Source organism: Nelumbo nucifera, chromosome 7 (genome assembly GCF_055504915.1).
Source record: "Nelumbo nucifera cultivar China Antique chromosome 7, China Antique-T2T, whole genome shotgun sequence".
Classification (NCBI taxonomy): domain Eukaryota; kingdom Viridiplantae; phylum Streptophyta; class Magnoliopsida; order Proteales; family Nelumbonaceae; genus Nelumbo; species Nelumbo nucifera.
This window is the reverse complement of record NC_142655.1, coordinates 49,680,733-49,741,680: the sequence shown is the minus strand read 5'-3', so window position 1 is coordinate 49,741,680 and position 60,948 is coordinate 49,680,733. Positions and strand designations below refer to the sequence as shown.

The following is a 60,948-nucleotide window of genomic DNA, read 5'->3' as shown; positions in this document are numbered from 1 at the left end:
ATTTCCTACACGGAGAGAGCACCCCTATCCTTTATATACCCAAAGTAAGCGCAAACAAGCATTGTTCCAAGGGCAATATGAATCCATAATGCATAGAATCGTTTCATCGCACCCAACTTATTTGCTTCGTTGCGCCCAACTTATAAGCTCATAAAAGAAACTTGCAACATTCTCGCTTCAAAGTGCTATAAAACCCTAACAAAGTTGAAGTTTATGTTTAATTCCGTTTATAAGTAGAGTTGAAATCAGCCCCTCACAAGATAGTTTCCCAGAACCTCACAGCACATCCCCTTGAGAATATCTCCTGATGATGCCTCATCATTTCTATTACTTATCGTCGGAAAATGTTCTTAATATAGGACGGGAATGTGCTGTGGGAAACTATCTTGTGGGGGACTGATTTGAACTCTTACAAGTAACCAAAGTTAGTTGGTTACTTGTAAGAGGATGACAATGCATAAGTACGTAGACCCAGCTGACTCGAGGTAAACCTGGGTCAGACCTTTCATTTTCAAACTAATTAATTAAAAGTTTGAGTATTGAATATTCTAGAATATTAATTAAACATGTGCATTAAATAAATAGGGAAACATTCCAGAATAAGGGCAAAATGAAAAATATGAAGAAATTTCTGGTATTTATTTCACCCAAAATCTATAAATGAGGATTTCATATCCATTTTAAGAGGAATTTAACCCATTACCCATCTCTTGACCTAAGACCCATTTTTCAGACCCGTGAGTGAGAGGGAACCAACTTTTCTCTCTCCTCCTCTTTCTCTTCTTTCTCACATCCCTCTCTACTTGTAGACCACCACCATTCCTCGGACCTTTGGAGCTGACTATTGGTGTTGAGTCCACAGGTTTTATAGGAGGAATCAGGATATTCCAATGTTGAATAGGTAGTCTGAGAAGTGTGGCACCCCAGGGTTATCAATGTGTCTAGTCTATTTGATTAGACATAATCCTAAAATGTAGTGCAAGGGCTAAATTAGTAGAAACACATCACCACTTGCTACCATTGGCCCTATAACACAGGAGATTGAGTCAATTGTCATTACATCTTAGACCGTCCAAATAAAGAAACCAATCAAGTCTGTACCAATAGAGGAGATTGAGAATATTAGTGAAAAGAGAAAAGAAAAAGAAGATATTGCAAACCAAAAATGCCAAAGTGAGAATCTTCTTTCATTTTGGAGGTAGGGGTGCCAATGGTATTCGAAAATCTGATTTTGAATTCGAGATTCGACATAATCGAATTGAATTCGGATAATTTGAATATTTAATCGGTCGAATTCAAATATGACCTAATTCGATTCGATAAATATCCGAATTCGACCAATTATTTAATTTTTATATATAAAATTTTTAAATGTTTTATATAATTTATATATAATAATTAAATTATATAAATAATTTATATATTTATATATTTTATATAAATAAAATATTTATTTTATATATTTATTAATTACCTAAAATAATTAATTAGTCAAATTTGAATCGAATCGAATTGAATTGAATATTCAAATATTTAATTGGATTCGAATTCGAATATTAATTTTCAATATCCGTTAGATATCGAATCGAATTCAGATATCAAAATTTTTTAATCGGATTCGAATTCGGATATTACTTGATCCAATTCGAATTCGATCCATTTACACCCCAGAGGTCTCTCATTTTACCATTTTACTATTCTAAATGATTTTTAGATTTTTAGTACTTCTTTTGATGTGCCAAGGATTACTACTTATTAAGTAATTAAAGTAACTTTTATTTCTTTTCCTTCATATTATCACAAAATATTATTAATGGGTTTTTTGGCCGCTAATATATGATTAATGGTTTTAATTCTAGAAACAAAATAGTCATTGGAGACAACTTCGGTCACCCATCATCTCTTCCTACGTAACCCCTAACTCTAAACCCCCTGTCTCTACCCAATTTGGACCAATTGATGGTGTCTCAGTTGCTAGGATCTTTGACTCTTTGTAGTAGAGACTTGAGATCAAACCTTGTTGCCGTCGGTTGTATAGCTTTTATGAAGAAAAAAAAAGAATCTCTACTCAATTCTTGTTTTCCCTTCTATATGTTTATAATTAACTTTTGATCTGTAACTAAAGTTATATTTTCTTGGGCTAATATTAGCAACTACAAATTAAGAATAACTTATAAAAATAGTAAATTTTAATAAACAATAAAAACATCTAATAATAAATAACGAATTATGAAACTAATAAAAAATAATAATTCACAAATTAAAAAATGAAGGTTCTTTTGAATTCCGTTTAAAAATAACTATTATTAACAATAAATAAAAATTAAATTATAAAACATAAAAAATTACTAAAAATTATATACCATTTAAAATATAAAAAATCAATTAAATATAATAAAAAAGAATTATTTAATAAGGAATACCAATAGGAATTAAGGGTGTGTTTGGTTCATGGACAGGACCGGAATTGGAATCGGAATCAGAATTCCCAGGAATCAGAATCGGAATCACCTATTCCTGGATCTTGTTTGGTTCAGTCAAGAATCGAAATCAGATTCTGATTGTTACTGTTTGGTTCAACTATAAGCTGGAATCGGAATCAGCTAAAATTTCCAATTTTGCCCTTGTTAAAAAAACATCAAAACTACCGCTCATTACATATTTTTAATATATACACACATTGGCAACCTGCTAACAAGTGCATATATGGAGAAAATATGAAAAAAAAAATGAAAAGAAAAACACATAAACAAACAAAAATCACAAGAAAAAAATCATTCTCCACCATAAAAAATGAAAAGAAAAATACATAAACAAACAAAATCTCTGCAACTCTATAATAAACATCCCCAAGAATTGGTCCAACTTGAATCCATGCACTGTTATCTTCTATATCAACGTCAATAGATAAAAAATTTAGTAGGTCAACAATGATGAATGGAACAACAGATGCATATGAAAGTCCCTCGTAATCGTGGCCACCACTTCGGATACAAAGTTGCAGGCATGCTTTTCTAGAACAAATAACTGTTGCTTGGATATGAGACATATTGGTATAGGAGCCAATTGCAGGGATTAATTGCTTCCATTTATAATGGTCCCTATGAGATATAAGACATGTATTAATCGACTAGAAAAATTTTAGAGTTAGATAGTTTCAAACCCCATCTCAACTTAAAAAGGAAAAATTGATGTTTCATGTTTTTAATCTACTATATAATTATTGGATTAATGATTCATATATTTTGCAGAATTTTCAAAAAAAAAAAAAAGAAGAAATAAGGACTGAACTTACATAGTTCAAGATATGGTGCTGATGTGGTGTTACATAGTTCATGATAAGCTGGACACATAAGCTCCCTTGCACATACTTGGATGAACCTGCATAACTAGGTAAATGAAGTTGTATGTTAGAAAAAAGTTGGAATATAGCAGTCTTATTTGTTTGTGTTATGTGCAACTCCCTCCCTAGTTGATTCCAGTCTCAAGCATACAGAATTGAGTCATTGTGGATCAATGATCCTTTTGTACCTGAATCAATCAAGCGTTTGATTCCAACGATTCCTTTGACTCAACATTTGGATGAAGGCCTATTGATATCAACAATAGATCAAAGAAAACATTTAGCCAAACTCGATGGTTCCCCCAAAGATACATGGCCCCCTATTCAATAACTAGGATTTCTATATTTCTGTCAAGGGCATTAAGGCATTGGCAGACCTTGAAAACCGGATGAACAAGCAGTATCAATCAAGCGTTTGATTCCAACGATTCCTTTGACTCAACATTTGGATGAAGGCCTATTGATATCAGCAATAGATCAAAGAAAACATTTAGCCAAACTCGATGGTTCCCCCAAAGATATATGGCCCCCTATTCAATAACTAGGATTTCTATATTTCTGTTAAGGGCATTAAGGCATTGGCAGACCTTGAAAACCGGATGAACAAGCAGTTTATTCTATACACCTGGTACCCTACTTCTCTAATGGTGTGCCCTATGCACCCAAGTTCATCCTCACAGCTTGTACATTTTCCAATCAAAAAGCAAAGCTTAGTTTCATGCCTTGAATTATAGAGGCCAGCTCTGCTTGTATAGGTCCAGAAAATTGTAGAATGATCCCTCCATAAGTTGTACATGAAGATTACCATCACAAGCAATTCATACCATTTTCTTTTTCTTGTCAGAAACATTCATATCATAATTATTTTATATTTCAAGAAGTGGAAGATAACAACTTACTCCATAAGTTTGTCAACACATGTGTCCACTGTCAATTAGTAATGAGGAATAGTTTGTTTTGAAAGTAGCAAGCATGAAGCTGTGACCTGTCAAAAACAGGGTAAAAGAGATGATACAGTTTCCATTTCACCATGTTAGGTCTCTGTATTCCTATTAACATATGCAATAAATAAGCTGAGGTGATTACTTTTCTTATCTGAGAGTGTGGAAGGTCAGTGTAGTCCATTGTTTCTGCTACTGTTGTGTCCTTGGTCTTGGAGACTAGAACTGAAAAATCCTTTCCGCTAGAAGCTACAATATAGGACAGAACTAGTAGGAAAGTTACAGGATCCAACTGATATGTAATCAGTCAGAAGAACTATTTTGAACAAGAGAACAATAAAAAGAGAGACATCAGAGTCCAATAAATGATACAGACCTACATATAAGCAACATGTCAGAAGAAAAACAGCCTTTTGAGAAGAAAGGACTGTTTAGAAAGTTGCACAAATTCAAAAGAAAGTAGCAGAAATCAGATTTCGTGAGGAGAGAAGAAGAAGAAGAAGGTTGTGGCAACTAGGGTTCAGAGAGAGATTTTCAAACATAATCTCCTCTCTTACTCCCTTAATTCTAATTCATTAAGTTAAACTTTAGTAATTTACAGAGAGGCCCCTAGTTGGGCAGAAAATTAAAAAACATAACATAAGAAAGAATAAAGCCCAGATTAAGGCCCATTACAGCAAAGAACATAAAAGATAAAAAAAAAAAAAGATAAACAGCCTATGGGCCATTCGGCCCATCTTCTCTACAATGTCCATTTAAAGTCAAAAGATATTAACTTTCACTGAATGCCAATAATGTGAACTACATGAAAACATTGGTAAATGGTAAATGCACTCTAGGTGATACTTGATTACCCTGTAATGGTAAATGCACTTACTTTCTAATGAATAAAAAAGAAGCTAGGTTTCAATTGGCAAAGAAGGTACAAGTTCCTACCTGTGAATACAAGGAAATGTGAAACCTTCTGGCTTCCTCTAGCTACAACATCTCATCTTTAATTGTAGTAGCATTTTTTATTAATTCAGTTGCACCAATAATATGAAGAAACCTGATAAGAAATATGGCACAAACATTTATACAAAAATTGAATCAAAATTTAAGTATGTTTCCATTGACACCTGTCAATTTGTGAGGTTCTTTCAATTAAAGGACCCATTGGCGGAAAGTAAAACCATACAGGTGGAAGTGGAGAAAATGTAAAAGACTGGAATTTGAACCAAGCACTGAGGTGCCTCTCAAGAGAGGAAGAGCCTAACTTGGTTTTCTATTAGAAATGCTATATCCTGAAAACTACATTCACTCATTTTGATCTAATGTTTTTTGAGTGTCTCTTATATCAACTATGTTGATTTACTGAAAAAAAAATTTAAATAATGTTGATTATTGTCTTTAGACATGTGCATATATGAGAATTTTGGTAGAGGGAAGGAAGCAATCTAGATAAGCCCTGCTAAGCCAAGTAAACTCAAGTTTCAGGTAAAATCACTATAACCACTACAAGCTGATTTGATTTGGTTTTGATTTAGGTTGAAGCCTTGGAACCGGAGCTGGTTAGTTAGGATTGGGTTGGTCTAGAGAATTGGTCAGAAAAAACCAAGGCTCAAGAGCAATTGTTCCAAAAATTTGTGGCTTGTGATGCCTAATCATGATTGTCATGACAACTTTAAAATTTGCATCCCTTCCTACTTGATACAAAATTTGAATTTCTACCCTTTGTCCTGCCCCTCCATTTTTGCCACTTCAGATAAAGTTGAGAGAAATCCCAATGCCAAGAAAGCAATATAAGCCTTGGCAGAAATGTCTGAAAACATGGAAACTCTTTCATCCAAGTAGTCAACCCACCACACTGTAGATTAAAAACACAGGCCCTCAAATGAAAATTTATAGCAAATAAGGTGATCCATCACATCAAAGCAGCATGGCCACAATAATGGGAAATCATGAGTATGTCTAGATCTTTGATGGCACAAATGCTCTTCGTATATTCAATGTCAACACCTGAATCTGCAAACACTAGTTCTAAGGATCCTACCATCCTTAGAAAATATTGGAGAGGCACAAATGAAATAGATCACCTTTGTTGGTTGAAGGCCCAATTAACTTCTGTGATCTGAACTAAAGGCTTATTTGGGCTTTAATGCATGCAAAGAAACATATCACTCAAATACTCACTATCTGTAATTTGACCCAACTCCCAAGTTGTTGGTTTGTGGTAAGAATCAACTATTCTATTGGTTGTATCAATTTCAACCTTGTTGATGGATGTAATAACTACTAACAAATTTTGAAAGAATGTTATAATGCTGGGATTTGGAGTGGAGTTTGGGTTTTGCTTTCAAATGGTTGCTATAATTGGTTGTTGGTGTGTGCTGATCTAAAGAGTGGAGGTGCAATTGGGTGGTAATGGATTTTTTTTTTCTTTTTTCTTTTCTCGTTCTTTTTTATATTTCTCACAGATGATTGCTAGTCATCTTTCTTGTCATTCTCACTAGTACCTTCTAACAATTCTTTAGGGTTGGCAACATAAGACTACTGACTTTGCTTGGATTTCAAACTCCAAATCAGCACTTATATGATTTGGCAGAATTTTTTCATCCAACACCCAATTTGACATGATCCCCTCCGATCTGTGCTTGCCTGCCATTGGCAATGCACAGCATGAGCATAGTCTAAAAGGTCCTAATTTCTTTTTCTTTGTTTTTTTTCTTTGACATTTTCTCTGAAGAAAGCCCATTACTGGACTCTAGTACATGAGATTTTGTTTATGAAACTTTTGCTATTGTTTCTGATTTGTTGATTTCAAACTCTTGCTTTCTATTGTCACTATTCATGTTTAATCAGACTTCTATCTAATTTGAAATTATATTAGAATGTTATTGTACTTTAATAAACTTGATAGAGATCTTTCAGACTTATTAGCTACAAAGATAGAGCTAAATCGGGCAAACAACAAAATAAACATAGAAAAATTCAAACACCATACAAAACTAACAACCAAATAACTCTACTCACATAAGGATGCATTCCAAACTGAAATTGGGAAAAAAATTAAAGCACATTTAAATATTTGAAAGAAGAGATGCTAAATTTAACATGCATTTCATACAAAGGAAAATCGAGGAAAGCATACCTTGTTGCGGTTTGGTCTGGCCTGGTCTACAGCGGAAAAACTAGAGAGGAATGAAAAAATAAAGTGAGGGAGAGAAGGAGAGGAGGAGGAGGAAGAAGAATAGGAAAGAGGAGAGAAAAAAAATTAACGGTGATTTACCTCGTCGTCATTTTCGCCGGAGTTTCGATTCAGATCAGTACTTCGAACTTTTGCTGGAGGAGGGAGCGACAAAAGGATGAGAAAGTTGGATTTTTTTGTCATTTTGGTTTTTTTATATTAGATAGCGGGAATGGGATTCTGATTCCGGGGGGTGGGTCGGGAATGGCCATTCCCTCAAATGGGGGATTGCCATTCCGCCCGAAATGGGAATGGAATTTCGATTCCACTCAATCAAACGTTCGGAGGTCCATTCTGGACCCTTTTGATAATTAACGGAAGAGGATACACAAGACGGGGGTAGCACGTCACCACAAGTCAGAAAGCTGAAGGACCATGGCATGTTAGAAAATTCCATTTAAAAATTCAAGGATAAATTTCTTAAACTATCCTTATTGTTTAGTTAATTGACTAATTCTACCCTTAGTACTGTTTACATATTATCTTAAATTATCTTTAAGTTTTTTGATAATTGGCTAAATCCTCTCCTATCATTAATTTTTCATCACATTTTTCAAAAATTCCTAAAATACCCTTCCATTTTAAAAATCAAAAGGTAAAGGTGGAGGAATGAGGGGTCGAAAAGTAGTGACTACCCACACGACGACAACTCATAGATGTATTAGAAGCATCCATTTTCTTGAGTTCCAGTCATTCAAGAGAGATGTCAGCCATGGTTTCAGTGGCTCTACCCCTGCCTAGCTGCAACAAGGACCAACCCATCTCTCGTCTCTTATCTTCTCCCTTGCTTTCTCTCTCTATCCACTCTGTCGATGAGGATCAAAACGTGGTGGATATGATCTCCCCCTTTCAGAAGACAACCACCATCACTTTCATCCACCCTCCTATTCAGCATCCAGTCCACCCCTCCAATGACTCAAGATAGAGGATTGACAATAAGAATGGCAACGGGGCAGGGGCAGGGGCAGGGGCGGGGGCGGGGGCGGGGAGCCTTTCCCCATCTCCATCCCCGCAAACATATTCAAATGGGACAAGGTTGTTCCCATCCCTGTGGGGATTCTCATTCCCCATGATTTTTTATAATGTTAATCATTTTATTTTAAAAATAATTAAAATTTATAATCTTATTAGAAAAGATTCAAATATATTCAACCATGTTTTTAAAAATATTAATTTATAGATGCATGTGTACATATATACAGATATAATGTATACATACTTATATACATATATATTAGTGGGAATCCCATGGGGTGGAGATCGGGGTCCCCGCGGGGCAGGGAGTGCTCTCCCCGTCCCCACCCTGTCCCGCTAAAGAGGATAAAATTTTCCCATTTCCGTCCCTGCGGGGAAAAATCATCCCTGAATGAGGCGGATCCCCACGTGAATCATGGAGAAAATTGCCATCCCTAATTGACAACGTTCCGATTTACACCTCCGATTAAGCAACACTCCTTCAATTTCTTTTTCTTTTTTCTTTTCAGATTTTTCAGGAACAGGGACAGGCTACAGACTGCTGATTATCACTAGAACTAAAAATGATTTATGAACACTGAAAGTCTTGGATCTGTGTGTTAGACATTTGTTTTCATAAACTAAACAACAAAAGCAATAGAAACTCCGGACGTGATTTTGACTTTGCAAAGCATTATACTTTAGAAGTTCGAACAATCAATCAGTACAACTGTTAAGAAAATCAGAGTGGCGTCCAATAAAATTCCAAAAATGAACAACTGGAAATCTATCCTATAAACCCAAATTCAGTGAGTGCCCAAAAAAAAATAGAAAAGATTAAGCTGGAAAACATAAGCAGATCCTTATAAGAATAACAGATAACAATAAGATATAATCTGAACTCCTAAAGTCAACAAACTAGAATTTTTTCAAGAAATGTAGCAAAGAAGATTGGCCAAATCTCTATGAAAGCAACCATTGCTGACCGAACAGTTGGTTTCAAAAGCGGGAACCAAAGCAACTACAAATAGAAATCCAGGCACAGATCGTTATCCTAACTCCAAAGGGAAATATAGGAAAAGAGTACTCTGATTCTGATCAGAGAGGCTCTTGAGTTGTAAAATAGGATTCGTTCTACTCATTCTGAAGAAAAAAGGATGCATTGATAGAGAAATTCTAGGGTTCGAACGAAAATGCAAATAAGAGGGAGTTTGCTGAACTGGATCGGGTTCAACGGGAATTTGTTGCAACAGTGGGAGTAAGGTGGTGGTTCAATGGTGACACAGGATAAACAGGGGTTGAGGAGGGAGAAAATGCGAGAAGGAGAAGATCAACACTGCTAATAGTTGCAGCGGCAGCGACGGAATATGGAAATGAAGAACTTGGCTTGCCACTACTGAAAGGAAGAAGATGGAGAAGAAGAGAGAGAGAGGGCGAGGAACAAGATGGTGCCGGTTCGTATTGGGAGGATGCATACCACCATTGTTGTTACTTTTGAGGTTTGAATTAATCACTGAAAATTTTCGTGAAAGTAATGTGTAAAATAGTCTTTTTCATCTTTGGGGTTAACGGATTGACTAGGAGGAGGATTTAGTCAATAGGTAGAGTTAGTCAATTAGCTAAATAGTAAAGATAGTTTAAGAAATCTGTCTAAAATTTATTAAGAGAAGAATAAATAATACAAAACGACAAATAATAAAACTAAAGTAATAAAATTTAATTTCCATGTAAAAATTGTTAACATATTTTATTCAAAATAAATTACTGTTTTTCTTTTTAATTTTTACAATAATAATTGTTAAAATTAATTACAATAATATTATACTTTATAATAACAAATTCTAACATTATTAAAAACTTTAAACAGTAATTTTGCATAATATGATAACTTAAATTACGCAATGAGCTAGGGTTAATAAGAGTTGGACTTCACCCTACCAAGGCCCCTTATTTTGCCACATCATTACCTTGCCTTCCATTTGCTAAAAAATTTCCAAACCTTAAACGTATGGGAAATGAAAACTTCCAAAACTAGTTTCCTTCTTCCTTTCCAAAATCTAATTTCTTTCCATCACTCCCTTTTTCTCTTCCTTTGTATCACCGTTCTTACCATTATCATTTCCCCATTTCTTCTCCCAAACAAACTTTTTCTTCCTTGGTTCCTCTGCTCATTGTTGTTTAAGGCTAAAAGAGATAATCTTCAACGGTGGTATCAGTTTATAGGTAGACTTTTTTTTTTTTTCATTCTCTGTTCAATATTGGTTGTTGCAAATCAAGAAGACGTACGATTTATTTTTTCTATCTGGAATCTAGATAATCTTCGTCGATCACTAGTTTTCCAATCTGTTTCAATAAAAGTTTAGCTGGTTTTTTGCTGGAAAACAGTCGCTGGAACACTCACTGGTGTCGGTACGGTTGTGGAACACCTGCATTTTGATGCAGTAGAAGAGGGGCTAACAGCTATTGTATTCGCTGAATCCGGATTTTATAAACGAACCGGAAACAGAACCGGCCAGGGGACCGGTTTCCTGTTAAGCGGTTCAACCATCTGGCTCAAACGGTTCGACCTGTGATGTTATAAATAAATTAAACTAAAAAATATTATAAAATTAAATAAAAACAGAAAAAATACAGGAAAAAAAAACAAATAAATAAAATTATCTAAATACAAAAATAACAAAATATATAACAAATAGAAAATAAAAAATACCGAATTTTCTACTCTGTTCTCCCTTCTTCTTCTTCTTCTTCACTGTGATAAAGAGTAGAGCCGACAGTCTCTATTCTAAAGATGGAAAAAGTTAAAAAACAATAAAATTAATAAATTAATAAAATAAAAGAAAGAGTATGAGGGAGAATGAGAATGAGAACAAGAATCAGGGAAAATAAATGGAGAGATGGTAAGGGGAGGAGTAGCGACACTATTTTCAATGCTCGCAAAGTAGAGTAGATGTGCTCCTTGGAAAACAAAAGCAATAGTTTTGAGAGAACTCATGTAAAATCGCCGGCCACCGCTGCTCTTGTTTCTCCTTGTTGCTGATGACAAGAAGAAGCAAATCCGTCGCTGCTCCTTGTTGCTCACCGTTATAGATGAAGCTCTTTTGAGGAAGGAAATCTAGACGACAGTCGCCGGTCATCGTGATTCACCTTTGATCGACATCGGTCGTGGCTACCGCGGGTCGTTGGTTGTGCCGTCAGAGTATGAGAAGGAAGGTTGGAACTTGGAAGGGTTAGAAGTTAAAATGAACTTTTGTTCTAACCCTAACTCGTAAAGGAGAATCTAGGATGTTAATGGATTTTTTTTTTAATCGGACAAAAATAAATTTTGCCTACCCGCGAACCACTGCCTAGGTTGAATGGTTTAGTGGTTTGATCGCCCGAGTCAGCGGTTTTTTTACTTTTTCAATGGTTATTACTAAATAATGGTTTATAGTATAACTGGACCCAGGGGGCTGAACAGTTACTGGTTTTTCTGGTCTGACTGCCCAATCCGGTCCAGTTTTGAAAACTATGTTCTACATAGTATTATGAACAGAAAGATGTTCCCAATGCATGGAGGTAGTGTGTTATAGGTAGACATGGGCAGGAGATCCGGAGACATAATTGCTACTCTAAGTGAACACTATAGTTGTTAATAGGTTAAGAAGAGTTCTCATGTCTGATCCAACCCACATACGACCCAAACTCATGGAACCAATTACTAAATATGACCTTATTTTGGCAATTTTGCAAATTACCAAAACAAGTCAATAAATTATTAGAAAATTAAATGTAATTACCTTTCACAAATTAATGTTAAATTACTATTAAATAGTTATTGGAAAATAACTCTTAAGTAATTTTGGTAAATAGAAATTATTAGTAATTATTAATTTATTAATTTACAATAAAAATTTAATAATTCTCATAATTAATTATTGGCTATCCACATTTGTTTTTGGTAATTATTAAATTGGAAAATTATTGGACAATGTTAACTATATTTATAACTTCTATAACTATTTAGAAAATTTAATATTTTTTGAAAATTTTAATAATTTCCATAATTAATCATTGGTAACTAACATTGGTTTTTGATAATTATTAAATTAGAAAATTATAGTAGAATTTTAATATTGATAATTTAAATTTGGTAGTTATTAATAATTTCCATAGTTATTGGTAATCTACGTTGGTTTTTGGTAATTATTGGGAAATTTGAATTTAGTGACTTCCATAAACTAATTTCAATTTTTTAACAATTTAATTTACTGAAAGTTAATTTAATAAAAGTCAAATTTACAGAAAAATTTTGATATTTTTATTAATAAATTATTCATAATTTCAGATTTTTTTAAATTGATTTATTAATATCAATAATTACAGAAAAATAAACAATTATTGAAAATATTAATAACTACTAAAAATTTCAATAGTTCAATAACTAATTATTATTATATTAAATTAATTAACTACTATTATTATTTGAAATTGATAATTATTACTTGACTTTTTCACTAAATTTAAAAAATTATTAAAATTAAAATCACAAATTGTTTTGACATTTTCAGTAATTTTGATATCAAATTATTTTGATATTTTTATAAATACATAAGCTTTTGAAAATTAGTTGACTCATATCAATAATTATTGAACAAACAATAATTAATGAAAAAATTAATAATTATTGATATTTACTAAATTTTTCTATATTTGAATATGAATTTATTCTATTATATTAAATTAATTATATATTATTGTCTGAAATAAATAATTATTACATGAAAATTTCAGTAATTTTCCGAAAATCATTTATTTTGAAAATTTTAGAAAATTAACCTTCCAACAATTTCCACTAAGTTTATGGTAATTCTAGAAAATTATTGTCTTTGAAAATTAATTTTGGTAATGAAAATTTATCTATTGATAGTTTTATACTAGGTTTTGGTAATTACTAATTGTTGAATTGATAATTTACATTTTGTAATTATTAATAATTTCCATAATTATTGGTAATTTACATTAGCTTTTGGTATTTAGTAATTTCCATAAACTAATTTTCATGTTTTTCCTAATTTAATTTTGTGGAAGTTTAAAAAAAAAACTATTTTACTGACAATTTTTTATATTTTCAGTAATTAATTATTCATAAGTTAGAATATTTTGGAAAATTAATTTATTATTATCAATAAATTTTGGAAAAGTTATTCATATCTATTTAGAAATTTATTCATAATTTTTTGAAAAGTAATTTATTCATATCAATTCACGTACCAAGGATTTTAAGATATTCAATTTTTTCTTTCTATTTTTTATTTTTCTATAAACAACAATAAATAGATATTTTTATTAATTTAGTTTTAAATATCCCCTACCAAATATCCAGATGATCCCCCCTAGTTGTGTAACCCCATGGAGCAACAACTTTTAAGCCTTCCCTATACTTTGTCCTTTACAAAAGAAAAAAAAAAAAAAACTCCCGTGACATCTTTCAGAGTATATCATTTAATAAAACTAATCAACTTTTCTGATTTTCCCGTGCATCACCCCACTAGTTCACTATTAAAACTAAACCCAATAAGAAATGAACACATTAACGATCTGTTTTGTTACTATATGACTAGGATTGATCATTTTCAGCCCCAACCTGGCCCAACCCAAAATTTCTAGGCTTGGCCTAGGTTTCATGACTACTTTGTTGGCCCAACCTAGGCCTGGGGTTAGGAATGGCAACAGGGTGGGGATCATATTCTCCATCCCCGACCCGATTCTGAAATTAACCCTCATTCTTGTCTCCGATCTCTGTCAAGGATAAAATTTGTCCTCCATTCTCGATTCTCGATAGGGATGGGTTCCTGTGGGGACCTGAATCCCCAAAATTTTTTTAAATAACAGTATTTTTTTTGAAAAATAAATTTACATAAAATAAATAAAAATTTTAAATATATATATAATCGGTGTCGTGGTGGGGTGGGAACCTCAATCCCCATCCCTGACCCGATGGAGTTGGAGAAGTCGGGTCCCCATCGGGGATGGGGAAAATTGTCATTCTTACCTGGGGTTGTGTTAGGCACAAAAATATTATATATAATATTTTATATTTCATAAAGTAAAAAAAAAAAGAATTTATGTACAAATAAGTGTTGCGTGGGTACCTATTTTGTTTTGCACATGGACACCTCATATTTTATATTATACTAGGAGAGACCCCTGCGATGCTCAGGCTGATGTTAAAAATACCCATGTTACATTCAAATTTGAATGGCATCCATTTATCTGAAATCAAATTTGAATTCGACCCAATTAAGGGTGACTCAAAATCAATCCATTTATTGGTTACATGCCCAATCCAACCCCATATAATCCGATTCCATATATTTACAGTTATATGCTTAAATATGATTAAACTTATATTGTATCCATTGAAGAAGTTGTTTTAAGGATGTTTAAATATGCTTAAATATTAACAAGTCATTATTTCAAGTTTGACAATTTTTTTTTTTGAATTTTGTCAATAATATATCATATTTTAAAAACTTTAATTTAATTTATCAATGCCATTCAATATCCGATATATTGGGATCTGAATTTGATTCGAATTTATTTTTCTCAATATTAGTATGATGGGTAAGATTTTAGTATTCAAATGTGAATACAAATAATCAAATTCGGATCTACCATATGTCCGATTCAATTCGATCCAGATGCAGCAGCTCTATTTACATGTAATAAGATAATATCAGAACCATGAAATCGTTTTGCTAACATTTTGGTTTTAGAGTGTTTCTTGTAGTTGTTATAGACTCTTCCCACTGTCCAAATTAAAATGAAAACATTGGATCTACCAAAGTGAATGTTATCCTAATCAATAGGTCCAGATCCTCTAATACATATTTACATTCACATATCAAAGGGTTGGAAGGTGACCTAAAGTAATCAGTTTTAGTTTGATCTTCTCCAACATTACTATGGTCAGTGTTTGGAATCGATGCCACTTTTTTTGAAAACTGGCAATCCGTTTTTTGGACTACACCTGTTGTTTGGTTGGACGTTATAGACCAATGCAGCACCATTTTCTCAAAAAACACCTTTTAGGAAACAACATTGTTTCAAGCATGGCCATGGGGTAATGTTTTAGAAGATGATTTCTCAATTAAAGTCCACATTGAGAATGCCAATGGGTTGAGTGGAACAGTAATTCCACATTGACCCAGCCCTTGGGTTAACTCTACATTATCCATAGAAAAAAGTGTGCATTCCTAAGGATGTGGGGTTCGTATTAATCTTTGTAATTCAATTTTTTAATTCAAATAAAAGAAATCAAAATAAATACTTTTAAATTAAAATTAAATATGATTTAATTGCTCAAAAAGAGAAATTACAATATTGGGTAATAGAAGCTCTTGTCGAACCAAGCTTTATTGGGTTTGCTCCAACTCAAAGTGTGGGAGCTCGGTTTCTTAGGGCTTGTAAAGCCCTACCCCCAGTTTGAAGTGATGTGAGCCTTGTAGGTCAAAGGCTTTTCGAGGTACAACGACCTCCCTTAGTATGAGGCCGCCTACTTTGAACCAACTGCCATACACCTAAGCGTTGTGGTACTTGACTCCTCTTTGCTAGTAAGTAGCCATAAGATCAATCTTTGGTCTTTTCCAAGAAGTTAGAGTTGGCCTAAAGTCCATCATTTGTAGCTTCAACATAATGCTCAGTTCGGAATGTGGAAGAATTGATCTCAACTGGGATAATCGCCCCCATGCTAAACATTAACTTGAAGGATGTTTCTCCCTTAGCCATTTTGGTGATGGTATAGGTGCTTAGATGACTCTTGAAAGTTCCATGACCCATCATTCCTTGGCTCACCCTAATTGTGCTTTAAGCCTGTGTAAGAAGCTCCAGTTTGTGACTTCAGTCTAATTGTTACTCTATGGATAGTGGATTTCTATGAATCATTGACTTATGGCGAGCTCCTTGTAGAAACCCTTGAAGTTCCCATCTATAAACTAGGTGCCACTATATGTGATGAGGGCCCGAGGAATGCTGAATCGGCACATAACCAACCTCTAGGGGAACCCCTGGGCATTCTTGCCAATGATGTGTCTGGGGCTTGGCTTTCATCCACTTTATATAGTAGTCAATGGCCACAACTAGGAACTTCTTCTAGGTAGTTATGTGTGGGAATGCCCTAAAGATGTCCTTCCTCCATTAAGCAAAGGGCCATGGATTAGTGATCAATGTTAAGGGGACCACTAGTTAATAAGGTATGTTTGAGTGTCTCTAACAGTGGTCACACTTTTTGTACTAATTGTGTCACATCTTGCTTCATGGTCAACAATAAATGCCCTTGTTAAAGTGTTTTGTGGGCTAATGCTCAGCCTTCCAAGTGATCACCATAGATCCCTTCATGGATCTCACTGAGTACGTAAGTTGTTTCATCAAAGTTGAGGCATTTTAAGTATATCAAGGTGTGTGATACCCTATAAAAGTCTTTAACCATGGGTCTGGGCTATATCAGTCTACACAGCCCCCATCTAATATAGTCTACCAAATTATCATCTGATAGTGTGGATCGATGGTAAGTCAATAGGTCATGATCTAGGGTCAATCTGGAGAATATTTAAATAAATCCTTGATAGGCCCATTGTACTATGTCTAGAGTTCATCTAAAAGGTCTAGGCCATCGATGGCAAGAGCTTCTCGGAAGGTTGCTTTCCCCTTTAAAGCTACAACATAGAACTTCTAAGCAGTTCACTAATCACCTCAGATGCTTCCCATGCCATGCTTAGTCATGAACTTCAATGCGGGGTGGTAGGTAGATACCCAAGCCTTGGGTGTATTCAACATCGGGCAACTATGGATGACATTTTATAGTAATGGAACCTTCACTACCAAAAAGTCTATGTAGAGTGTGATCTTCTAAGGTCCTTCAATTCCCCCAACACGAGCAGTAAAGTAATCCTCCCCTTTAGCCTCATGTTGTCACCAAAGAAATTGATTAGAGAGGTGTTGACTAGCTGTAGATACTCCCATCTGATCTTCATTCTCTAAAATGCCTCGTCGAAGATGATGTTAACCAAGCTACTTGTGTCAAAATGACTCGACACACTTCATAATTTGCAATGAGATTACTAGTGTGTCATTGTGGAGTGTTTGGACTTCGTCTAAATCATCCTTGGTGAATGTAATAGGAGTGTCCACCTTGAGCTTCTTTTGTGCCCAACCTTCAACCTAGTTCATCCGAGCATATGCCTTCTAGGTGGAGGAGCTTTTGCCCTATTGTTGTTCCCCCAGAGATAATCGTGATGACTCTAATAGGGGGATCTTAGTCACCAGATGCATCAATGTGGCCTTGGCTAGTCTTACATAAGTCTAAGTGGTTGGTGATGTACCTGCTTAGGTAACCTCATCGGATGAGGTTCTTCATATGATTTCAAAGGTCATTACAATCCTCTATTTCATGGTTGTAGTCCTGGTGAAATTTATAGTACTTGTCCTAGGAGCTCTTGTTTCTATGGAACTTCATCTTCTCAAGCCACTTGATGAAGCGTCGATCTTTGACTTGCATGATGATCTCAAGGTGCATTGAGGGTCATGAAGTTCTAGAAGGTCAATAGGGCACTCCTCGACCTATTGTCCTAGCGCCAATTCAACCTCTTTCTATCTCGCCCTGAAGTGGTGATTGTTAAACTCCTTATTCTTTTGGGCACATTTTTCTTTAGCCTCTCTTCGATTGGCCTATGCCTCCTCATCATCGATATACTTTTGAACCTTGGAAATGAGCTTGGGTATGTGTCATGGGGCCTTGTTCTCGAGAGAAAAATTGAAGTGGGAGGCTTGGAGCCCTACATCAAGGTGGTCACTACTACTGACTAATCCAAGTTCTATACTTGGATGGACTCAGCAATATTAATCCTTTCCAAGGACTCTAAAGGGACAAATTGTCTTGTTGCCTCAACTGCATAAGGTTGTGGTTGTTTTCCAATGACATCAGCTACTAATGAACTGAGCTAATAAGAGGTCCTCGAACTTGCTCATAGAGGCAATAGAGCAAGGCAGCGGTATGGAGAACTACTGAGTTGATCTCTTGAGTGTGGAAACAAACACCTTGCACATCAATGCATTTAAGGCCTCATGTGGGAGGATGATAGTTTTTAATCCCTTAAGGTGATCTACAAGGTCACTAGTGTTGTCATACTTCTCGAATTGCAATGTCTTGAATTTAATTGGGATGAGCACCTTCATGATATCTTATGTGTAGAGTGGCTCCTTTCTAATCTAAGTTCTTCCAGCTAGTGTGTAGCCATCAAGGTGGTTCTTCTCAAGCCCATTCAAGCGCTCATGCATGTCTTAGATCTCATTGTCCATGCCAACTTGCTTGCTCGACTTTGGGAATGGAGTACGCTTGTCCTTAACCAAGCTAGATTTGGCATGTGAATAGTGTTATCCTTGATGGTTTTGAGGCCCTAGACACTTCTCTCATTTTAGTTATACACTTGAATGTGGGACTCATCTCTATGCCCTTTGCAGTCCTAGACATGAGGATTGGCTAGAGGGGGCACATTGTTTGCAGGAGGTGCATTGACAGTATTAGGAACTCGAAGCATCATGCCATGTTATGTGGGAGGCTAAAGTGAGGCAATGAGGTCTTCAACATAATGACAAGGGGAGTTGAATTGCTCCTATATCACTGATTGGTTTTGGATCACAAGGTGGTGAAACACACCCTGTATGAGAGCCCTAGAGGGAGAGTAGTGTGTGAGCAATCAGGGACATTCTTCATTACTTACAGACAACGCCAATATGATACTATCTGAGTTGAAGTGGACAAGCAAAAGATGAAGTGTCCTGATAAGTTGGATGAGTTAAGTTGAGATCCAAAAACTTGGCGCACATAAAAGGTCAAAAGTCCCAAGGTGGTTTCCTAGGGAGGAGCACTCTAACACATAAGTCAGTGAAGGGAATGAATGGATTAGCTTGGTTGAGCTGTTTGGACAAGCTAGTTGATGCTGCTCGATCCTAGGCAGTGCAAGAACCGAGGTCACAGTCAAATAGTCCTTGCTAGTTGGGTAGAGCCGAGGTGGAAGGACGAAGCTGTGCAATGAGATCTGTGAGCAAGAAACATGTCAGAGGCCTGAGGAGTTAATCCCAGGTAGGTACTCCGACGCTCAAGTTAGTAGAAGGCAATAGGTAGTCGGGCCGAGCAGGGTAACAACATGAGAGTCAGAAGTTAGATCCCTTACCTTAAGCGAGAGGTACCTTTTTATAGCCAGAGATCCGTGTCCTGGATGGATGAGGTTTCTGTGGTTACCGGGATGAGGTTAACTACCGAGGTCTTCAGGATAAGACCTAATCCCCAATGGGGCTGTTCCTATCCTATGTCCTATTTCGGTTGCGTTTATCCATATGGTGTGGTGTCGACGTGGCTGGATGGATAAGGCATGACGTAGTGCTGTCGTAGCCAAGGTGATAAGGCGGGTTGCAAAGCTATCGTGGCGCTGGCGTGGCTGAGGTGATAGGGTAGCCACATAGGTGCCATGTGGCATCCAGAGCCAGCTCATCCATAACCCAAACACCACTCCCCTAGTTCTAAAGTCAAGGAGTGAAGTGTTCGACCAAGGTGTAGTGCGAAAGAGTGCTTCGGTCATCGACTGAGGAACTTGACGTTGGGCTTTGGAATCTGAACTTGGTTGATGCTTGACTATGCAGTGCCATGGAAGTGATCGTCGGATTTCGACTGAGGAACTTAACGTTGAAATTTAGAACCCAAACACCACTCCCCCAGTTCCAAAGTCTAGGAAAGGAATGCTCAGCCATGGTGTTGCGTGGAAAAGCTATTTGATCCCTGGCCGAGGAATGTGAAGTTGCTTCTAGTTGAGCGCATTGATGGGGTTGAAGGACCTAGGTCAGATCAGTTTTCTAGGTTGAACCAACCCGGTCGACGTTCGTACCATCTCCGAAACGGGTAGTCAGAGAGCAGTGCCTGATATGGGTCATTGATCTACTTTGGTTTGGATCCTTGAGTGCCTATAAAAGCGGGGAAAGTAATGTGCCCTTTGTCATTTGTGAAGGGAATGCTCTCAAAGCTTGGCGAGAGGTAGTCTTCGACTGCTTGGTGATTGCTTCAGTTCTACGATTTTAACCTTCGATGTCTAGTAAGATGTCTTCCTCATTTGCTGAGGTTTCTCAATCTTCTTCCTCTTCTTTGGCTTCATCTACTTCCATTTCTAGTTCTGGGTCTAAGTTGGGGTCTCTTATTGAGACTGCTGTGCTCGTTATTCTTGAGGCTGGTGGCCTAGGGGCCGAGGCCGAAGACGTTGTGGGAGTCCGTCCTGGGCGATCGGCTAAGGTCAAAGTGGTCGGCGTAGGACCGTCGACTAGGTTGGCCGATCTTCCTGTAAGGGCCGATCGTCAGTTTGGGACCACGTCGCGCTGCCTAACACTCGGTGATGTTGGCCGAATCCGGGCTCTGCACTGTATTCCCACCGAGTTTGACACTAGGTATCCTATGGTTGGTGAGAGGCCCATAGATGCTCTGCTTGGGTAGCTCTTTGTGTATGATCACAGCCTAATGGCCAGGCTGAGGTTCCCACTGCATGAAGGGCTTGTAAAGGTGTTCAGGTGGTATCATGTACCGCCGGTACAACTGATGCTGAACTCATTTAGGTTTTTGATTAGTTTGATGTTGTACTGCTCTATCCACAACCTTGGGCTCACTCTAGGGATGATCAACTATTTCCTGAATCTGAAGCATCACCAATAGGGGTATTACTACTTCTTGACCAGGCCAGGGATTGAAGTGCTGGTCAGGACCTCGACCTCGGTGAAGCACTAGAAGGAGAGATTATTCTTTGTGCGTTGTCTTGGGAGCTGGCCTTTGTTGGCCAAGATTTGGGAGTCGAGGACCAAGGTGAAGCAACCTGATCTAAGTTGGCTTTCCAAAGAAGAAAGAGCGGCCATAGAGATGGTCGAGGAGGTTGATGTGATGGATTACATGTCCTTCACGAAGTTGGTCAGTGTCGGGTTAATGAGCGAGGAGGCCGGTCTCTTAGTCGTGTTGGTTTTCCGTTATCTTCCTTACCGAGCTGTATTACTTGTACTAATTCCTTGTTTGGCTTGCACGTGTGTTGAGATGGCAAACCGCAAGGAGATCAACCGCCACATGAGAGTCACGACTGAGAAGGTGTGGTCTCGAGGGACACAAGGAGCCCAACCCCATTCTATCGAGGTGCGCTTGACATCCGCGGAGCACACTCCTCGGTTGTAGAAGAGGGCGGGGTCACCTATGGAGGAGGTTGTGCTAGTCAATTTGGAAGATGGCACCACAACTGCTCGGTCTTCCCCTTGGTGGGTTAGCACACCGGAGGAAGGTGCTGGATCTAGGTTTTATGTGCCACGGTGACGCGTTTGCCCCGAGGAACTGTCACGTGAACTGCTCAACACTATGAGCGGCACTTTGGAGAGCACGCTCTTGTTTCAGGCAGCTGGGGTAAGTCTTCTTGCTCGTATTGTTGTTTGCCTTAGTCGATTACTCTTACTGATTTTGATTTCTCCTGTAGAACGCTTGTACGATGATTGCTCTAGTTGATCGACTCCGGTCAGTGAGGCGCCTCTATGAGTATAGTCAGACCGATCTCGAAGCTGTGAAGACCTGGACGACCGAGCTGGAGGGTGAGGTGGCCGATCTGAAGTACGGGATCGATGAGCGATTTGATACAATCCGTAATCTGAAGGATTGCATCGTCACTTTGAAGGCCGAGTGGGACACGTTAAGGAAGGAGGCTGATGAACGGGTGTCCCAGGTTGAGGCAGAGGCGGTTGCTCGGTTCAAGGCTTCCTAGGAGTACCAGGATGAGATGGACGATTTTGCTTTGGCCTCCTGGGAGACTAGGTTCTATCTTTGCTGGGATAGGGTCCTACACCGTCTTTCCAATGCGGCTAAGGTCATGCAGGGTCTGAGTCTGCACGATCCCGAAACCCCTACCGAGGGCAATGTCATAGTTACAATGGTGCTTGAGGAGGTTGAGGTAACTAACCCGCTAAAGGCTGAGCTACTATTGCCACTGTTTGACCGAGCTTCTGTCTCACTTTATTCTATTGCCGTTGTTGGGATGTTGACCTTTCTCTCTCCCTTTTTTCTTGTAAATGGCTTGGTATGCCAAGCTTAAAATGATGTATAGACTTTAACTATTTAATGAAAGTATGCTTTTCTTGCTCCGAGCTTGTGTACTGCCCTTTTTCTTCTTTTTTTGTTAAGTTGTATGCTTCGGCCTTACCATGGCTGAGGTTGAGAATAGCCGAGATCTTTGAGCTCTCATCTCTTATGGGAGCTTAGTTATCAGTCTCGTGAGCTTTTTGGCTCTTCGAGAGTTGGTCGTTCCTCGGCTAGCTCTCGTTTGATTGTATGTCAACAGGGTGTGCGAAGTACGATGACTGCCCTCGGGCCTCGAGAGACGAGAACGTTCTTCTCCATTTCAGGCTCTGGTCGTCGACAGTTGAGTCAGTTTGCTTGATTGGCTATGCGCTACCGAACTATGCGTCATGGGCTCTGGTTGTTAAGTGGTCAGCTAAGTTGGTGTGCGCGGTGCAATGCGTGCTGTGAAGTGTGCTTTGTGTGTGCAATGTACGTCGTGTGGTGTGCGAGGTGTGTGGCACAAAATGTGCGCGGTGTGTAGGTGTGCAGTGTGCCGAGCAATCATCTTGTTGAGCAAAAATTCTTTTATTGATATTGAACCACTGGTAGTACATTCAGAGGTTCCTGGTATTCCAACTCCTTTGTATGGGCATGCCGTCGAGGTCTTTGATAACTCTACATTTTGATGCCTTAAGGGCATCAATTCAGGGGTATTTTCGGCCTTACAATAGTCAAAGTATACCCTTTTCCCAGTTAAATTCAATGTTGTGACCTCTAAGGGTCTCTGTGCAAATTCTGGGGAAAACTAAGAAGTTTTCATGGCTGAAATGCAAATTTTGGGAAACTAGTGGGAAATCCAGATGAGAGAGGGGTGTTTTTGTGACAAACCAAATGCAGGAGGGCGCCTCCTAGCTGCTAAACCCAGTTTGGCGCCCCTCCTACTGTATTAGCATGCTCCCCACGCCTTAGCAAACCCGAGGGCGCCTTTTAACCCATTTTTTTCACTCTTAACAAACTTTAGCCGCTCCTAACTACTAAATCCTCACCTTCCATCCCTTCTAATCTCCACCATCCATTCTAGGACACTCTCTTTTTAGCATTCTAACCCTAGGAGCCACCTAACTTCTAATCTTCACCATTCAGCCTTTAGTCATTAAATCTCAGTCATACATAATATTGGGTGCCCTCTCCTTCTCTTCTCAGCCTTAGGATCAACCCAAAACCATCCTAACCCTTCATTAGAAACCATAGGGCACCCATATCTTTGCTAAAACCCAGCTGTCGCCCCCCTCTTTCTTTTTAATCCTAATTATATCCACCCTTCTCTATAAAAAGGACCTAAAGGCTCCTACGAAAGGGTTGAATTCTGCCCCCAGGTAAGACAGAAGGTTGATATTGAGAAGTTCAAGGGCAGAGGAAGAGGAGGACGCCCAAGATGGAAGATTGATCTTGAGAAGTTCAAGGGTAGAGGAAGAGGAGGATGCCTAGGCAAGAGGAGGGGTTCCTACTTGTAGTTCGCCAACACCACTACTACCACCTCTAGAATCGGATCCCAACCACTTTTCCTTTCTACAATTTATTTTCATGCCGTTTGATCTTCACTTTCTTTTCTGTAGATCTGGAAATCGGCCAGGTAAGACGGAAGACCTAGCTCGAGAAGTTCGAGCGTCAAAGGAGAGATCTGGAGATTGCTACCTCTAATCGGATTACAAATTTTTATTTCATTTCTTTCGTTTATTTATTTTTGTATTTATTTATGTTTCTGCACTTTCAACTTTTAGTACTGCTCAAATTATATATTTTTCTATTTTAATTAATTAATTTTTATATTTCTACAACTCCCCCTTGTGTTCTCTTGTCCGGATTTGAGTACATATTAATTTTTCCCTCGCTTCCCTATGGATACGACTCGTTCTCATCACTTTACTACGTTAGTAGTTGTTTGAGAAATGGTAAAAATTATAAATGTTTAAATTGGTGTTCCAGAGTGTTTAACGACGCGCTTCCGGACACACCAAGTTTTTGGCGCCGTTGTCGGAGAAGAAACGGAGAAAAATTTTTATTTGCTTTATCCAGATCTATTTCATTATTTTTTATTTTCGTTTGATTACTTGATCTATTATCTCAGTTTAATTCTTGTTTCTCTTTCATTTTACAAGACGAAATAGCAAAAGGTGGGGTATCGAAGCATTGCGGGACTACGGGACGGAAGAGAAGAGAAGAAAAATTGGATTGCATTTCAGGTGTAGTCGTTCCATTTTATTTTTAATTTTCTTCTTTTTATTTTCAAACTCTTTTTTTTTGGTAGAATAGTAATTTTTGAATTTTTTGAATTATTTTTTTCCTAAATCCAATTTATTTTCCTTTAGTATTATTTTTCTTTAGTTTTGTTTCTAAATCTATTTTTCTTTCTTCATTTTAATTTCTTGTGTGAATTTCTATTTTATTAGGTTTTTGTTTTCCTTTTATTTGAAAAAAAATTCGTTTTTTTTATTTTTTTTGCCGCATAATTTTATTTTGTTTATTTTATTTTTTATTCAATTTTTAGAATAGCAATTTTCTTATTTAGGATTTATTTTGGTAGTTGTTAATCTTTTTAGCATAATTATTTCTTTATTTTTTGCTTGTTATAATTATTTGTTTTCTTATTTAATTTCCTTTTTATTAGTGCTTTAATTGAATAATTAATTGTTAAAGAGGAAATTGTTTAAATTTTTTAATTTGAATTTAAATTTTAATTTTAATTCAAATCTGAATTTGAATTCGAATTTGAATTTGAATTTGAATTTCAAAATTTGAAATTTAAATTTAAAATTTCGAATTTCAAAAAAAATAAAAAATAAAAAATAATTAATTAATATTTAAAAAAAAAAGTTTTGCATTTGTATCCCAACATTTAGGGTTTCATATTCTAGAGCATGCATCATATAGGTTTATTTAATTGTTGAAATTATTTCGTTAGTTGTGAATGTGCTAGGTTTTTTTTTTATTTTAATTGCTTCTTGTGCTTAGTTTATTTTATTCTTTTATGTTATATTGCTGAATTGCATTTTAGAAATAATTGTTCATGTATTGTAGTTAGTTGCATTTGTTGTGTTTATTTTGTTTTTGTTTCATTAATCCATTTAAGGGCACCAACTTAAATAAGATAAAGTCGGGATTTCATCACCCTTCCTTGGCCCAAAAATCACCACCCTTCACGTGCGGTTTGCTCTAAACCCTAATTTAAAATTTGGATAACAAGATCCTTTAGGGAAGCCTCACACTTGGTTCAAAGGTGTGGTGAATTTTAGGAAAGCTTGTAATTACTTTCCATAACTGGCGGTTGGTGTCTAAGGAAAGAGGTTAAATGGCTACGCCAAAAAGGGTTTTGTGGTTACTTAATTAGGTCCTTGTGAGAGCAAGGGGAGCCTCCCACATCCTCACCTCTTACCTGGCTAACCGAAGGAAGTGGTGTAATTCCAAGTGAACCTAAAAGGATTCACATTGGTTGAACCACTAGTTTAGGAAACCCTAGGCCAGCCCTAGGTCGTGTGGTTGATTTGCTTGCATTTTTTAAAATTTTAAAATTTAAAATTTGAATTTAAATTTCAAAAATTTAAATTTTGAATTAAAAAAAGAAAAAAAAATTAAAAATTCAAATTTGAGTTTAAATTGCAGAATTTAAAATAAAAAATTTAAATTTGAAATTAAAATTCAAAATTTAAATTTGAAATTAAAATTCAAAATTTAAATTTGAAATTAAAATTCAAAATTTAAATTTGAAATTAAAATTCAAAATTTAAATTTGAAATTAAAATTCAAAATTTAAATTTCAAATTTCAAAAAAAAGGGGTTAAAACAAAATGACTTCAATGGCTAGAGTTTGTGGAATGAAAAACTACTTCTAACCTGAGCCACAAATAGATTGGAACCATGCGTTTCGACAACTAGATAGGATTAATGGGATGGCCCACAGGATTGACCAAATCCTTGCATATCCTCAACAAAGTGGCCCATACCCAATCTTGTCAGCCTATCCATCATGTTCCATCTGTGCAAGCCCAGCCCAGCCCATCATGTCAGCCAGTGCCCTGTGGCAGGCCCATGTCAATCAGTTATTCCAAAACAAGTACTTGCGGTCAATAGATTTTTCCAACCCAATGCTAACCCATTCACTAGTCCATATAACCCTGGGTGGGAAAATCAGCCCAACTTCATTTATAGGGCCCAAGTCCAAGAAAACCCCCTACTAGATATGCACTCTCAATGGTCTGAAGCCCAGGCTCGTTGGGAGTACAATGATTACCCTGGGACTCTAATGGCTTAACCATGTCAAACCTATACACAGTCCCAACAGCAATACAACCCATCTAACTCAATGGCCCAAAATTTTCAGAGGACACAAGTATAGAGTTCATTCCAACAAGTGTACAATAGGAACCAATTGGTTCAACCATATCAGGCTTACCCACAACCTCCTCAAACCCATACCGTCGATGACCAATTCATGAAGCTTCAACAGCTGATCCTAAATCAGTAGGAATTCATCGATAGATTAGAAAACCGAATAGGACAGCTAGCCGAAGCCGAGAAGATGAGAGGAGTAGGGCAATTACCAAGTCAACCGGTTGTGAGTCCTAGAAATCAGGCATTGGGTTTTCCTCCACAACAAGTTCAACCACTTCCTAAGAAGCCTCAGCCTGAAAATACCAAGGCTATTACAACCTTAAGGAGTGGGAGGATTTTAGAGAACCCGTGTGAAAAAAAGAGAGTTAGTGAAAATGAGCAAGAAGACCCTAAGTTGGGGGAAGAAGAAGAAGTAAATGAAACTTTAAAAGAAGAACATTTAGTGAACCAACCTGTAGTCACATTTCCAACTGTACTCACAGTCGGGCCGGTGTAAAAGAAGAAAGAGACCCGCAACGAGGAGAGCAAGGAAGTCCATATTAACTTCCCTCTCCTCGACGCGATCCAACATATCCCAGCCAATGCCAAGTTCTTAAAAGAGTTGTGTACTCAAATGATGGAGCCACTAAAAATGCTCTCGGTAGATGGTTAGTGCAGTTCTCTTAAATATCAACTGTAAATCGGGAAAAATGGACATTTCATTAGGGGAGCAGAAAGTCTGATTAAACATTTTTAGTGCCTCCAAGTATCCAAACCTAGGGGAAGATAAGTGAAAGGTGGATATAGTGGATGATCTTTTAAGATGGCCTGCCTACCTCGTGGTTAGCCTAATCTGAACCCTGTCTGTCGGAAGATGAAAGTGAGTCGGGGAGTATAGATGGGAATAGTGTGTGAATGTGTCCGGCTGAAGACGTTAAACTTGGTGCTGGTTGGGAGGAAACCCAACGTAATTTTTTCAGTTAATTTTAGGATTAGAGTTTTTTTTTTTCTTGATTCAAAACATGCGACATACCTTGAACCCCTCAGGAGAACCCTACTCATTGTTCCCTTTGACCCAAATCTTCTTTGCATCATTCTAGTCATGCCATTAGGGACAATGGCATTTAAGTTGGGGGGTGAGGAAAGAGAGAGAGAGAGAAAAATTAAAAAAAAAAATGAGAAGGTAAGTCTTTAAATATGTAGAATTAAAATTTCATTGGAAAATTTAAAAAATTTTTCCATTAAAAGAGATTCCCAAACAGAAAAAGTTAAGGAAACTGATAAAAGAATACTGGATTTTATAGAAATTGGTAGCAAGTGATAGGAGTCAAAATTTGTCTTATTTGAAAGATGGAGAAAGTAGACAAAAATTCTTCAAGTTGTTAGAAATAGTGGACTACCCTGAACAGTTCTAAAAAAAAGGAATAAAAAGTCAATGGATACTTTAAACTTAGTAACCGGGTCTCTTCACCTAAGTCAAGTGTCGAGATTCACGTCAAACGGGAAAGGGAATGCCAAAGACAATCACCTAACACTTAGTAACCGGGTCTCTTCACTTAAGGAAAGTGTCAAGATTCACGTCAAACGGTGGAAGGTAACAATAGAAATAAGTGTGCAAATCAAGTTCAGGGGTAGAAATCCACTATCAAAAAATGATAAGAAGAATACCTGTCTGATTTTAAAATCAATCTCAGCTTATCAAGACAGTCTGCAAATGGAAGGGTATATAAGATTTTTAAGCCAACTTTCTGTAATATTCAAAGTAAGACAATTTTACCCCTTAAGCCCAATACCAATCTATACAGAGTTTGAGAATTCTGGAATCAAGGTGATTGACTAATTCTGTTAGGGATGATCTTGAGATGGGAAGGATCTCTATGATCAGTGTAATTTTAAGGATGCATTGCTAAGGGACTAGCAATGGTTAAGTTGGGGGGTGTGATAAGTCTGCATTTTGATGCCTTAAAGGACATCAATTCAGGGGTCTTTTCGGCCTTAGAATAGTCAAAGTATGCCATTTTCCTAGTTAAATTCAATGTTGTGACCTCTGAGGGTCTTTATGCAAATTCTGGGGAAACTGGGAAGTTTTCATGGCTGAAATGAAGATTTTGGGAACTTGGTGTGAAGTCTAGCTGAGAGAGGGGGTGTTTTTATGAAACACTTAAAGCAGGAGGTAGCCTCCTAGCTGCTAAACTTAGTTTGGCACCCCTCCTACTGTATTAGCATGCTCCCTACGCCTTAGCAAACCCTAGGGTGCCTTTTAACCCATTCTTTTCACTCTTAACAAACCCTAGCTGCCCCTAACTACTAAATCCTCACCTTCCATCCCTTCTAATCTCCACCATCCATTCTAGGGCACTCTCTTTTTAACATTCTAACCCTAGGAGCCACATAACTTCTAATCTTCACCATTCAACATTTAGTCATTAAATCTCAGCCTTAGATAATATTGGGCGCCCTCTCCTTCTCTTCTCAGACTTAGGATCAACCCAAAACCATCCTAACCCTTCACTAAAAACCCTAGGGCACCCATATCTTTGCTAAAAACCAGATGTCACCCCCCTCTTTCTCTCTAATCCCAATTGTATCCACCCTTTTCTATAAAAAGGACCTAAAGGCTCTTGAGAAAGGGTTGGATTCTGCCCCCAGGTAAGACAGAAGACTGATCTTGAGAAGTTCAAGGGTAGAGGAAGAGGAGGATGCCTAGGCAAGAGGAGGGGTTCCTACATGCAGTTCACCAACACCACTACTGCCACCTCTGGAATCGGATCCCAACCACTTTTACTTTATTTTAGTTTTAATTTATGTTCTTTCAATTCTAGTTTCATTATTTCCTTTCTGCAATTTATTCTCATGCTGTTTGATCTTCGCTTTCTTTTCTATAGATCTGGAATTCGGCCAGATAAGACGGAAGGCCTAGCTCGAGAAGTTTGAGGGTCAAAGGAGAGATCCGGAGACTGCTACCTCTGATCGGATTACAGATTTTTATTTCATTTCTTTCGTTTATTTATTTATGTTTTTGCACTTTCAACTTTCAGTACTGTTCAAATTCTATGTTTTTACAGTTTAATTAATTATTTTTTATATTTCTACAACTTCCTCTTGTGTTCTCTTGTCCGGATTTGAGTACTTATTAATTTTTCCCTTGCTTCCCTGTGGATACGACCCGTTCTCATCACTTTACTGCGTTAGTAGTTGTTTAAGAAATGGTAAAAATTATAAATTTTTAAACTGGTGTTCCGAGTTCGAGGACTTTGGTGACTCTGTATGGTGCTTCCCAGTTGGGTCCGAGCTTTCCTTCTCCTGCATTGGGCACTATGACTTTGCGGAGGACGAGATCGCCGGCTTTGAACTCCCTTCTTCGGACTTTGGAGTCATAGTACTTGGCCATCCTCTGCTGTTGTGCGACCATCTTGACAAGTACTCAGTCTCGGGCTTCCTCTACTAGGTATAACTCTACGCGGAGGTCTTTGTCGTTCTGCTCCTCATCGTGGAATACGGTTTGGAGGGTTGGCAAGCCTATCTCCACGAGTATCATGGCTTCTTCCTCGTAGGTTAGGCTGAAGGGTGTTTCTCTGTTACCCATCCACGGGGTAGTCCTGTATGCCCAGAGAATGCTCGACAACTCCTTAACCCACCTTCCCTTGGCCTAACCAAGTCTGGTTTTCAGGTCGTGCAATAAGGTTTGGTTGGTCACTTTGGTCTACCCATTGCTCTGAGGTCGATGCACGACGGTAATCTGGTGGTTGATCTCAAGTCGGTGCAGAGGGCTTCGAACTTCCGGTCAGTGAATAGTGTCCCGTTATCTATGATAAGGACCTGTAGAATACCGAATTGGTAGACAATATCTTTGCAGAAGAAATTCTGGGCATTATGCACGGTAATGTGTGCTAAGGCTTCGACTTCCACCCATTTAGTGAAGTAGTCCACTTCCACCAAGCGGAACTTCTTTTGTGCGATTGCGGTGGGGAAAGGGCCGAGGATGTCCATGCCCCACTACGCGAAGGTCCACGGGCAAGTGGTCGGCTTCAAAGGGACTGTAGGCTGATGATGAAGATTAGAGTGCTTCTAACAACTGTCACCCTTCCGGACGAGCTGGGCTGCATCTCACTTCATGGTCGGCCAAAAGTATCCTTGCCAGTGTGCCTTGTGATCCAATCTAGGGTTTTGGCACTACGGTGGTCTCCGTAGATACCTTCGTGTATTTCCTTGAGGACATAGTCGGCCTCGAGCGCGGGGGAGACACTTTAGGTAGGGGGGAGTATGTGAGCGGTAATAGAGTTGTCCCTAGATGAGGTAGTACCAGGCTGATTTGTGCTGGAGCCTCTTGGCTTCTGTTCGGTCTTCTGAAGTGTGTCGTCTCGGAGGTAATGTATGATGGGGTCCATCCAAGACAAGTCTTGCTGAATGAGTAAGACAAGGAGGGTTGTCAGCGTGATACTCGGTTGGGCAAAGTTGTCCATCCGCACTGTTGAGTCGAGGTCGGTCCTTGGCGAATTGGCCAACTTCGATAGTGCATCGGCTCGTACATTTTTGGCTCGGGGAATATGCTGAATATTGAACTGCTCGAGCCATTGGATGAGCTCTTGTACCTTCTATAAGTAGCTCGCCATGGTGGGGGTCCATGTCTCGAACTAGTCGTGGATCTGGTTGACCACTAGATGGGAGTTACTGAAGACTTCGATTCGTCGGGCTCCAAGGTCGAGGGCAAGTTGAAGTCCGACGATGAGGGCTTCGTACTCAACTTCGTTGTTGGAGGCTTTGGACTTGAACCTGAGGGCGTGCTCTAGCATCATGTTGTCTGGGCCGAGGAGGATAAGGCTGAAGGGATGGGAGATCCATCATATGGATGGCCGAACAATGCATGGTGGTTGGGCGAAATTTCAAAAATTTTCTCTCTCCCATCCGGGAATCGTATTCCCATAATTTTGAAAACTGCATTTTCAATGTTCGTTCTTGAAACAAATTGGACCTGATTTGAAACCAAAAGAGGGAGAGGAATACCTGATACAGAATCCACGCAAAAGCTCCTCCCAATGTCGGTGTTCATGCTCAAAGAGGTCACCAAAAGCCACCTCCATTGAAGATGACACAGCTAATGATGAGGCAGGATTAGTCGGGTGGTTTTTCGACAAGAACACTAATTCTTCAGTAAGAATCAAGCAAGGGGTTGGTGAGCACGACTTTAGATTATTTCTTTTAGCAAGAAACAATATCAAGAACTATTCTTGATCAGATCCAAAAGAGGAGATCGAACTGGGTAGGGGTGGCAAGAACTGGAGGAGAATTCTACAGATTGTTAAGTATATAAAACTGGTGAATTTGCCCCCTATTTATAGCCTTCTTTGGATCAACTTTCTAATCCAATTAGGAAAGAGTTTCTTGATCCAAATATGATATTTGGATGTGGACTCTTAAATGGACAAGACATCTTATCCTCTTACTAATCCTAATCAGCTTATAAACCAAATTCGCCCCAATTAATTAAGTCACTTAAGCCTAATTTGAAATGGGCTTTAGGCCCATTAAGTCATATAACTCACTTTCCCTTTTATATGCTGGCTAGTTTGGCTCTCTTTGTATGACATGGGACCCTAGCATTGATCTACAGAAAAGTCATATGGGTTCAGCCCAACCTCTGTTACAATGCCTGGCCAAATTCACTACTGAAGGCAGTAAACCACTGAGCCCATCAGTATGGGCTCTTAGTAGGCCTAACATTTACACTAAATGGTCCCTAGGTCCAACCACCTTATGAAGGCCCAAGAACTATGGAATTATGTGAGATTAGTCCATCAGGTATAACCCTAAATGGTCTTACACTTAACCTCTTAGCCCTTAATGATCATACACTGCTCGACAAGAGAGGACCTCTCCATCGGCTGCAAGGTACAGTGTTGCACTCTCTATTCACATGGATCCTGGGAATTAAAACCTTTTGCCAAAATTTTGTAAAACCATAATATATATGTATATCTCTATATAAATATATTTTGCAAAAATAATTCTCAACAAGTTTGAAATCAACTATCGACAGTTTAGGTTTTCATTAGAGAGAGTGCATTCCCCGATCATTCACTTTGTCTGACAAAGGGGCTGATTCTGTCACTATGATCACCCACTCAACTGAACTCTCGAACTGTCCCAACACACCTAGGTTTAAGGATCTCACTGATTGGCACATCCAAGATAGCCTAATTCGACACCTGGTGCAATATCGTAATTGAGTCTAGGGGTTATGTGTAACTTTCCAGTTTTGCCCATCTGTCCCCAAGGTCTTGTGCATAACTGGAAAATGGTCGGTTCAAGGTTTCAAGTAAGCCCACACTACATGTGCTTCAAGTCTCACCCTAGCAGTTGAGGCATGCCACCCCAAACGACTTGACAACACATTAGTGTTAGCCTTGGTAGGATAAACCTCCTTAGGTCTATCCAATGGCTATGAAGATTCTAAACTAACACAAGTCTCATAAGTGTCCAATTTAAGGGTTTTACACAAAAACACACCATATATAACATGAATCAATTATGTACTATTAGTCATTTACAATAAACGCACCAGTACATTGATCTGATTGGAGCTAAGGGCATACACTATCTAACAACTCCCACTTGCACTTAGATCCAATCGGCTACCTCAGTCCTAAACTGTCCACATGTTTCTCAAACACTTTCTGTGTTAGTGGCTTAGTCAATGGGTCTGCCACATTCTTCGCCGATGCTACCTTCTGAATCTGGACGCCTCCTTTAACAACAATCTCCCATAGGTCCACTGTTGTCATACAACAGTGGGATGGGTGATGTGTTGAATTCCAAATTCCAGAATGAACAACTTCATCCATTAGGTAGCCTCACTTATGGCAATGTGCTTGGCTTGGGTTGTGGACTATTTTACTTACTACATAGGACCCCATCGTAAAGATGTAACCAGATGTAGATTTTTTATCATCTGGGTTTGACTAGAAGTCGGCATCCGTATACCCTAGGATCTGTAGTGAACTACCATCGGTATACCCTATAAAACTTTGCCGGTGATCAACACTAAGACAATGAACAAGACATTACTCTTATATATATATATATTAATAGGATTGGGGTGCTCTCTCCGTGCAGGAAATGGAATCTACTCGTGCAAGTAGATTTCCACGTAAGAACAACTCATTTCCTATTAATTATAAATTATATAAATATTGTTAGATAATTAGATATATATATATATATAATTATCTAATTATAAATATATAATAGTTATTATATAAATATTGTTAATAACTAGATTCAAACTGTTCGAACGATTTTGCACATTTTTTATTATTTTTTATTATTTTTTATTTATTTATTTTTTTTTTAATTTTTTCGTCAAAATGGTCAACTGTTCGATAATTATATAAGATAATTAGATATATATATATAATTATCTAATTATATAAATATATAATAATTATTATAAATATTGTTAATAACTAGATATTGAACCGTTCGAACGGTTTTGACCGTTTTTTATTTTTTTTGTTAGAATGGTCCAACTATTCGATAGTTATATAAATATATAATAGTTATTACATAAATATTGTTAATAACTAGATATCGAACCATTCAAACCATTCAAACCGTTTTGACCATTTTTTTTAAATTTTTTATTTTTTTTGTTAGAACGATCCAACCGTTCGATACTTATATAAATATATAAGTTATTTTAAATATTGTTAATAACTAGATATTGAACCGTTCAAGTCGTTTGAACGGTTTTGACCATTTTTTATTTTTTTGTTAGAATGGCCGATCGTTTGGTTCGTACGATTGGACTGTTCGACCTGGTAACTAGACCCCTAACCGGTTCGGTCTCTAGGTCAGTTTTAAAACCATGATGTTATGTCATTCGAGTGTGTGACTCATACGACCCGAAAATGGAACCATTCTAGCCCCCGGTTTTTGGGTCGATGGTTTAACTGTCCAGTTCGAATGGACGACCCATTTTGACAACAAAAATTAAAAAAATAAAAAAACGACCAAAAGCCATTGAACAGGTCAATAGATTGACGGTTCCCAATTAAAAGAAAATAAGAAAAGGACGATCGTTCTGACAAAAAAAACTACAGGCAAAAATTGAGTGTGTAAGGTCCATTAAGCAGTACCATACGTCGTGTTTTGTCATTCGAGCGTGTGAATCATACGACCTGAAAACGGAATCGTTCTGGCAACCGGTTTTTGGGTCAACGGTTTGACTGCTCAAATCAAACGGATGACCCGTTCTAACAAAAAAATTAAAAAAAAATAAAAAATGACCAAAAACCATTGAATGGGTCAATGGTTCGACTGCACGGGTCAATGGGTCGTTGGCCGATTCAATGATTTTTTGCCAGGAATCGAGATTAGAATAAAACGGAATCGATTACCTAGATAGTTCCCAATTAAAAAAAAAAAAACGGCCAAAAACCATTTTACGGGTCAACGAGTCAATGGTTCGACCGCTTGGGTGAATGAATCATTTCAGCCCCTACGAACCAAGGTCCCTCCGCTAGTTTTACTTTAGATTGAGTGCTAAGGGCCTAGCAGCTTAGATAGTCACTTGATATCTTTCCAAGTATGAAGGTTTGAGGCAAAACCCGTGTAACTAAAGGTTCTTTGTGGTAAGGTTAGTGGACCTCATGTGCCTCTTGCTTTGTCCCATCTTCTACCACTCAATCAGCATGTTCATGTGTTTGGTACATCTGTTCCCATTTTGTTTTGTTCCAAATGTGCATTTGACATTATTGATTTTAAGATAATTTGACAAAAATATTTAGATTTCAAAATCCTATTCTTTGGAATATTTCCACATCACTGTAATATATAACATTACAAAAAGAATGTACCAAGTTCCAAATTTCATACACTCCCTGGTCTAGAATATCCTAGAATGGCAAGTGCAAGAAGAGGATAGAAAAAAGCATATGAAAAATATTAGAAGTGTGGGGACCGGGCACAAATGTAAAATTTTGAGGTTGGACTTGTGAGTCACACGACAGCTTAAACATCACATCAAAGTCAAGGAGGCCTAGCCTTATCATCCATCCAGGACCATTTCAATCATCATTACTCATATGCGTTTAATGAGATATTCCTAGTTCCTAGGTCCTCCAGTTGTGCGGAACGCTAAGGATTTATAGTTGATCTTCACTTGCAGACTTAAGAAGAAGGCATTTTTCGCTATAATCTTCGGATAAAATCGTTGGAATGGCAGAAACAATCAGAAGTCAAAATAGGTAGTTTCTTCTTTGTTGAAAGGTAGTTGATATGGTTATTACTGAAGACTCATCCCTGTTTCTGATCGAATCCTCCAACACTCCGACTGTGGGTCGGTTGTGCAGTTGTTACAGGAGCCAATAAAGGGATTGGACTGGAGATCTGTCGACAGTTAGCATCTAATGGTGTACTGGTGGTGTTAACAGCTAGAGATGAGAATAAGGGTGTCGAAGCAGCTGAAAATCTCAAAGCGGCCGGACTCCCTAATGTGATCTTTCATCAGCTAGATGTGATGGACCCCTCTAGTATTGCTTCTCTTGGAGATTTCGTCAAATCCCATTTTGGGAAGCTTGACATCTTGGTAACGTTGGAACCCAGTTACTTCAAAGGAGCGTTTTACAAATTACAACATCAATGTTTTTGTTTTCATTCATTTTTTAAAACTTGTTCTTGAACTCTGTCACTGTGTTCTTGCATTGGAAAGCAAAAACAAGTTGGGTTTTGTTTAAAACAAACAATACATGTTATTTTCTGTATTTCTTTTCAAGATCCATTTGTTTTCAAACCAGCTTCTTTTGTTTTTGTTTTCCGAACTTACAACAAGAAAAAGAATTCACATTGGAGAAAACCCCCTTAGCTTTTTTGGTTTCAGTCTTGATATAGTCTAGAAATTGAATTTTAGTGGAAATCCAATTATTGTGTAGAAAGCATCTATCTCTTCACTAAAGAGATTTACTGGGAAACAGAGACCTTCCACAACTGTTTTTTTTTTCTTTTTTTGGTTTTGTAATGAATGAATGGATTCATGAAAGAGAAACCAAATCCCTTTGCAGGTGAACAACGCCGGGATTGGTGGAGTGATAGTAGACTGATGCTTTAAGGGCCCAGAACCTTCAGAGTGGTGAGGTAAAGTAAAATCTCTCCTTTTAACAATCTACTTACTTTTGCTGCAATCAAATCCTTTTAACAATCTATCCATATTTGATGATTGTGTTTATCTGAATCTAGTGGGCTAGCTATATAACTTGTTAGCAGAGTTTTTACCAGAATTGTGGTAGAGATGGGTCAAAGAAGATTTTCTTCTTGTGGAGGATGTGGGTGCCATAGTGTTAACCACCAAACAAACTGATGTTGTCACATTGATCCTGGCAAAAGGTGAGAAACCAGATTGGAAGAAAATAATGACCCAAACTTACGATTTGGCAGAAGAATGTTTGCAAACAAACTACTATGGAACTAAAAGAGTGACTGAAGAACTTATTCCCCTCCTTCAGCTATCTGATTCAGCAAGAATTGTTAATGTTTCCTCTTCCATGGGGAAGCTACAGGTACAAAATCTTCCTTCAAACCAAAACAATCGGCAATCCTTAATTATATTATACTAAACTAAGGAAATTGCTTGGTGGTTTTTCTACTATGAAATGGATCAAATTCTTACTTTTACCCCATTAATTGAATTTTACTTTGTATATATCTCATTTTATTTTCAGTAAGGCTCAGTTTGAAAAGAGTAGAAATGTACAAATACACAGAAAATAATAATACAAAATACAAGTTTCTGTTTGTTTGCAGTGCAAATCTGAGCTGAACAGAAAATTTTGACCTATTCAGTTTTGCATTCATACAAAATTTTTACCTTTTGTCTCATCTGTATTCATTAGTAGTGCAAATTAAACCTTGCATCTCAAAAACTAATTCAGAATTTGCATCACTTTTCTCCTACCTCAGTTCTCTTTGGGGATCACATCACTTTGCTTCCTACCTCACTCCCAAATAAGTAACCCTCCCCCTACCTCCAATCTCTCTCTTTCCTTTAAGGTGGGGACTACATAATTTTACTTCTCATAAACAAATCAAAAGTAAACCAACCAATGCAAATGAAACTTGCACTGCAAACAAATTGAATCTAAAAGTTTCCCAGAATGCAAATAAATAGAGAAGTTGTTATTGTTTGCATTAACCATTAATTATGGACGCTGGTTTTGTTATTGTTCCAGCATATCTCCAATGGACGAGCTAAAGAGGTGTTGGGTGATATTGATGGCGTCACGGAAGAGAAAGTGGATGAGGTGATAACTGAGTTTCTGAAGGATTTCAAGGAAGATTGTTTGGAATCAAGAGATTGGCCTGATGTTCTATCTTCCTATAAAGTCTCTAAGGCGTCTGTCAATGCTTATACACGAATTCTGGCAAAGAAGCATCCCAATTTCTGCATAAACTGTGTCTGTCCTGGTTTTGTGAAAACAGATATTAACTGCAATACCGGTGTCTTGACTGTTGAAGAAGGTGCAGAAAGTCCTGTGAGGTTGGCTTTGCTCCCTGATGGTGGGCCTTCCGGCCTGTTCTTTAATCGGAAGGAAGTATCACCGTTTTAACTTTATTTGGAAGGTTTGGGCCCAACTTCACCGAGAGACAATAAACTGGTTCATGAGCTCTCACAACTCTTTCTGCCATTTGTTCTATTCTGCTTTCCATCTTTATAGTCTTCAAGGAAATAACTCACTTTTGTTTTTGGTAAAACATTGAATCATTCCATTAAACCAGACCCCAAAATAGAGTTCATACAAGATTCAACAGAGGATAATAGCTCTCTGAAACCAGAGACCTGATTGGACTTCTGGACTATCTGGCCAGTAGGTGGGCATGCACCACTATTACAAGAACGATTAACATAGACCCAACTGACACCGTCAAACAAAGCAGCTTCATGCAAAATGTCTTCATACAGAAACCAAATGTCTCACTGCTTTTCTAGGCTCTTTGATTGGAAATAGGAGATGAGACTAAAGCCCCATTTGGTTCGTGGGAATAGGGGTCTGGAATCGGAATCGGAATGTGATATTCTGATTCCAACTGTTTGGTTGGATAGAATCGGAATCCCATTCCCATTCCTGCTGGAATGACCTTCCCCCGTTTGAGGGAATGGCCATTCCCCGTCTCTCCCTTGGGAATGAAATTTCATTCCTGCTGATTTCAATTATCATTTCCATTCCTGTCTGAATCAAACAGACAGTGGGATTGGGCCATTCTAATTCCGATTCTGAAGGATTTCAATTTCCATTATTCTAATTCCAATTCTGGCTGCGAAGCAAATGGACCCTTTATTCTCACACTTGATAGTAGTAGATTGCAAACCAGCCCTTTTTGCCAGCTGGATACCCAGCAAAATGGCATAAGCTTCCGAAAAGATTGCTGATCTTGGTGTATTAGTTGCTGCTTGAGCTGCATTAAAGTACCCATTCAAAGCTGTAATTAAAACTCCATACCCACCATGCACACCATTCAGAAAACTACCATCTGTCCAAACAAAGGCAAAACGATCGTGGGGGCCGCTATTACGGATGTAGCAATCTCCATTAATTCCAACAAGGTTCATAGGATAGATCTTTTGAGAGCTCACTAGCCTCAATTCTTGTTGGCTCCTGTGAGCATGAATAACTTTGGTCCAAAATATCGATATGCTCCATTCGCTTTAATTTTTTCTTTTAAAAATCAGTTCAGGGGTCTGGTTTAAGGCTCCTCTATCCCCTGAATCGGTCAGAATCCCAATACACCCTTTATAGGAACGTATCAGAAAGCTTTCGGAATGATACGTATATAGCTGATATGTATCGATACTTTGAACCTTATGAATAACTACCAAAAATGGATCAATAACCACCAAAGATGGATCAATTCTTTGCTTATTGAGCTATTATAGAGTAGAGAGCAAAACCAGTCCATGATTGATCTTGATTGGTTAGGATCAAGCCTCAGACCTAGGGGGGCGGCAAACCAAATGGGTCTAACGGCAATGCATGTGCTCTCATTCTCAAGCCCACATAGATGACAACTGCTGTCAAAATTCCAAACCCTTTTAGATATGTTATCAAGAACAGGTAAACCATTATGGAGGGCTTTCTAGAAGAATAGCTTGATCTTCGGTAAGATATTTAAATGCCATAGAACTTTCCATATAGGCTTGTAAATAGGACTATAAGATTGAGGACTAACTGAGGACCTGTCTAACTCATTTTTCTAAAGCTTATAAGCTGATTTCATTGAGAATATTTTTTTCTATCAAGGCTCTGTTGGACAGTTTTGTATGCCTTAGCTTCAATCAGAATGATGTATTTTATGAGTTTATTGTAAATGAATAAAAGTGCATATTTGGTTCATGTTCCCTTGGTATGTTTCTGTGAAATACCCTTAAACTGGACACCTAATGAGACTCGTGTTAGTTTAGAATGTTCACAGCCAGAGGGTCGGTCTGGGGAGACCTATCCTGATAAGGCTGACACTGTTGTGCCATCAAGTCGGTTGGGGTGGCCTGTCTCAGCTGCCAGGGTGAGACCCTAGGCACATACAGTGTAGGATTAATTGAATCTTTGAATTGGACCAGATTTCCAGTATTGCCCTGGACCTTGGAGATTAATGGGCAAAACTGGAAAGTTACACCCGACCCCTAGACTTGATTATGATACTGCACTAGGTGTCGAATTGGTTTGTCTTTGATGTACCAATCAGTGAGATCCTTAGCGGGGGTCAAAACCTAGGTATGTTGGTACAGTCTGAGAATTCATCTGAGTGGGTGATCACAGTGACAAGATCAGCCCCTTTCTCGGACAAAGGTAATGATCGGGGATGCACTCTCATTGATGGAAACCAAGACTATCGGCAGCCGATTTCAATCGTTGAGATTTGTTTTGCAAAATATATTTTATATGAGATATAAAAGTATATATATTATGGTTCCTAAAATGTTTGCAAAAGGTTTTAATTCCCGGGATCCATGTAAGCAGAGAGAGCAACACTGTTCCTTGCAGCCGAGGGAGAGGTCCTCTCTTGTCGAGCAGTGTTTGATCATTATGGGCTGAGAGGTTGAGTGTAAGACCATTGAGGGTAATACCTGATGGGCTAATCTTGCATCTGCCCATAGTCCCTAGGTGTTATAAGGTGGCTTGGCCCAGGGACCGCTTAGAGTAAGTGTTGGGCCCATAGAGTCCATTTGATGGGTTTCAGAGGGTGCACTATTCATAACAGTGTATTCGGCCAGGCCTTGTAACAAAGGCTGGGCCGAACCCATGTGGCTGATGTGTAGATCAATGCTTGGGTCGCACGCTATACAAGGAAGCCCCACTGGGCAGCAGTTAGGAAGGCTAAGTGAACACATAAGCTTAATGGGCCTAAAGCCCATTTCGAACTGGACTAATTTAATAAGTTAAATATGGGTGAATTTTGAGATGGATCAGCAGACAGGATAAGGTCTTAACCCCATCCACTCAGAGAGTCCAGATCTGAATATGATTCAGATCTAGAAACCTCCTAATGAGATTAGGAGAAGGCTGATCTAATCTGCAGATAAGATAAGGGTTTATCCTTATCACCTAAAGGGATGTCTGATCCAAATATGATTTGGATCAGCAACTCTTAATAGGATTAGGAGCTGATCCTTTAGGGTTACAAAAGAAGGAGGGGGCGGCAGCCTATTCTCACATCCTCTAGAGAGCTGAAATCACATAAGGAAGAATTAAGCAACCCTGCAGAATTCTTTCTTGCCGCCTCCTTGTTCTTGCCGCCCAGTTTGCCAGTTCTATATCTAGTTGTGGGAGAAGTCAAGATTCGATCTTGATATCAATTCTTTGTGAAAGGATTGATAGGAAACTGTGCTCACGTGCCATCCTACTGTTTCTTGCGAAGGATAGAGTTCTTGGAGAAGAACACTGCTGATTCTGCTCCATCCTACTACACTGCGCCATCTTCAATGTGAGCAGTCTTTGGATCCTTCCTTGGGCGCGAACACCTTCATTGAGAGATAATATTTCTCTGTATCAGGTATACCTCTCTCCTACTCCTTTTGGTTCAGATCTGGTTCAGTTTATGGTTCAAGATTGATCCTTGAAAATATGATTTTCTAAATAGGGAATGCGATTCCCAATTGAAAGGAGAGAAAATTTTTTGAAATTCGCCCCCTTTATTCCGCATAGTTTGGGCGTCCATACGATGGATCTCTCATCCCTTCAGTGGTATCAGAGTCGTGGTTCAAATCTTGAACCAATTTGTTTCAGATCTGAACCTGCGCAAATGGGCAAAAGGCGTTCTACCTGATTTGCGCAGATAAGGGTTTTGGAAAATTTGTTCCCAAAATTATGGGCGAATAATTTGAAGTTGAATTTTACATAAATCTAATTATTGTTTAGAATTGTTCTTTATGATTTTCTTGATTTATGGGTTGTTTGTACAAGAGGAGATCGAAATCATGATTTGCGCAGGGAACCTGCGATTTTGCAGTTTATGGATTATTTTATTACATTTGGGCTGTAAAATAATTTTATTTTTTATTTTTTAGACTGAATGTATAGGTATTCGATCCGATGTACTTATTAATAGAAATTAGGTTTCTATTTATTTTATTTTGGATCGAAGATGGCGGCGCAGAGAAGGAGATTTCGCAGATGGGAGAATCGCAATCTACGATTTGCAGTTTATGAAACTGCAAACTGTGATCTAACCTCTGTTTTGCATGATGGATTGTGCGAACAGCCCTGTTTGACTGATTCTTGTTTTTCTTTTTATCAGTATTTAATTTCATATTATTTTCTTGAATTAAAGATTTAATTAAAGATCAAACCCTAGACCCATTCGAACCAAGATTGGTTCAGCCCTAATTTTCCCACTAATGGGCCTGAGGATTGATATTTAATTAAATGGTTAATTCGGCCCAACCTATAAAGGCCCAGTTTTAAATGGTTAAATCTGCTAAAAGCCCACTCTGCGGATAAAGCTATATGGGCTGAACCCATCAACCCTAATTCGGCCCATATACCTAGATAATATTAATGGTTAAAATTATGGGTATAAAATGGGCTTCAAATGGGCATTACAAATAATTAATTGATTGGATCAATTTATCCTTGCATGTGATGTATGGATGTGTGATGTGCTACGTACATGGGCCATAAGTACTTGGCCCATGCTCGATCGACAGTGGCTCTTGCGCACACCATGGCTGGATGCACATCATTGCCATGGTGTCCCTTTTGGTCATTGGATGACCTCTCTCAGTGGTGGGCCCCACACCTCATCGAGAGGTTACGTGCGGAACCCTAGCCGATTTAGGCCCATCGAAATCTAGCTTTATGAAAGTCAGTGGGAGCCACTTTGGTTTGACCTAGATCAAACTAGGGCATAATTAACTGTTCCCTCCAACTAATATGAGTGCATGTGATAGGGAGATTCATATGATGAACTCTCTAAAGGCCTTCCATCATTAGCATAAGGATGGGTCCTTCAGTAATGAGGAAACACATCAGAAAATGGGCTATCCATTTGTTGTTGGGCTTGTCTGAGTGTTTCATAAGATGATAAGGGCGTCATAGACCGATGTGGGAGGGGCTTCACCAGAAAATGGGAACTCTCTCACGGTACCTTGGCATTCACGAATATGATGGGTAAGCACTCACTGGACAGAAAGGTTTACCTGAAAACGGCTCTGGACCTTGTCTGACAGAGGCCAAAGGGAAAACTCATATGATGAGTGGATATGATCCTTCACAGAAAGGTGGTGGGGTTATGCAGCTGAAACAGTTGGCTCCATGCACCCTATGTGATTTCCCACATTTCCAGAGACAACCCGCAGTCTCCATCACTGAGAAAGGAGGGAAATCTCAGAGATGAATAAATGGAAATGGAACGTAGATTAAAATCCATATCTATGTAATGAACATGAATCAAATTAGGTTGGGGACTGATGCTTGCTCTTTTATCAGAAAATGGCAAACGGACAATTTGCAAAGTTGCTTGATGACAACAAGTTGAAGGGCCCAAACTATGCCGACTGGTACAGGAACCTTATGCTGATCCTAACTTCTGAAAAGTTAAACAAAGTGGCAAAGAATCCTGCCCCGGAGCGTCCGGGTGATTGGGCTTCTGAGGCCCAAAGGAGAGACTATCAGGAATGGGAGGAGAAAAACTCCCTTGCCCGGCGTTACATCATTGCCTCCTTGGACAACCCAATACAGAGGCAGTTCGATCAGATCGAACTAACCAAGGATATATTGGACAGTCTCAGGACGATGTATGAAGAGCAGAATCGTTCTACTCGACAGAAGGTCTTGAAACAGTTCATGACCGCACAAATGTCCAAGGGCCAACAAGTTCACGACCATTGTCTTCGGATGATGGGATACATCAATGAACTGGAGGCTCTTGGATCCGGGTTGGACCTTGCGACTCAGATAGATGCTATCCTTAATTTTTTGCCTCCTTCCTGTCTGTTCATTATTAACTATAACATGAACAAGCTGAATGTCAGCTTACAAGAGCTCAGCAATATATTGCAAAGAGCTGAAGAATTGATTAAAAAGGATGAGCCTGTAGCTATGCTTGTTGAAACTAGCAAGACTGGCAAGAGAAAGAGGAAGGCAAAGAAGCCTCAGAAGAAAGCCACTAAGGGCTTGAAGTAGAAGAAAGACAAAGCATCGGATGCCTGCCACTTCTGCAAGAAGACCGACCACTGGAAAAGGGACTGTCCTGCCTACCTGGAATCCAAGAAAGGTAATTTCGAAACTTGTGTTATAGAAACCAATTTATTGGTAGCTTCTGCGTCCTAGTGTATTGACTCCGGGGCTTCAACTCATGCGTGTAACTCACTGCAGGGGTTCAAGGTAAGCAGAAGGCTGAGTGAAGGAGAAGTCAAGCTCTACTTGGGGACTACTGCAACTGTTGCAGCTGCGGCCATAGGAACCGTGGAATTACTTTTTAGAGAAGGAACTATTGTACTGAAAGATTGTCTTTATGTACAAAATTTAAGAAGAAATTTGATTTCTGTCTCAAAACTATGTGCAAATGGTTATTCTATCTTCTTTAGTAATACGATTACTATTAAAAGAAATAACAGATTCATCGCATACGGGGAACTGGAGAACGGTCTCTATGTTCTACATCCTTCTCTAGAAACTAACATAACCGAAACTACGTTGGCTGAAATCCCCAAGAAGAGAGCCCGTGATACAATTAATCCCACGTGCCTGTGGCATTACCGACTTGGCCACACTGGTGTTGACCGAATCACAAGGTTGGTAAAGGATGGTCCTTTGGAATATCTAACTGTAGAAGATCTTCCCACTTGTGAGCCTTGCCTACAAGGCAAGATGACGAAACGGCCATTTAACGGAAGGCCTGAAAGATGTACAGGCACACTTGACCTTATACATACTAATGTATGTGGTCCCCTGAGTGTTAGGACACAGAATCAACACGTATATTTCATCACCTTCACCGATGATTTTTCACGATATGGTTACGTGTACCTAATGAGACACAAGTCTGAATCATTTAAAAAGCTCAAAGAGTTCAGACAAGAGGTCGAGAAACAGTTAGGGAGAGAAATTAAAGCCCTTTGATCAGATCGAGGTGGCGAGTATCTCTTTGACGAATTCAGGGACTACTTAAAGGACAATGGGATAGTATCGCAATTAGCTCCTCCTGCTACACCACAACTTAACGGTGTTTCAGAGAGGAGGAATATGACCTTATTGGATATGGTCCGATCGCTTCTCATACACTCAAAGTTACCCACATCCTTTTGGGGTAACGCATTAGAGACTGCAATTTACGTGCTGAATCGGGTTCCAACCAAATCGGTTTCGAACACTTCATATGAACTTTGGACCGGAAAGAAACCAAGTGTCAAACACTTGAAGATTTGGGGTTGTACAGCACATGTTAGAAGAACAAGTGCAGACAAGTTGGAATCTAAGACCAGCCGTTGCCTATTTGTAGACTACCCAAAAGGCTCTGTAGGTTACCTATTCTATGACCCAAGTGAGCAGAAAGTGTTCTGCAGCCGAAATGCACAATTCTTGGAAACCAATTACATCCTGGACACCCATCATCAGGAAGTTGTTCTTGATGAAGAGAGCTCAGGAGCAATGGGAGATGTCCCACAAGTTCCAGGTAGTGACCAACCTAGAAGATCCACTCGGGTATCCAGGCCACCAGTCTGTTATGGTTATGACCAGGATAGTTACCTGGTGGAAACCTTGACTAGTGAGGAGGATCCCGTGAGTTACACGGAAGCTATGTTGGACATTGATTCCCAGAAGTGGGTGGAGGCCATGAGAGCAGAGATGGACTCAATGGAGACCAATGGAGTCTGGACTCTGGTAGATCTGCCCTCTGGGGTAAAAGCAATCGGTTGCAAATAGATTTACAAGAGGAAAAAGGGCCCCGATGGTAGGGTTGAGACCTTCAAAGCTCGTCTGGTGGCGAAAGGGTACACTCAGAAAGAGGGCATCGATTATAAGGAAACCTTTTCGCCTGTGGCCATGCTTAAATCCATTAGGATCCTGCTAGCTGTAGCAGCATACCATGATTATGAGATTTGGCAGATGGATGTCAAAACTGCATTCCTGAATGGAGATCTTACTGAAGATATCTATATGCAGCAGCCACAAGGCTTCATTGTTGCAGGTCAGGAACACATGGTATGTAAACTTAATAGATCCATTTATGGACTTAAGCAAGCTTCTAGAAGTTGGAACATCCGTTTTGACTCTGTTGTCAAATCGTTTGACTTAAAGCAGAATCCGGATGAACCCTGTGTCTACAGGAAGTACAGTGGGGATAATGTTACCTTCTTGGTTCTGTATGTAGATGACATTCTACTCATTGGGAATGATGTAGGAATGTTAACTACGATGAAAGTATGGCTTTCACAGCAATTCTCCATGAAAGATCTTGGAGAAGCCTCCTATATACTGGGTCTTCGACTCTATAGAGATAGATCAAAGCGGATAATAGGATTATCCCAATCTGCTTACATTGACAAAATAGTCAAAAGATACAGCATGAAAAACTCCAAGAAAGGAAATGTTCCTTTCAGGCACGGAATCACTCTCTCCAAGAAAATGTCTCCCAAGACTTCTGAGGAGATTAATGGCATGAAAGACGTTCCCTATGCCTCTGCCGTAGGAAGCATCATGTATGCCATGCTATGCACTCGTCCTGACATTGCTCAGACAGTGAGTGTAGTAAGTAGATTTCAGGCCAACCCAGGGCAGGAGCACTGGACTGCTGTGAAAAACATACTTAAGTACCTTCGAAGGACAAAAGAGTTTTGTCTAGTATTCGACGGTAGCTCACTACAGATCCAAGGGTATACAGATGCCGATTTCCAGTCGGATCCAGATGATAGAAAGTCTACATCTAGATATGTTTTCACGATAGGATCGTGTGTTGTTTGCTGGAAAAGCAGCAAACAGGGTTCCACTACAGACTCCACGACCGAGGCCGAGTACATTGCCACAAGTGAGGCTGCCAAAGAAGCCGTGTGGATGAAGAAGTTCATTAACGAGTTGGGAGTAGTTCCGTCCAGCACATCACCCATCCCATTGTTGTATGACAACAATGGAGCCATTGCTCAGGATAAGGAGCCATGATACCACTCGAAGTCGAAGCACATCGAGAGGAAGTACCATGTACTGCGGGAGATTGTTGGTAGAGGGGACGTCCTGATTCAGAAGGTAGCGTCAGCGGAAAATGTAGCAGACCCCTTGACGAAACCACTATCACAGAAAGTGTTTGAGAAACATGTGGAAAGCATAGGACTCCAGCTTGTACCTGATTGGACCTAAGTGCAAGTGTGAGCTGTTGGACAGTTTTGTATGCCCTTAGCATCAATCAGAATGAGGTACTTTATGAGTTTATTGTAAATGAATAAAAGTGCATATTTGTATCATGTTCCCTTGGTATGCTTCTGTGAAATACCCTTAAACTGAACACCTAATGAGACTCGTGTTAGTTTAGAATGTTCACAGCCAGAGGGTCGGTCTGGGGAGACCTATCCTGATAAGGCTGACACTGTTGTGCCACCAAGTCGGTTGGGGTGGCCTATCTCAGCTGCCAGGGTAAGACCCTAGGCACATACAGTGTAGGATTAATTGAATCTTTGAACTGGACCAGATTTCCAGTATTGCCCTGGACCTTGGAGATTAATGGGCAAAACTGGAAAGTTACACCCGACCCCTAGACTTGATTATGATACTGCACTAGGTGTCGAATTGGTTTGTCTTTGATGTACCAATCAGTGAGATCCTTAGCGGGGGTCAAAACCTAGGTATGTTGGGACAGTCTGAGAATTCATTTGAGTGGGTGATCATAGTGACAGGATTAGCCCCTTTGTCGGACAAAGGTAATGATCGGGGATGCACTCTCATTGATGGAAACCAAGACTGTTGGCAGCCGATTTCAATCATTGAGATTTGTTTTGCAAAATATATTTTATATGAGATATAAAAGTATATATATTATGGTTCCTAAAATGTTTGCAAAAGGTTTTAATTCCCGGGATCCATATAAGCAGAGAGTGCAACACTGTTCCCTGCAGCTGAGGGAGAGGTCCTCTCTTGTCGGGCAGTGTTTGATCATTATGGGCTGAGAGGTTGAGTGTAAGACCACTGAGGGTAATACCTGATGGGCTAATCTTGCATCTGCCCATAGTCCCTGGGTGTTATAAGGTGGCTTGGCCCAGGGACCACTTAGAGTAAGTGTTGGGCCCATAGAGCCCATTTGATGGGTTTCAGGGGGTGCACTGTTCATAACAGTGTATTCGGCCAGGCCTTGTAACAAAGGCTGGGCCGAACCCATGTGGCTGATGTGTAGATCAATGCTTGGGTCCCACGCCATACAAGGAAGCCCCACTAGGCAGTAGTTAGGAAGGCTAAGTGAACACATAAGCTTAATGGGCCTAAAGCCCATTTCGAACTGGACTAATTTAATAAGTTAAATATGGGCGAATTCTGAGATGGATCAGTAGACAAGATAGGGTCTTAACCCCATCCACTTAGAGAGTCCAGATCTGAATATGATTCAGATCTAGAAACCTCCTAATGAGATTAGGAGAAGGTTGATCTAATCTGCAGATAAGATAAGGGTTTATCCTTATCACCTAAAGGGATGTCTGATCCAAATATGATTTGGATCAGCAACTCTTAATAGGATTAGGAGCTGATCCTTTAGGGTTACAAAAGAAGGAGGGGGCGGCAGCCTTTAGAATACACATATTCTCACATCCTCTAGAGAGCTAAAATCACATAAGGAAGAATTAAGCAACCCTAGAATTCTTTCTTGCCGCCTCCTTGTTCTTGCCGCCCAGTTTGCCAGTTCTATCTCTAGTTGTGGGAGAAGTCAAGATTCGATCTTGATATCAGTTCTTTATGAAAGGATTGATAGGAAACTGTGCTCACGTGCCATCCTGTTGTTTCTTGTGAAGGACAAAGTTCTTGGAGAAGAACACTGCTGATTCTGCTCCATCCTACACTGTGCCATCTTTAGTGGGAGCAGTCTTTGGATCCTTCCTTGGGCGTGAACACCTTCATTGAGAGATAATATTTCTCTATATCAGATATACCTCTCTCCTACTCCTTTTGGTTTAGATCTGGTTCAGTTTATGGTTCAAGATTGATCCTTGAAAATATGATTTTCTAAATAGGGAATGCAATTCCCAGTTGAATGGAGAGAAAAATTTTTGAAATTCGCCCCCTTTATTCTGCATAGTTTGGGCGTCCATACGATGGATCTCTCATCCCTTCAGGCTCCAACAAATTTTATTGTATTTTTGTTTTTATTTCAGAGACCACTGATGAAGGAAAGAGTTCCTACAAAACTTTTAAATTCAAAGAGCTACCATTTTTTTGCTACATCCCACAGCCTTTTCACTAGACCCCAGATAGCTGGGACCAGCATTGGTTGGGGATTAATTTGCAATTAGCTGTACTAGTCCTCCGTGAATATATATCTTTGATATCAAGATACCTATTAGTGTAAATTCCGTTCTTGACACATTGATATAACCAGCTATGTCCTTGCCATATATAGTAAAAAAAGTCACAAGTTTACTTTGGATTCTTAGGATACCTTCATGGTGGAGCCTCTCTTTTGTCATCTTCCTTGTTGTGAAACTACACAACTGATCACTGGTCATTTGACAGACAAATTAAAATAGGGCTTATCAGCAATGCCACAAGCAGCCTTGCTTCGAGCAGTTAAGATTGAAATGAGAGTCTGGATTTTCTTCCTAGATGATATCTGAGATACAAAGCTCTCCTTTTTAGTGCCTTCTTCTGTTTGAGTCACTTCCTTTTTGGGATTTATCTCCATTCCAGTGTCCGGGGTTGGCTTCACAAAAACCTTCTTTCGAGTAGGCTTTTCAGCAGCTGCTTCTTTTGGATCAGCTTTGCAACAGCCACTCATTTCTTAAACATTGTAAGAAATGAAAACAATATTTTTGAAGAAATGGTAAGAATCATCATCCATATCTAGGTAAAGATAAGGGGATGAACCAATTAAGAGGTGGAGACCAAGGATAGAGCATTGTTTACGTTAGGTCTGTCGACCTAACCACAAAGAGCCTGCACTGTGGATTTGATACTAGGGTGCCAAGTGACCATCTCAGCTCTTGGGTCATCAATAAGCTTCATAGTTAAATAGTGGCTTATGGAGCGCAATCCGGTCACTCCTAGTTGGCACTCATGTGGCTCCTAGAAGATACCTAAGATGGAGAAGAAGAAGAAGGGTCCCCGGGGGCTTACCCGGCGGGAACACTCCGATGATTAAGTTAGTACTCGATAGGAAAAGCAAGGAGAAGATGAAGGCTAAGAGTGTAGATAGCGCAAGTATAGAAGATGAAAAATGATCATACCTGTCCTCCTTGGTACTAAGCTCCTTATAATAGAAATTTGTTGCCTCTAGCCCATTGGCCTCTGACAGGGCGGGTATAACCGCCACCGCCAACCTGCCGTAGCCGTTATTGGCAGAGCAGAGGTGGCACGCGCGGGGCCGTCACTACTGGGTACGTGCTTGTCAGGTGCAAGACACCTTCTAAATGTGACAGGCATGACGCTGGCTGACGAGGGACATGTCTGCTGTCCCCAGACTTGTTGGGAACAGTGGTCGGGCAGGAGATCCTCATGCCCTCCTTTATGCAGCTTGCCGAGCTGCCACATACCGGGCTGCTTCGAGGTAGATCAATCCCTGCCCCGAGGCACCGAGGTGCTCCCTCCCAGGGGGGGGGGGGAGCTTGGGGTTCCTTAGGGGGGAGCCCGGGCTCTCCGAGCTAGGCGGGAGACTGACTCACCGAGGTGTTAGTCCTCGGCGATTTGTCAGTCTTCGACTTGGTGTTTCCTTCCCGTCGAGTCGAGATCATGCTGTCAGGCTGAACAGTTTCACCACACCAGGTCATGTGCACGTGTTCTTAGGCCATGGGGTTGGGCCAAATTGTCCTCCATCATTTGCCCCCCACTCCCCATGCTGGGGACGGGGCCCCAGTGCGAGGAGTTCACGGTTCGTCAAGCAGATTTGGCTTCGTACTCACACTGTCACGTTAGATGGTTTAATGGCTGGACCGGTTGGGTATTCGGTTTTTTACGGGGAAAAAACCCACGTCTCGTGCAACTCACACGCAGACGTCACACACTTTATGTTGCGCGGACACCAAAAAATGCGCAAAATCAAATTCTTATTGAGAGTCCCGCAGCCGGTTTCTTTGAGGTCTGTTGGATTGATCCAATCTTGACCGTTGGTCACCGTGCCCCGCATCTATAAATAGCAGGGTTCTGGCATTCTCTTTCGCTGCTAAGTATTTTTCGGCTTGAGCTCGCATCTAAGGTCTCTGTCTCGGTTTTCCCAGCTCGGTTTCGCCTATTTCTGGTGAGTCCCCGAGTCTTTCCTTCCTTCTTTTTTCTTTCTTCTTTTCTCAGCCCGTTTTCCCTTATGTCTAGCAAGAGTGGCTTCTCGGATGAACCCGAGGTGGGCACCTCGGGTCATGGTGACCCTTCCCCGGCCCGACCTTCCCGCGAGGCACGGGCCACCTCGGGTAAATTGGCGTCCACCTCTCATCGAGGTCGGGTGCCGGACCAGTTCGGTCCCTCTACCCTAACGTCGGAGAGGCTTCAAGACCTCGTCCAGTAGTTCAACCTTCCTTCAGAGTACTCTTACAACCTTTCTACCAGAAATTTCCCCTGGGAGCATGGTCCGGATGAGGTCATGATCTTCAGAGAACAGCTCATTGGTGGGCTTCGTCTCCCTCTTCACCCCCTTATCCTCGAGGTGTTGGGGCATTTCAGCATCACGATGGATCAACTCCATACGGAATTTGGTGGGAACCATTTCCCTCTGCCACAAAAAGCAATTCTCTTTGGACGCGGACATACTCTGCTCCATACTGCTGATAAAAAAGAGCGCCTCTAGTGCTCCCCCTGAGCATGGGCAGGTCTACTACTTGTCTCCTCGCCCAAGCTTCAAGCTACTGCACAAGTTCCCGAGCAAGGTCCTGGCTTGGAAGAGGGACTACTTTGTGGTCCGGGCCAGCACAGGGTGGCCCTTCCTCACTAGCTGGAGGGTGGCTACCCAGGCTACTAGCATCGCCCTCAACCAATAGACGTGGGAGACCTTCCATTCGTGGGCTCAGGCTGAGCTCGATCATCGGGAATACATCACCGAAGAGAAGCTCGTTCAGGCCAGTTTGAGCTCGGGTAGGTTTATTTCTGTCTTTTGGTGCTTTGCTTTTATCTAGATGTTGTCTTTGGATTTACTGATGCCAACTTTGGTGTAGGCCCCATGGACGAAGAAGAGAGAATCACAGCTACCAGGCTCCCCAACCAAATGAAGAGGAGGAAGAAGCAAATTGTTAAGAAGACTGCCAAAAAGGCTCCTGCCCCTGAGACCGAGCTCAACAATGCCCCTCCAGTGATAGATCTGGAGGGTGAATTTCCTCCCCAAAAACCTGAGGCTGCGAGGGGGGCTGGAGAACGAGCCAGCCGGGGCTGTCGCTGAGGCTCCGAGCTCTGCTGGGGCGGCTGTTGAGGCTACGGAAGAGTCGGCTCAGCATGCCGCAGACGCGGCGGCATCCAACTCAGGGACTGGAGAGGAGGAGGAGTCCATCTTGGACCCCGAGGTTGGCCTCGACCGAAGTAAGAGGGGAGTCATTAGTGCAGAGGTCGTGAGTTGGGCCGAACTTTCCCCAGATCAGCTCGGGGGCCGCGCTGCAACCCACATCATGGTGGTAGGTTCATATTCTGTGAATCAGCATTCTATTTCCCCTCTCTCTCTTTTTTTTTTTTTTTTGCTGACCAGTCTCCTTCTGCTAGGCGAACACTGCCGTTCACACCTTGACTCTACAATCTGACGGACACCTGAGGCACGCTTTGGCTGCCGAGGAGTTGTCCCGCGTGGCTCATGCCGAGCTGAAGGCAGCACAGGACAAGGTCCATCAGTTGGAGAGTGCTGCCGCCGCCCAGAGAAGCCTGAATGACACCTTGGCACTAGAGAGGGAGGAGCTGGCCCGTGAACAAGACAGACTGAAGGCCGAGGTGAACGGGCTCCAAGTTGGTCAAGAAGCCCTAAAGCTCGAGGTGGAAAGCCTCAAAATTCCCTAGAAGGCTTCACAGCTCGAGATGCAGGCCCTCAAGGAAACCAAGGAGGCCCTAGAACGCGAGGCAGAGTTTCTCAAGGCCGATATCGAGGAGAAGACAGAGATCTTTCACGATGCTCTGGAACAGACCAAGGTTCAGTCCGTCATCGGCTACATCAAGTCCTTGAGGTTCGACAACGTAATGTCAAAGGCCTACAATAGGGGGTTCAAGCTCGGTCGATGGTGGATAAGGCATGCCTACCCCAATTTGGATATAAGTGCCTTCACTTCTTTCAACATCACGGATGACATGGCACGCCAGGCTGCGGATGACCTAGACTCTGAAGATGATGGCAGCAACGGGGAGGCTGACGCCACCGATCTGACTGATTCTTCCGAGGAGACCCCTAAAGAAACCCCGAGTAAGGCTGATGAGCCTCCCAAGTAGTCAGGCGCTCCTTGTATTCTGGGCCTGCGAGCTCGATCCCCTTCTCTTTTGTACTAAACATGTTTAAGTAATGTAATGAAGGAATATTTTTTGGCAAGTGTTTGTGCAATTTATTTTTGTCGGAATGGTTGTCTCACTCCAAGTTGTTATCCTATCGAGTTAAATTCTCGAAGTGGGTGATTCCTCAACTGTCATCACCCTGAACTGCCTCTTAATGTTCAGTGGGGGTGATGTGAGAGGGTACACCAGGGCGGGCTACTTGTCACGAGGTTCGTGCCTGAACTGCCTACGCCTTAGTCATTGCAAGTACTTAGCTTATGCCGATGAGGCGACTAGGTCTCATATGCTGCCGAGGTCTTTTCATTAGCTCGGCGTTTTAACCCTTAGCCTAGGGGAGTGGCTCGTGACCCACTCTTGGAGTCTGCCCATGCCATAGAGGTGACTGGGTCCTGTTGTGCCATGGTCATGTTAGCTCAGTATTCTGGCCCTTAGGCTTTGGGAGTGGCTCATGACCTACTCAGTTCTTACAGATACTATTGTCTTAAGTTGACAATATTCCATGCCCGAGGTACTTGTTTCCCTTCGAGGGTCTCAAGCTCATACGTTCCTTCCTCGAGCACTCGTTTCACTTGGCAAGGACCTTCCCAGTTAGACCCGAGCTTGCCAGCACCGGGCTCAGGTACCATAACTTTACGAAGGACCAGGTCGCCAACGCGGAGGTTCCGCTTCTTGACCCTGGCGTTATTGTACCGAGCTACTCTCTGCTGGTAGGCTGCAGTCCTAATTTATGCGAGGTCCCTTACTTCATCGAGTAGATCGAGGTTGGTACGCAGCTCATCTTTAATCGTCTGATCACTGTATGCTTCTAGTCGCAGCGTAGGTACTTCGATCTCTGTGGGGATCACTGTTTCGGTGTCGTAGGTGATATTGAAGGGTGTTTCTCCCGTGGCGGTCTTCTTCGTGGTCCGGTAGGCCCATAGAACACTGGGTAGTTCATCTGCCCACAATCCTTTAGTTCGGTCCAGCCGTGCCTTTAGTCCGCGGAGGATGGCTCTGTTCATGACTTCTGCCTGACCGTTTGCTTGAGGGTGTGCGACTGAAGTAAAATTTTGTCGGATTCCCATGTCTTGGCACCAGTCTTGGAATTTGATGTCCTCGAACTGCTTGCCGTTGTTAGAAATCAATACCCGAGGTAACCCGAAGCGGCACACGATGTTCTTCCAAAAGAAGTTTTGGATGTTCTAGGTTGTGATCGTTACAAGAGGCTCAGCTTCTACCCACTTTGTAAAGTAGTCCACTACTACTTCTAAGAATTTCCTCCCACCCGTTGCTGGCAGGAATGGCCCGAGTAGATCGATTCCCCACTGTGCAAAGGGCCACGGGCTAGTGAGATACTTGAGGTCGACAGCGGGTTGGTGGTGAACATTGGCGTGTCTTTGGCATTTGTCACATTTTCTAATGAGCTCAATAACATCTACCTTCATTGTTGGCCAATAATACCTCTGTCGAAGTGCCTTCTGGGCGAGGGCCCTGCCCTCCAAGTGCCCGCCGCACAACCCCTCATGAGTGTCGCGGAGTACGAACTCGGCTTTGGTAGGTCACAAGCAGCGCAGGTAGGGGAGCGTGTAGGATCTCTGGTATAGCTGTTTGTCTATCATGACGTATTTGGTTGCCTAGCACTGCACCCTTCTGGCTAGATTGCGATATGCAGGGAAGGTCCCGTGTAGCAAGACACCCGCGAGCGGGTCAATCCAACTCGGCTCTGCTTGAACGATGGGAGCAACCTCCTCTGCCCCCCCGAGAATGCTAGGCCAAGGCAGGTCCTCTATGTACACGGTTTCTCATGGTGATGTCGCTGGCGCTGACTAATCTGGACAAGGCGTCGGCCTCAGCGTTCTCCGACCTAGGGATTTGCCTGATAAAGTGTGACTGGAAGTTGAGCAGGGCTTTTCTGACTTTGGCTAAGTAGGCGATCATGGTTGGCTCGCGAGCTCCGTATTCGCCAGTGACTTGGTTGACCACGAGTTGGGAGTCGCTGTAGATAACGATGTGCTTGGCTTTTACTTCTCTGGCTAGAGCTAGTCCAGCTATCAACGCCTCGTACTTTGCTTTGTTGTTAGATGCCACGAACTCGAAGCATAGCGCGTACTCCAGTTTCGTGCCACTTGGGCCGTGCAGAACTATTCTAGCTCCACTGCCCTGTTGGTTCGAGGAGCCATCTACGTGAAGGATCCAGGGCTCCTCATCCCAGCTCGCGCTTGGCCGAACTAGGAGAGGTGCCACACTGGATGCTACCTCACGGGGTTCGAACTCGACCAGCCTGGGAGCTACGGGCTCACCCGAGTTGGGAGCCTCGTGCTCAACCGGCCTAGGAACTTCGGAGCTGAATGTGCACTCGGTGATGAAATCTACTAAGGCTTGGGCCTTAATGGCAGTTCGTGGTTTGTACTGGAGGTCATACTCGCTGAGCTCAATGACCCACTTCGTCAACCAACCAGAGACCTTGGGCTTAAGTAAGACTTGCCTCAGAGGTTTGTCGGTGAGGATGATAACAGTGTAAGCCTGGAAGTACGAGCAGAGCTTCCGAGCTGCAATTACCAGTGCGTATGCTAGCTTTTCTATCTCTGGGTATCTTGTCTCTGCTCCCTGCAATACTTTACTAACATAATAGATGGGTCGTTGAACCCGATCTACTTCCTTTATTAGTACCGAATGACCACTTCGTCGCTTGCCGAGAGGTATAGTTCTAAAACATCGCCCTCCTCGGGCCGGGTTAAGATCGACACACTAGCGAGGTATTTCTTGAGCTCGTCAAACGCGAGTTGATAGTCTTGGGTCCATTCGAACCCCTTTGCTCTTGATTGCCTTAAAGAACGGCACACAACGGTCTACCGATTTGGACATGAAGTGGCTCAGGGTGGCTATGCGGCCATTCAACCTCTGAACCTCCTTCAACTTCCGGGGTGGTCTCATATCTAAGATAGCCTTAGTCTTGTCCGGGTTGGCTTCAATGCCGCGTCGGTTAACGATGTATCCTAGGAACTTACCCGAGGTCACACCGAACACACACTTGTTCGGGTTTAATCTCATATTAAACTTGCGCAAAATTTCAAAAACAGAGTGCAAGTCTTGTATTAATTCATGCGAAAATCGGGTTTTGACGACCATGTCGTCTACATAGCATTCTACTTTTCTGCCAATTAATGGCGCAAACAACTTATTTACAAGCCTTTGAAAGGTTGCCCCTGCGTTTTTCAACCCAAAGGGCATAACCTTGTAACAGTATAGACCGAACTTTGTGATGAAGGCAGTCTTTTCTTCATCCGCTGGGTCCATCTTGATTTGGTTATAGCCCGAATAGGCGTCCAAGAAACTTAGCAACTCGTGCCTTGAGGTCACGTCCACCAAGCAGTCAATTCTGGGGAATGGGAAGTAGTCTTTTGGGCAAGCCCGGTTTAGGTTGGTGTAATCGACACACATGCGCCACTTGCTGTTGGTCTTCTTTACCAGGATGGGGTTGGCTACCCAGCTCGGGTAATGGACTTTTCTTATGAAGTCAGCGGTAAGGAGCTTCTCGACCTCCTCGTCGACCACCTTCCACCGCTCTGGGGCTAGGTTGCGTTTCTTCTGTCTAACAGGCCTAACTACAGGATCAGTATTCAGCTTGTGAGTTATAAGGTCGGGGTCTATATCGGGCATCTCTGCCGCGGACCATGCAAAAATATCTAAATTTTGAAGTAAGAAACTTACCAGTTCGGATCGTAGAGGTTCCTGGACGGAAGCACCGATCTGAAGCACCTGGGCCGGATCTGCAGTTGAGGTCGGAACAACGACTGTTTCTTCTGTTGGCGCGGCCCGTTCTTCACCTTGCTCTGTAGGCCGCTCCAGTTCGAGGTCGTCGGCAACCTTGGTTTTTTCCTTCAGGGCGGCGACATAGCACTTGCGGGACTCGAGTTGGTCGCCCCGCGCTACCCCCACACCGAAGTCTGTAGGGAACTTCATAGCCAAATGATAGGTGGAGACCACCGCCCTTAGGATATGGGTGATCGGCCATCCTATTATGGCATTGTATGGGGAGGAGGTCATGGCCACCAGGAAGTCGTGGTTGTGTCTGACTATGCAGGGCCATGTGTCGACTTCCACAGGTACTTTTATTTTCCCAAGGGGCCGGACTTCTTCTCCGTTGAAGCCCACCAAAGGAGTGTCCGCGGGCTTCAAGTCACTTTTCCGCAACTGAAGTTGGTCGAACGCAGCTTTGAAGAGGATATCGGCCGAGCTGCCCAAGTCAACGAGTACGCGTCTGACCTCGAAGTCGTTGATCCTCAGCTTTATCACAAGTGTGTCATCGTGGGGGTAGTGGACCCCTCGTGCATCATCTTCCGTGAAGAAAATTGGCTCTTCTGTCCTTGGCCACTACGGAGGATTCTGTTCTTCCCGGGCGGCTTCCCGAACTGACATCCGAGCTGCTGCCGAAGTACAACCCGCGACGATCAAACCTCCCACTATCACGTGGATGGTGCCCCGAACCGGCCTCTCTTCCGGAGGCTGCCTCTATGACTGTTCGACCGGCCTACTGCTAGACTCGGGAGCATCCTTACCGTGCTCCCCTTGCCGACCTGTTTTATTATTATTATTATTATTTTGTACAAAGTTTCTTAAATATCCGCGACGGATGAGCTCCTCAATCTCGTCGTGGAGGTTTTTACAATTTTCGGTACTATGACCGTGATCTCTATGAAAACTGCAGTACAGATTCTTATTTCTCTCATTGGGATTTCCCCTCAAACGGGGTTGCCATTTCACATACGGGGCATCCTTGATCGCCATCAGGATTTCGGCCCGCTTCACATTCAGTGGGGTGTAATCAATTTGGTCCGCTACAGGACCTCGGAACGATTGGTTCGGCTTTGCCCCCCGAGCTGCATCCTTTTTCTTTTGGTTGTCCCCTTGAATGGAAGGCTCTCCTTCCATTTTCCTCTTTTCGGGCGCGCCCTCGCCCTTCTGGTTGATCTCTTCTTCGGTGGCTATAAACCTGTCCGCGAGCTTAAGAAATTCGGTTATGGTCGCTGGTTGGTTGACGACCATGTGCCATTTGAACTCTTTGTGTGTCACGCCTTTCTTAGCTGCTGCGAGGCGCACGGTGGGGTCCAGGCGCGGTATCTGCATGCAAGCATCGTTGAACTGCTTGACATAGCCTCGGATGGATTCTCCCTCTCTCTGGACTATGTTGAGGAGGCTTTCTTCAGTTTGCGGGCACCGCTTATTGGTAACAAAGTGGGACGTGAAGGCTTACGCGAACTATGCCCAACTTCTTATTGATCCAGGCACCAGGTTCCGGTACCATGTGCGGGCTACTCCTCTGAAAGTGGTGGAAAAAGCCACGCACATGCACGACTCATTGGCTCTCGCTAGGTGCATCTGCGACTGGAAGGCATCTACGTGATCATTTGGGTCGAACGACCCGTCGTACTTGTCAAGAGGGGGGAGCTTGAAATCTTTAGGCATTGGGGCCGCCAGGAGCTCGGGAGATAGGGGGATTGAACTGAAAGGATGGGAGCCTTGACTTCACCCAAGCTTACCTCTTCTTTGCCTCTGAGCTTGGGTAGGTCGTGGGTGGCAAACCAGCGAGCTCGGCGGTGGCGTCTCTGCTTCTTGGCGGGCTTGGCGTTTATGCTGCTCACCTCTATGCTGTCAGGAATGGTGTGTGTAGGAAGTAGCTCAGGCCACTGGTGATGGCTGCGGACAGAGGGATCCTGCTTGGAGCTTGCGGCCAGGATCTCGAACCGGTTTTCTAGGAATGGGGTATCGGGCTTTGAGGGCTGAGGTGACATGGACCTGGCGAGCTGAGGTCCTCCCGACCTAACTGCCCGCGGTGAGACCGGAGTGGCCAGTCTTTCTTGTCTGTCGCGGGAGGAAGCCTGGCTCCTAGGAGGGTTCTGGGGGGCCTCTCCTTGGCAAGAAAGGTGCTCCTTCTGACGGCGAGACTTGGCTCGCTATGAGGTTGGGTGCCGAGGGGGGAGCTGTGGCTACTGAAGCTAACGTTGAGGCAACTGGGGGAATTGCTGTTGATACTAGTACTAGGAGACCTGGTGTAGCATCTGTTGCTGATAGAGCCGGAACTATTGAAACTGTTTCATTTGAGCCTGCATGGCCCCCATGCACTGCACCAAGTCCTCTAGTTGGTTCGGGTTGGCCGCTGGGGGCACAACCGAGGGTTCGGTGAAGGTTGCTCCGACTGTGGTAGGGAGCGGAGCAACGACGGGTGCCCCTGTAAGAGGCACGTTCAAGCTAGGGATCCCGTCCGCTGAGAGGGGGACAGTGAACTGTCCGATGCAGACAGTAGGAAGCTGGGGCTGTTCCCTAGAGTTATCCATCTCCATGCTTCATCTGATGTTGCTTGAGGAAGCCATGAGTATTGAGTTTTCAAGGAAGAAAGAACTGTGAAGATTTAGAGAAAGGCTTTTCGAAGCGTTTCCCACAGATGATGCCAAATGATGGAGCGCAATCCGGTCACTCCTAACTGGCACTCACGTGACTCCTAGAAGATACCTGAGATGGAGAAGAAGAAGAAGGGTCCCCAGGGGCTTACCCGGCGGGAACACTCCGATGATTAAGTTAGTACTCGATAGGAGAAGCAATGAGAAGATGAAGGCTAAGAGTGCAGATAGCGCAAGTATAGAAGATGAAAAATGATCATGCCTGTCCTCCTTGATACTAAGCTCCTTATAACAGAAATCTGTTGCCTCTGGCCCATTGGCCTCTAACAGGGCGGGTATAACCGCCACTGCCAACCTGTTGCAGCCGTTATTGGCAGGGCTGAGGCGGCACATGCGGGGCCGTCACTGCTGGGTACGTGCCTATCAGGTGCAAGACACCTTCTAAATGTTACAGGCACGACGCTGCCTGACGAGGGACATGGCTGCTGTCCCCAGACATGTCAGGTACGGTGG

General features: G+C 41.1%; 1 protein-coding gene and 1 pseudogene across 13 annotated transcripts; one reads left to right on the top strand and one right to left on the bottom strand.

Moving 5' to 3' along the window:
* Positions 1-2,585: 2,585 nt before the first annotated feature.
* On the bottom strand, positions 2,586-7,813 carry LOC104608112 (dihydrolipoyllysine-residue acetyltransferase component 3 of pyruvate dehydrogenase complex, mitochondrial-like). Of its 12 annotated transcripts, XM_088891092.1 has the most exons (8): positions 7,553-7,812; positions 7,415-7,454; positions 4,430-4,533; positions 4,243-4,328; positions 3,721-3,800; positions 3,532-3,590; positions 3,296-3,389; positions 2,586-3,101 (listed from the first exon to the last, which is right to left on the bottom strand). In XM_088891092.1, exons 1-4 carry the CDS (start codon positions 7,652-7,654, stop codon positions 4,278-4,280), a joined length of 297 nt encoding a protein of 98 aa, XP_088747218.1. In that variant the 5' UTR covers positions 7,655-7,812; the 3' UTR covers positions 2,586-3,101; positions 3,296-3,389; positions 3,532-3,590; positions 3,721-3,800; positions 4,243-4,277. The 12 variants fall into 12 exon arrangements, 5 of the variants coding, with proteins under 5 accessions (XP_088747218.1, XP_088747221.1, XP_088747219.1 ...); XR_016078344.1 differs by having other exon boundaries at positions 3,296-3,381; positions 4,430-7,454; positions 7,553-7,813; XR_016078343.1 differs by lacking the exons at positions 3,532-3,590; positions 3,721-3,800 and adding an exon at positions 5,221-5,332 and having other exon boundaries at positions 7,553-7,809.
* Positions 7,814-22,290: 14,477 nt separating this feature from the next.
* On the top strand, positions 22,291-38,641 carry LOC104608148 ((+)-neomenthol dehydrogenase-like; annotated as a pseudogene). The gene is made up of 5 exons (XR_016078848.1): positions 22,291-22,461; positions 36,247-36,522; positions 36,995-37,062; positions 37,317-37,489; positions 38,159-38,641. The product of XR_016078848.1 is annotated as a (+)-neomenthol dehydrogenase-like (transcript).
* Positions 38,642-60,948: the final 22,307 nt, after the last annotated feature.

Coding starts and splice junctions, on each gene's coding strand:
- LOC104608112 (XM_088891095.1), bottom strand. CDS start 7,654: ATGACAAAAAAATCCAACTTTCTCATCCTTTTGTCGCTCCCTCCTCCA. Junction 7,455..7,552: donor CCGGCGAAAATGACGACGAG/GTAAATCACCGT, acceptor ATTCCTCTCTAG/TTTTTCCGCTGTAGACCAGG. Junction 4,329..4,429: donor CACACTCTCAGATAAGAAAA/GTAATCACCTCA, acceptor TGTTTTTGACAG/GTCACAGCTTCATGCTTGCT.